The sequence below is a fragment of the Salmo salar genome, chromosome ssa13, assembly GCF_905237065.1.
Source record: "Salmo salar chromosome ssa13, Ssal_v3.1, whole genome shotgun sequence".
In the NCBI taxonomy this organism is placed as follows: domain Eukaryota; kingdom Metazoa; phylum Chordata; class Actinopteri; order Salmoniformes; family Salmonidae; genus Salmo; species Salmo salar.
In genome coordinates this window covers 85623367-85694143 of record NC_059454.1, presented here as the reverse complement: position 1 = coordinate 85694143, position 70777 = coordinate 85623367, and the positions used below count along the sequence as shown (strand labels likewise).

At 41.2% G+C, this 70777-nt stretch overlaps 5 protein-coding genes across 21 annotated transcripts; 2 read left to right on the top strand and 3 right to left on the bottom strand.

The window, feature by feature from the left end:
• Positions 1-394: 394 nt before the first annotated feature.
• On the top strand, positions 395-15173 carry LOC106567787 (rho GTPase-activating protein 20). 14 transcript variants are annotated; one of them, XM_045692322.1, is made up of 9 exons: positions 2683-4114; positions 5655-5819; positions 6077-6207; positions 6286-6350; positions 6732-6816; positions 7023-7097; positions 8089-8155; positions 14330-14499; positions 14688-15173. In XM_045692322.1, exons 5-9 carry the CDS (start codon positions 6778-6780, stop codon positions 15027-15029), a joined length of 693 nt encoding a protein of 230 aa, XP_045548278.1. In that variant the 5' UTR covers positions 2683-4114; positions 5655-5819; positions 6077-6207; positions 6286-6350; positions 6732-6777; the 3' UTR covers positions 15030-15173. The 14 variants fall into 14 exon arrangements, 10 of the variants coding, with proteins under 10 accessions (XP_045548277.1, XP_045548273.1, XP_045548279.1 ...); XM_014137522.2 differs by having other exon boundaries at positions 2684-4114; positions 6309-6350; XM_045692321.1 differs by adding an exon at positions 395-696 and having other exon boundaries at positions 4034-4110; positions 6077-6816.
• Positions 15174-22425: 7252 nt separating this feature from the next.
• Positions 22426-48055, bottom strand: LOC106567791 (moesin). 2 transcript variants are annotated; one of them, XM_014137531.2, is made up of 13 exons: positions 47753-48055; positions 34369-34452; positions 30531-30626; positions 29388-29662; positions 29156-29239; positions 28672-28818; positions 28403-28499; positions 27802-27965; positions 27266-27396; positions 26816-26976; positions 26494-26586; positions 23897-24127; positions 22426-23701 (listed from the first exon to the last, which is right to left on the bottom strand). In XM_014137531.2, the coding sequence occupies exons 1-13, from the start codon at positions 47762-47764 to the stop codon at positions 23537-23539; spliced, it is 1740 nt and encodes a 579-aa protein (XP_013993006.1). In that variant the 5' UTR covers positions 47765-48055; the 3' UTR covers positions 22426-23536. The 2 variants fall into 2 exon arrangements, with proteins under 2 accessions (XP_013993006.1, XP_013993007.1); XM_014137532.2 differs by lacking the exons at positions 29388-29662; positions 30531-30626; positions 47753-48055 and having other exon boundaries at positions 34369-34427.
• Positions 46608-57836, top strand: las1l (LAS1 like ribosome biogenesis factor). Of its 3 annotated transcripts, none has more exons than XM_045692314.1 (14): positions 46608-46654; positions 51312-51466; positions 51676-51801; positions 53168-53237; positions 53404-53485; positions 53669-53836; positions 53931-53977; positions 54389-54498; positions 54628-54713; positions 54878-55084; positions 55178-55325; positions 56862-57193; positions 57308-57458; positions 57591-57836. In XM_045692314.1, exons 2-14 carry the CDS (start codon positions 51321-51323, stop codon positions 57679-57681), a joined length of 1764 nt encoding a protein of 587 aa, XP_045548270.1. In that variant the 5' UTR covers positions 46608-46654; positions 51312-51320; the 3' UTR covers positions 57682-57836. The 3 variants fall into 3 exon arrangements, with proteins under 3 accessions (XP_045548270.1, XP_045548271.1, XP_045548269.1); XM_045692315.1 differs by lacking the exon at positions 46608-46654 and adding an exon at positions 50921-51195 and having other exon boundaries at positions 54884-55084; XM_045692313.1 differs by lacking the exon at positions 46608-46654 and adding an exon at positions 50921-51195.
• A 339-nt stretch (positions 57837-58175) lies between these two features.
• LOC106567790 (probable ribonuclease ZC3H12B) lies at positions 58176-67237 on the bottom strand. Its single transcript, XM_014137530.2, has 6 exons — positions 66849-67237; positions 63807-64603; positions 63526-63665; positions 62905-63139; positions 62713-62819; positions 58176-62615 (listed from the first exon to the last, which is right to left on the bottom strand). Exons 1-6 carry the CDS (start codon positions 67044-67046, stop codon positions 61165-61167), a joined length of 2928 nt encoding a protein of 975 aa, XP_013993005.1. The 5' UTR covers positions 67047-67237; the 3' UTR covers positions 58176-61164.
• A 1236-nt stretch (positions 67238-68473) lies between these two features.
• Positions 68474-69456, bottom strand: shisa2a (shisa family member 2a). Its single transcript, XM_014137533.2, has 2 exons — positions 69210-69456; positions 68474-69003 (listed from the first exon to the last, which is right to left on the bottom strand). The coding sequence occupies exons 1-2, from the start codon at positions 69454-69456 to the stop codon at positions 68474-68476; spliced, it is 777 nt and encodes a 258-aa protein (XP_013993008.2).
• Positions 69457-70777: the final 1321 nt, after the last annotated feature.

Genomic DNA, 70777 nt, shown 5'->3' with positions numbered 1-70777 from the left:
TTAGGTGAGTCAGTGTGCCACTGGACATGTTATTTAGTAGCCTACTGTAGCCTATGATATATATATATATAGGCTACTGTATATTTCTTCCTAATATTGTACAATCTGTGCAATTGTATATTTTTTTAAGCCCCTGAGCCTATGATTTCTTAAACTGGCTCTGTAGGCACTTGTATTCTCACCAACCTCAGTCCTACCACAGGCCTGGGCGGTTGAGAGCACTGTGCAGCCTCAAGTCCCCACAACTTCCTCCTTAGTGCCCCCTGGGTGAAGGCTGGGTAATGAACTGTAACCTGAGAAGGTCCTCTTGACCGACTGTCTGCCCCAACCTACAGTGTGAGGAGACTAGGCTGGGATATCCTTATTTAGTCAGTGAGGAGGAAAGAGGGAGGCCCAGCCCAGCCCAGAAAGCAGTGGGGTTTGGGAAAAGGGTACAACTGTAGAGGGCTGTCAGCACAAACCAATTATTTTGTCAAGCAAAGTGTGACTTTGATTGCTTGCTACCTCTCTGCAAGACTTTTACAAACTTTTTAAATGTTCCTCTGTAGTGAACAGCAGCATCGAAGTGCACTAGGCCATTACAGTATGTGACTTCGTTTGTGACCTTCCAGGCTTAAAAAGATGATCCCTCAACAAAGCACTGGCCCCTACCCCAAAGTAAACCGCAATGAGCCAAGTATTCAAGAGAAGGAGAAGGTAAGTACTAATCCTACTTCATTGTCTTTAATGTTCTACAGTAGGTAATGTGCTATCTCAATTCACTGTGTGTATATCAAATCAAATCAAATTTGATTGGTCACATACACATGGTTAGCAGATGTTAATGCGAGTGTAGCAAAATGCTGTGTGTGTGTGTGTGTGTGTGTGTGTGTGTGTGTGTGTGTGTGTGTGTGTGTGTGTGTGTGTGTGTGTGTGTGTGTGTGTGTGTGTGTGTGTGTGTGATTGTAGATTCGTGTTTTGTATTCATCTCTGTAAATCAGGCTGAAAGCTGTATCAGGCTTTTACATAACTTGTCCAACAACTTAGATGTATGTCGACAATGACAGTCTCAATGTATTATCCCTTCACTTACCTATCATGTTAATGGAACTTGTGTGTGGTCTCTTTACATCACTGGGCTTGAGGATCCAAGATTGAAATTGAATACACCATCCTACACTATATATGGTTGGAGAAGACACTGAAATCCCTCAACAAATATCAGTGTGAACATCTACTGCATACAAGCTGGACTGTACAATGGGAAAGCTAAGTTCTACATGATAATAATGCAGATGAACATTAACAGACCTTTACAGAGGCAAATATTGGCTTTCATTTAAAAAAATCAAGACAAAATGGAGGTGGATGAAACAAATGTAAATGATGTCCTATATAGAGAGAGATGTGCAATACCATAGAAAATACTTGCACAGCACACAATACATAGCAAGTGTATCAATATTTATATTTTTGTTCCCATCCAATTGGACCAAGAGATTGGACCCCACAGATTGTGTAGCTCTATCACCATGGGCTAATAATACAGACGGGTGCATCTGTTTCCTTCTTCTGCTAGGCAGCTGTGGAGTGAAGGAAGCCCTCACCATCCATCCCACATGCTGCTTTCCATCAGCTATGGACAAAACATGTTATTTATTTAGTTATGCAGTGCTACAATTATATTTTATTGTACTTTATGAGATGCACTAACATACATTTCTATATACACTACCGGTCAAAAGTTTTAAAACACTTACTGATTCAAGGGTTTTTCTTTATTTTTACAATTTTCTACATTGTAGAATAATAGTGAAGACATCAAAACTATGAAATAACACATATGGAATCATGTAGTAACCAAAAAAGTGTTGAACAAATATTCTGCAAAGTAGCCACCCTTGCCTTGATAACAGCTTTGCACACTCTTGGCATTCTCTCAACCAGATTCACCAGGAATGCTTTTCCAACAGTCTTGAAGGAGTTCCCACATATGCTGAGCACTTGTTGGCTGCCATGCTAGTTAAGTTTGCCTTGAATTATAAATAAATCACAGACAGTGTCACCAGCAAAGCACCCCCACACCATAACACCTCCACCATGCTTTACGGTGGGGAATACACATGTGGAGATCATCCGTTCACCCCGCGTCTCACAAAAACACTGTGGTTGGAACCAAAAATCACCAAAAATCACCAATTTGGACTCCAGACCAAAGGACAGATTTCAACAGGTCTAATGTCAATTGCTCGTGCTTCTTGGCTCAAGCAAGTCTCTTGTTATTATTGGTGCCCTTTAGTAGTGATTTCTTTGCAGCAATTTGACCAGTCTACTCTGAACAGTTGATGTTGAGATGTGTCTGTTACTTGAACTCTGTGAAGCATTTATTTGGGCTGCAATTTCTAAAGCTGGAAACTCGAATGAACTTATCCTCTGCACCACAGGTAACTCTGGGTCTTCCATTCCTGTGGCGGTCCTCATAAGAGCAAGTTTCATCATAGCGCTTGATGTTTTTTGCGACTGCACTTGAAGAAACTTTCAAAGTTCTTGAAATGTTCTGTATTGACTGACATTCATGTCTTAAAATAATGATGGACTGCCGTTTCTCTAATATGAGCTTTTCTTGCCATAATATGGACTTGGTATTTTACCAAATAGGGCTATCTTCTGTATACTCCTCCTACCTTGTCACAACACAACTGATTGGCTCAAACGCATTAAGAAGGAAAGAAATTCCACAAATTCACTTTTAAGAAGGCACACCTTAATTGAAATACATTGCAGGTGACTACCTCATGAAGCTGGTTGAGAGAATGCCAAGAGTGTGCAAAGCTGTCATCAAGGCAAAGGGTGGCTATTTGAAGAATCCCAAATATAAAATATATTTTTATTTGTTTTAACACTTTGTTTTGTTGTTTTGTTTCCTTTCCACGATACTAATGAATATCGCAAAACGTATAATGTCCCAGCCCTACTAACCATGTGCACAGTAGGCCTACAGATATCAATTCCTAGTAATACCAATTTTAAATGGGCTCTACCCAGTGGGCAAAATTGTCAGTGACTGCCTGACTGCACCACAAATAACATCAGTATGATGTTTTTATTTCACCTTTATTTAACTAGGCAAGTCAGTTAAGAACAAATTCTTATTTACAATGACGGCCTAGGAACAGTGGGTTAACTGCCTTGTTCAGAGGCAGAACGACAGATTTTTACCTTGTCAGTTCGAGGATTCAATCTAGCAACCTTTCGGTTACTGGCCCAACGCTCTAACCACTAGGCTACCTGCCACCCAAATTGTGCCTGCTGGCTTGTATATTTTTCAATTATAGCCAAGAGAGAGTGTAGTCTGCAGTTCAGATTTCTTTACTTCTCTGCCACTGACTGCAAACTTATTTTCCTGCTGCATTAACGTGTTCTAAATTACAGTGCATAGTCAAATCAAGGTTCTCCTTGGCAAAATTACATGAAGGTCACTGCAAACCAAGTTATTATGAAACACAACCCAATCACTTTGAAGGTTGGTTGTGTGTAATTAAATAATAACAGTAATTAATAACAATGAAAACATGATCCCCTCTCAAGAATTGTTTTCCACAAGCATGATTAAAGCATAATTAAACTGGTAAAGTTAGCAGTTGGTGGCAGTGTAACAAATGCAGTCTGTAGGTCTGCGGTCTGTGGGCACACACCACAAAAAATCAACTGACACTCGACTTTTCGTACTAGCACTGACTTTGCTGATAGCTACTTTATTGAGGGAAAATGTACTGACTATGACTGAGATATATGGTTGTCTCACCGAGCCAACATAAGATGAATGCACTAACTAACTGTAAGTTGCTCTGGATAAGAGCATCCACTAAATAACTGAAATGTGAAATGTAAATGTAAACAGTCTCTCAAGTTCCATAGAATACTTTCAAGGTAGGGAATCATCTAATGTTGTTAATTTGGGTGAACTATCCCTTTACCAAGCCACTTTTGGCTCCAGGAATGAATGATTTGTTTATCTCATCTTTGATCGAAAAATGTATGTTTTTTCTCACAGAAAATGAGGACAACACTACAGCGAAAACACTGGCAAATCAGCCATGACAAAGGCCTTCACCAAACCGAAGGGCCACAGTAGGTCAGCCATATGAAGAGTACTGCCACTTACAGTGCCCAACCATGTCTGTCTGTCTGTCTGTCTGTCTGTCTGTCTGTCTGTCTGTCTGTCTGTCTGTCTGTCTGTCTGTCTGTCTGTCTGTCTGTCTGTCTGTCTGTCTGTCTGTCTGTCTGTCTGTCTGTCTGTCTGTCTGTCTGTCTGTCTGTCTGTCTACACACTTGTCTCCAGGCTTGTTTCCCCTTTTTACTCATGCTATTTGTATTAACAGATCCATTTGTCTCATGTCAGTGACTGTTTGTGTTTACTCACTGTTTAGGCATAATCATGGTCTCATCTGACATAATAACAAGTCTCATTTCCAGCCATTGTTATTGTTCCGTAATACAATACTTGTACTGATGTCAGCTTTGCACAGGCCCTGCTGCTGCATTTGCCATGAAAGCAAACTCGAAGCAGACTAGTGATAGACTTATGTTGTGATGAGTTATTGAACGACATCATGTCATACTCAATAAGGTATGTTTTGTTAGTATTCAGCAGAAGAATGCATACGCCCCATACGACCTATGGATAGGCTTGTGTGGTTTTCTGTACTCTCAGTTTCATCAATCTAGTTTCTCCAAAGACGTTTGTACTGCCCTTGAGATGTGCAGTGACTAACATTTTGTTTTCATGTTCGACCCTCCTGTCTTCTCCAAGCCCTGCTCTAGCTCACTGTCTCAGTGACGCATAACGCACACTGCACTCCACAGTCCCAAGGTCTGTAGCGCTGCCATCTGCAAAGAATTCCTGCCTTTATTTGGCCTCAGAGCTTCTCTATCATGGTAACAGCAGACAAACAGTGAGGGGTAACACAACCAGCCCCTTTGAAACACAACACGTGGGGCTATTGCCATCTCGGATTAGCTCCTATAAAAATTGAAGAGAATTTAGTCTCTATCTACTTTTTGGTTGGCTTGGTTTACAAAAGATGGCTATCAATCCACACTTCATTCTGTAGACGACTGGATTCCCTCTCTGTGCCCTTTCTTGTCTCACAGTCATGTACAAATTAAGAACATTTTCAAGGCAGATAACCATTACTGTAGTACATGCTTTTGTATTTGCAGCAACAATCATAGTGATTTCAACATTGATACTAAATGAATCATTGTCATTTGACATGTTTGTGTGCTACTGGGAGCTCCGTTGTTGTTCCATTGTCCTCAGGCAGTATTTAAGTTGTCAGATCAGACACAGTCATATTTGTTGGACATTGAATTATTTAATTAAAATGAAACTTAAATAAAACAGGCACTTATATACAACCGGTGCCCAGAAGCCATGCATTCCCATGAGTATCAGACATCTAAATAGTTAAATTATTCAAATATGTAACCCCTACAAAGAGTGTAACCCCTGTGTGTTTTTTGTGCAATGTGATAAATGTATTGTAAATGCCTGTTTGATGGGAGACTCAAGGCAAAGTCACCCAAGGGGATTCAATTCAATTAAAAGTACAATTAACTGAATCATTGCCAGAGACATGATATCGCCTTTACAGAGTGTTTTTTGTCTTTAGGGATGGCGTCCCAGTCCCATCACCAAGAGCACGGCTGATCCAGAGCCGAATGTCCCAGAGTGCAGAGTTTGTGATGGAGGAGCACATGCAGCTCAGCACTGGACTGCAGACCCAAGAGAGACACTTGTTCCTTTTCAGTGACACACTCATCATCACTAAATCAAAGTTAGTCCTCAGCATCTAAAAATAATGTCCACTTACTGAACAAGATGAATAGGAATAGATGAGAACTAACAATGGAATATTAGAAGTGAGCATTTTGTCCTTCATGTCAATTGTGCAGATTTGGATCATCTTAGGATGAGAGGGGCACTTTAATTTAAAATATATATATATCATGTGTAATTGATGATTGCAATTACTGTTGTATTTTGTCCTGATTAGATAGCTGATAGTGGTTTATCTACCCTGTTGTCTTGCAGGTCTTCCTCAAGCCTCAAACTGAAGTAGAGTGTGAGGCTGTGTGAGATGTGGTTGGGTTCTTGCATGGAAGAGGTTGCTGAGAGAAAACTGACCTCAAAGAACTCATTTGTCATGGCTGGCCTACTCTCAGGTAGGCTACTCCAATCATTAAAATCAATTTTTCAATTGCCAGAAAAATAGATGAACATTAACTTGGGGGGGAAAAAAGATTACATTTGTTTTCCCAATCAGTTCATCTGAGACAAAGGAGAAATGGCTTTCAGCTTTACAATGGTAAGGAAATACTTACAAAAACCAGGTGTACAATATAAAAATTACTTCTGAAATTAAATGTTCACACTTAGGGAAAAAAAACTGTTATCTAGAACCTAAAAGGGTTATTTGGCTGTCCCCATAGGAGAACCCGTTGGAGAACCCTTTTTGGTTCTAGGTAAAAACCCTTTTGGATTCTATGTAGAACCCTTTTCACAGAGGTTCTACATGGAACCCAAAAGGGTTCTACCTGAAACTAAAAAGTGTTGTCCTATGGGGACATCCGAAGAACCCTGTTGGAACAATTTTTTACACTAAGAGTGTAGGATTAAGTATCTATCTGATGCAGGCACATTAAGATATCAGACATGTATAGCACTAATACATGCCTATTTGCCATAGGCACATCACCAAATCCAATAAAGTGGATTATCCCAGCAATCTAACCATGAAGGTTGTTCTCATGAATATTGGAACTAGTGCAATGGTAAAGGAATTCACTCATCTACAACTACTGCTGCTTATCCTATGCTTATTGACCATTTCCCTCAAAACTTCAAATTCTAAATGAAATACATTGAATGAATGTATGACTTTTCCTAGTTAACATGACATTTATTCAAGTAACCTCAGACAATATTTTCCAATTCTATAAGAATATGAAGGAAGTATCTGTGTTTTGTGTTAATGTAGACAACTGTGAATGTGGACAATAAAGACAACGATGACAAAGTCATCAGGATCCTCACCCAACAGTTAAGACTCACTGTGAGTTGTTGACACTAGTTAATGTAGTCATTATGTCTTAGCTCTATTATTAGATGCAATCCATATTTTTGCTGTATGTATTTTCTGTTTGTATTATGTATTAAGAAAAGAAATACTATCATTATAGAATAATATATATATATATATTATTATTATTTTTTTCAAGTTGAAGATAATCATGCATGACCTGGATCAGGGTTCTCCAACCCTGTTCCTGGAGAATCAGGTGCGCTAGATTAGGGTTGGAGCGAAAACCTACAGGACAGTAGATCTCCAGAAACAGGGTTGGAGAGCCCTGACCTAGACTCAAGCTCTCCAAGCTCTGCAATGTTACACCTGTTGCAACATGTTTAAGTAAATTATTTGTTTTTTAAGGTTTGCTCTTTAGAGTTTAGATCATTCTCCGCTACCACTAGTCTACATTTTTACTCATAGATCTTTAGAGTAGGCCAGAAGAGTATCACAAGAGGAACAAGAATAATTGACAACGTTTTGTGCTCTCAAATGGCATTTCCTTTCTCTGTGTCACGCCCTGACCTGAGAGCCTTTTTATGTCTCTTTTTAGGTTTGGTCAGGGTGTGATTTGGGTGGGCATTCTATGTCCTTTTTTCTATGTTTTTGTATTTCTTTGTTTTGGCCTGGTATGGCTCTCAATCAGGGACAGCTGTACATCGTTGTCGCTGATTGGGAGCCATACTTAGGCAGCCTGTTTTCCTTTGGGGTTTTGTGGGTAGTTGTTTCTGTTGTGTGGTTTGCACCTGACAGAACTGTTGGTGGTCGTCGTTGGTGGTCGTTGGTGGTCGTTGGTGGTCGTTGGTGTCTTATGTTCAAGTGTTTTGTATTATTAAAACTTCAATATGAACACTCACCACGCTGCATCTTGGTCCCCTCTTTCAGATGATCGTTACACTCTGACCATTCCTGGGGGTGTAGATATCACTGAGTTTCTTTTCTTCCTCCTAAACATAATTGTATTTTTCTATTTCCACAGGGCAGACCCACTGACTACCGGTTCTGGGTTGTCTCAGGGAGAGAGGAAGCCCCATACCCTCTTATTGGTGAGGAAATGTGTCAGAACTATCACTTTGCACTGAAACAGACCTCCAAACACAGTCAGGATGGAGGCACACTTGGCTTGGCTCTGGTTTTGGACCATAGTGTTTCTGTGTAGGCAAGGGATTACCCAAAGCAAACCAATATTTCAGTTGGGCAGGTTTTTGGTCCGTACTCATCCATGGTGTGTTCACGTGTAGGGTTTGTGACTTGAAACTGTAATCTGACGACATGGCTACAGGAGCCTCTCTAGAAAGCCAAGGCATATTTAAGAGTCTAGGGGATCGGAAAAAAGGATTCATGAGGGCCTTTGTGTGTCTGGAAGGAATGCCTCATACAACTGCATGCTATTCTGTCTAAAGGGCACATACCTCATTGTCTCAAGTCAATACTGGTAGAAAATAATATAATTTAGTCAAACCTCATTTGAATCAGCAGCAACAAAATGTACCCTGAGAATTGTAGGTGATTTCAGTTCAAAAGAAAATTGCAAAGGATTGGTAAGACTGCAACCATGTTTATCTAATATATGCTTTAAGCCCATGTAATTGTAAGGGGCGTGTGATTCAACATGTTTCTAGCATCATTTAATTGCTCCTTTAAATTCTCGACTCCTTGCCTTTTGACTCCTTCCCATTCCTTTCAATTTTGTTGGTTTATTTGAATAGATAGTAAGCTGATGACAGATTACCAGGCTGGATTCAAACCTACATGTACCAGGAGCAACAGCACTAACCACTTGACCATACAGGCCACATCATCATTCATGATTAAACAGAAATGGTAGAAGCAGTGAGTGAATGCATTCTCCAATTCTACACAAAAACCTGATTTGATCAGATCTACATGTGTCATGTCTGTCAGGTCATGAGCATCCCTTCAGTATTATCCTAAACTCCTTGAGGGAAACAGACTGCCAAGTCTCAGCAGTCACCAACAACATCCTGACTGTAGATGGGAGTCTCTACCTTGAGAGAGAGAGAGACACTAGCATATATTGATTTTTAACAAGTTCTATTGATATACACAACAGGGATAGAAAATAAAATTTTCTTCAGTGCATTTTGTTGAACTTTTTCGACTTTTTACACATCAATTATCTAGCCCTCTTTACGGAAGTGGTTGACTTAGAATGGAGATAGTAAATAACTTCCTGTCACGCTAGCACATGTAGTTCTACAGACGTTATCGGAATCTGCTTCCTGTAATTTGGATAATTAGTGTTTTAAATGTGCCATTGCTTGTTGGAGGTATAGCACACAGTCTCTCTGTCTTAACACAACACTGTGGGAAAATAATTATACAAATTATTTTGTAACTAAGCTTTTTGCTGCTCTTTAAAATTAATAATGTATTCTCAAATGCCAAATAAATTATTCAGCCAGGTCTTTTGGTATACACTGAAAAAACAGGTATGGTGATTTATCTGCATTGTGCCTTTTAAGGGTGTTTTCAGTAGTTGCCTTGTAATGCAAAAGTTTTCTAAGAAACAATTTATGGCAAGACTCAAGTATTTTATTTTTTCCACCAGCCATCAGTGCTCACATCCATGTCTTCCCATGTATGCCTTTGTAGCTGTATTGTCCATGTCTGTATCTGCATACTCAGAAAACAAGGTTCATCAATGCTTCTTTGCAAAGGTGATGGTTCTATGTGCAACCATAATGACACTTTCTTCTTTAAATTATAATTAACATGTAGGAACAGAGGCTCATTCGAATATTTTGGGGTGTGGTTTGCTCACTGCTCCTTTTGTGCAACGGGAGTGCCATTCCAGTTGATTTGTTGTGTTATGCCACTACATTTTTTGTATCACTTCGGTGCAATTTTCACAAGTATATGGTATATTTTCACAACTCTAAGCTCAAAAATCTTAACAGATCATCAAAATGGCTCATTAAGCACATTTTCAATTGACTGAGTACAACAAACAAAATTAGTCACTTGTTCACTGTACCAAATTACTCTTTCAATTTGGACACAGATTTAATCTAAGTCTCTGCAAAACTCACTTTACTTTTGATATGATTTTCTTGTCATTTGTTAACAATACAATTAAATGTCACTTAATTAAACTGATCAAAACGGATAACTACTGAACCAAAACTAGGTAGTACCTAGTTAATGTACAGTACCAGTCAAAAGTTTGGACACACCAACTCATTCAAGGGTTATTCTTTATTTTTACTATTTTCTACATTGTAGAATAATAGTGAAGACATCAAAACTATGAAATAACACATATGGAATCATGTAGTTACCAAAAAAGTGTTAAACAAATATTCTTCAAAGTAGCCACCCTTTGCCTTGATTACAGCTTTGCATACTCTTGGCATTCTCTCAGCCAGCTTTACCTGGAATTGTCACGCTCTGACCTAGAGAGCTGTTTTTTCTCTGTTTAGTTAGGTCAGGGTGTGATAGAGGGTGGGCATTCTATGTTTGTATTTCTATGTTTTGGCCGGGTATGGTTTCCAATCGGAGGCAGCTGTCTATCGTTGTCTCTGATTGGAAGCCATACTTAGGCAGCCTTTTTTCCTTTAGTTTTCGTGGGTAGTTCTTCGTTTAGTTATATGTTGCCTGACGGAACTGTTTGCTGTCGTTTTGTTTCTTTTGTATAAGTGTTCGTTTTTCATTAAAATATATTATGAGCACGCAACACGCTGTGCCTTGGTCTCCTCTATACGACGCCTGTGACAGGAATGCTTTTCCAACAGTCTTGAAGTTCTCATGTATGCTGAACACTTGTTGGCTGCTTTTCCTTCACTCTGCGGTCCAAATCATCGCAAACCATCTCAATTGGGTTGAAGTCGGGTGATTGTGGAGGCCAGGTCATCTGATGCAGCACTCCATCACTCTCCTTCTTGGTCAAATAGCCCTTACACAGCCTGGAGGTGTGTTGGGTCATTATCCTTTTGAAAGACAAATGATAGTCCCACTAAGCGCAAACCATATGGGATGGCGTATCGCTGTATAATGCTGTGGTAGCCATGCTGGTTAAGTGTGCCTTGAATAAATCACTGACAGTGTCACCAGCAAAGCACCCCCACACCATCACACCTCCTACTCCATGCTTCACGGTGGGAACCACACATGCGGAGATCATCCATTCACCTACTCTGCGTCTCACAAAGACCCGGTTGTTGGAACCAAAAATACATTTGGACTCGTCAGACCAAAGGACTGATTTCCACCGGTTTAATGTCCATTGCTCGTGTTTCTTGGCCCAACCAAGTCTCTTATTCTTATTGGTGTCCTTTAGTAGTGGTTTCTTTGCAGCAATTCGACTATGAAGGCCTGATTCGCGCAATCTTCTCTGAACAGTTGATGTTGAGATGTGTCTGTTACTTGAACTCTGTGAAGCATTTATTTGGGCTGCAATTTCTGAGCCTGGTAACTCTAATGAACTTATCCTCTGCAGCAGAGGTAACAATGGGTCTTCCTTTCCTGTGGCGGTCCTCATGAGAGCCAGTTTCATCATAGCGCTTGATGGTTTTTGCAAAAGTTCTTGACATTTTCCGGATTGACTGACCTTCTTGTCTTAAAGTAATGATGGACTGTCATTTCTCTTTGCTTATTTGAGCTATTCTTGCCATAATATGGACTTGGTCTTTTACCAAATAGGGCTATCTTCTGTAAACCCCCCTACCTTGTCCCTACTTGTGTAAACCCCCCTACATTGTCACTCCTCAGCTACTTGGCTCAAACACATTAAGAAGGAAAGAAATTCCACAAATTAACTTTTAACAAGGCACACCTGTTAATTGAAGTGCATTCCATGTGACTACCTCATGAAGCTGGTTGAGAGAATGCCAAGAGTATGCAAAGCTGTCATCAAGGCTTTTGACTGGTACTGTATAAACAGTTTTTTTCAATAATTTTGTTGCAATTTTCACAAGTATGTGGTACATTTTCACAACTCTAAGCACAAAAATGTAAATTGCACCTGGGCTGGAATAATAAAAATTTCCCTCATTAAAATTCAAATCAATTTATAACATTTTTGACATGCGTTTTTCTGGATTTTTTGTTGTTGTTATTCTGTCTCTCACTGTTCAAATAAACCTACAATTAAAATTATAGACTGATAATTTCTTTGTCAGTGGGCAAACGTACAAAATCAGCAGGGGATCAAATACTTTTTTCCCTCACTGTATAAGCTTGGCACAGCTGTATTTGTGGAGTTTCTCCCATTCTTCTCTGCAGATCCTCTCAAGCTCTGTCAGGTTGGATGGGGAGTGTTGCTGCACAGCTATTTTCAGGTCTCTCCAGAGATGTTAGATCGTGTTCAAGCCCAGGCTCTGGCTGGGCCACTCAAGGACATTCAGAGACATGTCCTGATTGGTGGAGTGATATGAAGCTGGTTGTCCTTCTTGAAGGTTCTCCCATCTCCACAGAGGAACTCTAGAGCTCTGTCAGAGTGTCCATTGGGTTCTTGGTCACATCAGTGACCAAGGCCCTTCTCCCCCGATTGCTCAGTTTGGCCGGGCGGCCAGCTCTAGGAAGAGTCTTGGTGGTTCCAATATCTTCCATTTAAGAATGACATAGGCCACTGTGTTCTGGGGACCTTCAATGCTGCAGAAATGTTTTGCTACCCTTTCCAAGATCTTTCCCTCTACACAATCCTGTCTCAAAGCTCTACAGAAAATTCCTTATACCTCATGGCTTGGTTTTTGCTCTGAGATGCAGGTGTCCGACTAGACTGTAAATTCTCCATCCAGACTCATATTAAACATCTCCAATCCAAAATCAAATCTAGAATCGGCTTTCTATTTCGCAACAAAGTCTTCTTCACTCACGCCGCCAAACTTACCCTAGTAAAACTGACTATCCTGCCAATCCTCGACTTCGGCGATGTCATCTACAAAATAGCTTCCAATACTCTACTCAGCAAAGTGGATGCAGTCTATCCGTTTTGTTACCAAATCACCTTATACCACCCACCACTGCGACCTGTATGCTCTAGTCGGCTGGCCCTCGCTACATATTCGTCGCCAGACCCACTTGCTCCAGGTCATCTATAAGTCTATGCTAGGTAAAGCTCCACCTTATCTCAGTTCACTGGTCACGATAACAACACCCACCCGTAGCACACGTTCCAGCAGGTATATCTCACTGATCATCCCCAAAGCCAACACCTCATTTGGCCGCCTTTCCTTCCAGTTCTCTGCTGCCAGTGACTGGAACGAATTGCAAAAATCGCTGAAGCTGGAGACCTTTATTTCCCTCACCAACTTTAAACATCAGCTATCTGAGCAGCTAACCGATCGCTGCAGCTGTACATAGTCCATCTGTAAATAGCCCACCCAATCTACCTACTTCATCCCCACACTGTTTTTATTTACTTTTCTGCTCTTTTGCACACCAGTATCTCTACTTGCACATCATCATCTGCTCATTTATCACTCCAGTGTTAATCTGCTAAATTGTAATTCTTCGCTACTATGGCCTATTTATTGCCTACCTCCTCAAGCCTTTTGCACACACTGTATATATACTTTCTTTTTTCCTACTGTGTCATTGACTTGTTTATTGTGTTATTGGCTTGTTTATTGTTTATTCCATGTGTAACTCTGTGTTGTTGTCTATGTCACACTGCTTTGCTTTATCTTGGCCCGGTCGCAGTTGTTAATGAGAACTTGATCTCAACTAGCTTACCTGGTTAAATAAAGGTGAAATAAAAAAATAAAATAAAATGCACTATCAAGGTGTGTGCCTTTCCAAATCATGTCCAACCGTTTGAATTTACTGCAGGTGGACTCCAATCAAAAACCTGTTTTCGCTTTGTCATTACGGGGTATTGCGTGTAGATTGCTGAGAGAAATGTTTAATTTAACAAAATGTGGGAAAAGTCAAGGGGTCTGAATACTTTCCAAAGACACTGTATAAAACTTTTTTTATGGTCCATTACATTTCTTTATTGAACCTTTAAAAAAGGTTTGTATAGAGCACCTAAAACCATTTTTTAAAGTGTTTATTTTCTGGGAATAGCATTTATTTATTCCCATTTATTTATTTACTCTGTTTTAATCCTTTTTTCTGCAATGTACAGTAGGTTTGCCTGCAAGCAGGTTTGATTTAATATGGATCAAACATTCTTTATGTCTGTTCATTACCTAGACAACCACGTATCTGTCAGTCAAAGAGTTTCTAAAGAATTTGCTGTTCATAATTTCCATCAGATTCAAATCAGAAACACATAAAGAGAAAGAGGTCTCTGATAGACTGGGCCCTGAGAATACATGGCAGCCAGGCAGGTGGATATCTTGATTCCCCCACCACTCCTCACAAGCTATTTGGTCTTTCATTGTCCTCCATCTGTCGTTATGGAAACCTACCCAGACCCATCATGGTGAGTTGCCGTCTGCTCAAATATGAAAAAATATAAAGTATTACTGTACTCTCTACTGTTGGGAAAGCTGCTGAGATAACAATCATGATGGGCAAATTAGGATAATATCAATCATGCTGGGCAAATTATTCACAGCTTCTAGTTGTGGCTACAAACTATGTTTGGTCCATTGTCTATTGTTCATACAGGACTTGCTGTATCTGTTGTACCACGAGGGCCCCACCACTACAGGGATCTTCCAGTGCTCAGCCAATGCTAAGACATGCCGAGAGCTGAAGGAGAGACTGAACTCCGGCAACAGTGTTCAGCTGGAGGGGGAATCTGTGTTTGTAGCTGCATCAGTCATCACTGTAGTGCTGTCTGAAATCTCACTTGTGTTTTCGATTACTACTAGTCTACATAGGATTTTAAGCATACATTTTATGGACAGCAGTAACAGTAACAGTCTCTCTGTGCCAGTTCGTCTTGTTTTGCCAAGTCAACCTGCGTTTTTTCCTAGCTCCTTTTTCCCAGTCTTTGTTTTTTCTTAGCCCTCCTGGTTTTGACCCTTGCTTGTCCAGACTCCGAATCCGCCTGCCTAACCACTCTGCCTGTTCTGACCTCGAGCCTGCCTATCCCCTTGTACTGTTTGGACTCGGACCTGATTACTAAACCCCTGACTGTCCTGACCTCGAGCCTGCCTATCGCCTGGAACTGTTTGGACTCTGACCTGGTTTATGAACTCTCGCCTGTCCCCGACCTGCCTTTTGCCTACCACTTTTGTTATAATAAATATTGGAGCTCAACCATCTGCCTCCTGTGTCTGCATTTGGGTCTTGCCTTGTGCCCTTATAGTACTGTATGGATTTTGATTGCTAAGACTACTATATTTGAATGAACAGGACTTTCTGCGCAACCTCCCTGGCAGTGTGCTGAGTACTGTTTTGTATGAAAAGTGGATGGAGGTCATGGAGGCTGAAGATAATGAGGACAAGATTGAGTTGATAAAAAGGTGAGACACAAATACATTATGTTCAACAAAAGATTATTGGGTAAAATAAATTAGGTCTCATCAGGTCCTTGATAAGAATAAGACAAGTGTGTTAGAGCAGGGATGAAACAAAAGCCTGCACCCTCTAGCTCTCCAGGAGGGTTGGCCACCTCTCATATAAAGGATATGGTTACAATTAGGTTTTTATTAGGTTTTTCCTCTTGAATGATTGTCCAGTGTCTCCCTATTCTATGGGAGTGGAATAATTTTATTTCAACGGCTCTTTACATGATGAATAGAAATGGAATATTTGGGTAATAGACAGGGAATATTTGGGTAATGATGAGCCATACATGTGAGCAGAAGCAGAACAATAATGAAAATATAACAGATTAATATTAGGTTATGTGTTATGTCCTGTTCATATAACATTCTGTAGTCTTTCTCTGTAAATTCCACTTCTGCACTTGGCCAGGTTGCAGTTACATTTTTACATTTTTAGTCATTTAGCAGACGCTCTTATCCAGAGCGACTTACAGTGGTGAATGCATACATTTCATACATTATTTTTTTTTTTTTTCCTGTGCTGGCCCCCCGTGGGAATCGAACCCACAACCCTGGTGTTGCAAACACCATGCTCTACCAACTGAGCTACAGGGAAGTTGTAAATGAGCTACAGGGAAGTTGTAAATGAGAACTTGTCTCAACTGGCCTACCTGGTTAAATAAAGGTGAAATAAAAAGAACCTGGAAGATATGGTGCACAATGTCCAATTTTGGTAAAAGGGACGCAAGGGCACTATGTCCCATGGGGATCACGGGGGACCAGTACGGAGAAGAAAAAAAAATGAATGAAATGTATGCATTCACTACTGTAAGTCACTCTGGATAAGAGCGTCTGCTAAATGACTAAAATGTAAATGTAAAAAATGATCACAGGACCTGGATGATGGAGCTGGAAAATGGATTTGAACCTTTGAAGAACAACCATGGGGAAACTACTGGCTGTGGGGGATCTAAAGGCACTGTTGGAGAGAGTAGTGGGACCGGTAAAAATGGAGAATGTACTGTGTGCCAGTGGCCTGACAGCGGCAGTATGGGATTCACTGGGGGATGGAATGGACTTTATACATACCGTCCTGGATTCTGGCGGGCCCTAAGAGCAGAGTACCCCACAAGTATGGCCCAAAGTCGCTAAAAGGAGAACCACTGGGGGAGACAGAGAATCCGGCTGCGTATCTACATGGTCAGCTGAAACGATGGAGGCAGGAAACAGAACGGGATCCAGAGGGAGACCCACTGATGACGACTCTGTTCCGAAACTCGGTGATAGAAGCCATGCCCCAACCAGTAAGAAGCAGGCTGGAGGACGTGGTGGGACTGACTTCAAAATCACACAAGGAATTCTGTGACCATGTGATCCATGCAGTGGAAAAATACAGAAAGGATGAACAGAGACTCACAGAACAAGGAAATGACATTCAGAGAAAACTGACCCAACTTCAGCTGGAATAACTGATTGCTGAAGTATGTTCAGGGAACGTTATTAAAATCATCATGTCATGGAGTCACATTACAATTTCATGAGACCATTGAAGGAATATTCCCTGCTTGTTGTTATGGGTGTTTTGAATAATATAGCCATCGGCATTAGCAGAATGTTCCTGTAATGTTTCCTCAGAACCACTTCTATTGCTCCCACATTACTGGAACATTGAAAGAGATCCTTAGGGGAATGTTCTGTGGAAGTTTTTACAGATGTTGTGAACAACATTTTAGTGAATGTTAAGAGAGCATTCCAAGGATATTTCATTTCAACTATTTTCTTAGAAAAAAATATTTGGTGATGAAAACATTCTTTGAATGTTTGTGGGATGTTATCATCTTAATGTTGGCTGAAACCCTAACTATAACTTCATGGGAATGTTGGCTAATGTTCTGGGAATGTCCCATTTTTCCTGAGTAGCTTACAGAAAAACAACCCACATATCATCCTCTAGGAATATATTTAGCCTACGTGCACATTAGGTTCTACTCAATGTAACATTTGTTAAAGCTAGACATTGTACACACACCCACACAAAAGTGGGAGTACAGTTTCAGCCATGGAGTCAACGCCCCTGGGGGAGTTTAGGGGTTAAGTGCCTTGATTAAGGGCACAACGGCAAGAAAAGGCAACTAGAATCTCAAACAACTAATCCAACTGAACAAATGACCTTATTGTTTTTGGATTGTACGAGATCAAGTAAATTATTCGGCGCTCAGTACTGATGGAGGTCACTGACCTTTACAAGAGCTCACAGCAAACTTCCGACATATTTTAGAAAATGTAGGTATGACCTAAAAAGTTCCACTAATCCAACTGTTTTGTGACTGAAGGAAAATGTTGTGCTCAATGTGAGAGCAGTAACTTCATGTCAATTGATTTAGTCAAAATTATTTTAGGACTGCGTTGCATGGCAACTGGTGTCCTTGTTGCCATGCAGCTCTGTCCTTTTTTTTTATATTACAATAACTTTATTTTTTATTTAACCTTTATTTAACTAGGCAAGTCAGTTAAGAACAAATTCTTATTTACAATGACAATCCTTCATGACCAATGTCTTTGAAGTTCTGAGTATCCATGACAAACTTGCTCAGTGATAACAACATCCTGACAAAACATTGATTTGACACTTAATTTGGTCGTTATCATTGGGTAAAGTATTTATATTATGACATTGCGGGACAGCTTCTGTAGGCAGTGAATTTGTATAAATTAGCATAGCATGGACATTTGAATAAGAAGTATGTTTATGTTTTTCCCATCTCCATCTCATAAATCATTATAGCTAGATTTTTTAACAGTTAACAACATGAGGCAGCATGTGTAGTAAATTAGACACAGGTGGCCAAAATACAATTTAGGTACAAATAATAACTGCAAGCGTCAATGTGAAGCAGTGGCTGCCCAACGACATGTGGAAATATGTGGAGAGGCAGGATACTGAATACAATAACCTTCAAAGACAGACATCAGATCACACAGCATTGTGTTTCAGCTTGAATCATTATCTCCAGCTATGTTTTTCTTTAGAACTCCTGCACAACAAAAATAGAACTACAGGAGAGAGTGACTCTCCTCTGTTCTTCATTCTTTTCATCCTAAATGTTTGTATCTTTCTGGATGCAGATGTTCTGAGCGTGACTATTCTTCATTCTCCTTTGATCATTTGCATCGACTCCATACACCAGCTGTCTGGAATCCTGGGTAATCAACTACTCTCATCCCACTAGGTAAAAATACATAAAATATGACGTCCTCTATGCATCATATTTCATTTCCCCCCAACATACTGATGTTTAGCATCGATGGAAGAAGTAGTACACGTACACAGTTTGAGTCATTTTGAACCACATATTAATGACAGGATCTCAAGGGTTTGTTTATCTGCAGGCCCAGTGCAGTCAAAAATGTGATTTTCCTGCGTTTTATATATATTTCTAAAGATTGTATATATAGTTCTAAAATTTCCCCTCCCCTCATACCACTCCCAGACAGTCCTAGCTAAATTCTTGCTTGAGAAATTGCTCTTTGCTAAGAAGCTATTTTTCACAGTAACGTATTTCATTGTTTCCCAGAAATGATTTGATATTAAGATAAAAACGGCTGCATTGGACCTTTTAAAGTAGAATTTACATTTGTTGACAGCTCAAATAAATATCAACCAACATTTGATGTTAATTTGATGGTAACAGGGTATCCATAAGGTATTCATAACATCTTTATAAGACCAGTCATGATGACACCTTCATGAATGTTGTAGTATCATTCATACAACATTCATAAGATATTTATTAAACATGATTCATAAGCAGTCTTCAAAATAAAAGTAAATGTTACTGACTGGGTGGGTTCAAGCCCGGGTCTTCTGCGCACCACAAGACTGTGTTAGCCTGCTGAGCTAAGGACTAGGCATTAGTTTGTGGAGCTAATGCAAGTCTTCAGGTCTCAGCCAAGGTTTCAGACAACCACATTACAATGGCAAACAATTGGTCATTTGCCACCCAGACCTGGGTTCAAATGGTATTGTGCTGACCAACTGGCAGGTGTCTTCACTGACATTTTCAACATGTCCCTGATTGAGTCTGTAATACCAACATGTTTCAAGCAGACCACCATAGTCCCTGTGCCCAAGAACACAAAGGCAACCTGACTAAATGACTACAGACAGGTAGTACTCACGTCCATAGCCATGAAGTGCTTTGAAAGGTTGGTAATGGCTCACATCAACACCGTTATCCCAGAAACCCTAGACCCACTCCAATTTGCATACCGCCCAAACATATCCACAGATGATGCGATCTCTATTGCACTCCACACTGACCTTTCCCACCTGGACAAAAGGAACACTTATGTGAGAATGCTATTCATTGACTACAGCTCAGCGTTCAACACCATAGTACCCTCAAAGCTCATCACTAAGCTAAGGATCCTGGGACTAAACACCTCCCTCTGCAACTGGATCCTGAACTTCCTGACGGGCCGCCCCCAGGTGGTAAGGGTAGGTAGCAACACATCTGCCACGCTGATCCTCAACACTGGAGCTCCTCAGGGGTGCGTGCTCAGTCCCCTCCTGTACTCCCTGTTCACCCACGACTGCATGGCCAGGCACGACTCCAACACCATCATTAAGTTTGCAGACGACACAACAGTGGTAGGTCTGATCACCGACAACGACGAAACAGCCTATAGGGAGGAGGTCAGAGACCTGGCCGGGTGGTGCCAGAATAACAACCTGTCCCTCAACGTAACCAAGACTAAGGAGATGATTGTGGACTACAGGAAAAGGAGGACCGAGCACGCCCCCATTCTCATCGACGGGGCTGTAGTGGAACAGGTTGAGAGCTTCAAGTTCCTTGGTGTCCACATCAACAACAAACTAGAATGGTCCAAACACACCAAGACAGTCGTGAAGAGGGCACGACAAAGCCTATTCCCCCTCAGGAAATGAAAAAGATTTGGCATGGGTCCTGAGATCCTCAAAAGGTTCTACAGCTGCAACATCGAGAGCATCCTGACTGGTTGCATCACTGCCTGGTACAGCAATTGCTCGGCCTCTGACCGCAAGGCACTACAGAGGGTAGTGCGTACGGCCCAGTACATCACTGGGGCTAAGCTGCCTGCCATTCAGGACCTCTACACCAGGCGATGTAAGAGGAAGGCCCTAAAAATTGTCAAAGACCCCAGCCACCCCAGTCATAGACTGTTCTCTCTACTACCGCATGGCAAGCGGTACCGGAGTGCCAAGTCTCGGACAAAAAGGCTTCTCAACAGTTTTTACCCCCAAGCTATAAGACTCCCGAACAGGTAATCAAATGGCTACCCGGACTATTTGCATTGTATGCCCCCCCCCCCCTCCCCCCAACCCCTCTTTTTACGCTGCTGCTACTCTCTGTTTATCATATATGCATAGTCACTTTAACTATACATTCATGTACATACTACCTCAATTGGCCCGACCAACCAGTGCCCCCGCACATTGGCTAACCGGGCTATCTGCATTGTGTCCCACCCATCAACCGCCAACCCTTCTTTTACACTACTGCTACTCTCTGTTCATCATATATGCATAGTCACTTTAACCATATCTACATGTACATACTACCTCAATCAGCCTGACTAACCGGTGTCTGTATGTAGCCTCGCTACTTTTATAGCCTCGCTACTGTATATAGCCTGTCTTTTTACTGTTGTTTTATTTCTTTACATACCTATTGTTCACCTAATACATTTTTTGCACTATTGGTTAGAACCTGTAAGTAAACATTTCACTGTAAGGCGCACGTGACAAATAAACTGATTGATTGATTGATATTTGAAATCTTTCAAATACTTTGAGTATTTGAGCATGCTTGCTGTGACAGATGGGCGGGTGGGGTTTGCACTTTTGGGAATATCCATTTCGTTCCATTGCACCAGGCAAGCTCAATGAAGCCCAGCTATTTCATGTATTTAAAAGATACTACACCCAGGGTTGTGCCATTCCCTATCGCCATAGTGGCCTCAAGCAAGGCAATTAACACCTACAGTGCTACAAGGGTTACGCTGTAAGGGCTACTATGTGCTTCTCCCAACCTGTTGTGTTAATAGTGTGTCAGGAGGTTGGGTACTTTGAAGGTAAAAATGAAAATGTTCCTTATACAAAGGTTTAATACAATGTAATTTGAGTTAACTTTTATTTTGAAAGCATCTTATGAATGATGAATGTCTTATGAAAGTTATGAATGATACAACACTCATAAAAGTGGTATGACTGGTTTCATAAATGTGTTATGTATACCCCCTTCAAATGAAGTGTTACCGATTATATGTACGTTTTTGCCCAGAGGGATCTCTTTGCGCTGCACTCTTTGGTTTGATACTTCAGGGGCAGGAGATATTTGGCCACTCCTGGGGGAAACGGAAGTGCTTGTTAATTATTAAAAATCATTACGTTGAGCTGAACCGTCAAAGTTAAGTAATCCGTCCAATTGTTAACTAAAACCGGATTTGATTTCAGGGTTTAACATATTCAAGAAGTCTACATGCAAACAAGAGAAGATGTTTCTGAAACCCCACCTTCGTATTGTGCAGAGAATAAACCACTTTCTGAAGCGTTTGAAATATATGTATTGGTCAACCAAGGACCTCTAGTGTCCTTGCAGGATACTGCACCTATTCCAAGGGATTTCATATGAGATCAGACAGGAGACGGACTGGACCAGAAATCGGCCCAGTCATTTTTAACAAACCTGCCTATTTTTAATCGAGGCACACATTATTAGCTAAATAATGGTAAATATGCGCAAAAACACCAATTTAGACATGCCCGCTTTACTAAAGATGGACCTGCCCATCCGGTATTTGCCCAAACTTCCCTATGGCCAGTCAGTTTCTGTGCTCAAACAAAGGAAAACAGAAAACAGAACACATAAAACAGTGTAGTTTCCACTTTTAATGACAGTTGAAATGAAGACTCAAGCAGCAAGGTCTGCTGAAACATTCTGCAGATGACAAGGCACTGCCCAGTACTGTAAGAATTACAATATTCATCCTTGTTTTAATTCTGGCTGGTGGCTTCCAGTCATTCATATAATTTACTGAGAAAAGGCTAGAGGGCCACTTACAATCCGTAAGACATCCATCTTTTTACACATAACTTGTTTTATTAAAAAATCCAAATGACAAAATAAATCTTTCAAGGCAGGTCTTTGAATCATATTGCTTCAAATGCCATATAATACAAGGTTTAGCAAAAGATTGATATACAAAAAGAAACTCCTAATCATGGCAGCTACTAGTGTGCATGGCTATACGTCATAGCAGATACACTTGGTCTATAAAGAATCATTCAGAGGTACTGTATGTCTCTCTCTGAAAAAGGAAAATCTGGTATTCCAGCGCTTATTTCATATGGACTTAATCAAATCTTACGTAAAAGTAATACTGTTGAGGGTTTCCAAACAAAGATGCCCTTCTCTTAGAAAGACAACCATCTATTTAAATGCTTAAAATTAGAATAAAAAAATGCTAATTTAAATACAGTTTTATGTTCTCTTCATTTGCTGAAAATGCTTAACGGTCCACCTCAAAACAAACAGACCTGCTCTGAAACAATGACACCCAAATAGTGACCAACCATAATGTAATTCAAATTGCAGCTGTCCTGCATCGAGTTGTTGTTTAGTTCGTTTTCAGTTTAAAACAGTGTGAGGAATGAACCAATAAAAAATAACTTGTAAAGGATAATCAATAAAACATCCTCCAGCTATAATAAAACGAATCAAATCTTATTCACTTTAAACTGTTCTTCTATTAAATATCTCCCTTATTAACTGATGCACTTATTTCATTACTTGTAATGTAATTTGTGCACCATTATTCAAATACATTGTGCTGTACTTTTTTTGTTGCTCTTTGATATGTATACTGGTCTTGTTTGGGTAGAAGGCACTGTAGCTTGTGTAAGGCAGTGTCTGCAGTCTAGAATGAATGGACCAAGTATGGCACCGCTGTGGGGCCTATAGCAGTTGCAAACAAGATGCATCACATGCACTCAAACTCGTCTATACGCTGCTTGGTGTTGCCCGACCGAATCTGCCGCAGGGTCTTGTACTTGTCCCGTCCCGCTTTCACGTTATCTGCGTGGATGATGTCATTTGCGGTTTTCTTGGTCTCATCCCGAGCGATGGCCAACTCCGAGCTCAAAGCCTGGTAGAGGAAACATAACATTACTGCCAAGTCTCACTATGGCACACACAACAACACAGGCATAACAGGATACATTTCTAAGCCCCATTCTTGTGATCTCTACACTATCATAAACAGTGATACAACCCCTATAAACATCTGTCTCCAGTGCTGGGGGGGATTTGGTGTGGGCAGCAGCCACAGTCGGTCACTCACCTGCAGGTGTTGCTGTACACGCTCGTTCTTCTCGGCTTCGGTCATGCGCTCCTCCTCGCTGCGGTCTTTGTAGGAGATACCGCCTGTGAACTCGGCGCTTGCCTGGTCGCTGGTCTCGTCGTTCTCGTCATGCTCGTTCTCGGCCTGCATAGGCTCCTGTATGTGGGACGCCATGATTTTGCTCTTCAGCTCCTCTTTGGTCTTCTCCAGGTCCTCCTGCACCATGCAGGCCTAAGGGGGGCAGCCACCCATGTTAATGACTCATGGTATGAACTGATTCAGGAGAAGGAATATCAATAGGTTATGTGAACTTCAGGTGAACTACAGTGTCAGCTATCGGGTTTAGCCGAGGTCAGTATAATATTCATAAAGGATTTTGTTTCACCATAGCACAGTACTGCCCAGTGTTTCACCTGTCTGGTTCTGTTTCCCCCAGCAGAAGAAATACACTATATATACAGAAGTATGTGGACACCCCTTCAAATTAGTGGATTCGGTTATTTCAGCCACACCTGTTGCTGACAGGTGTATAAAATTGAGCATACAGCCATGCAATCTCCACAGACAAACATTGGCAGCAGAATGGCCTTACTGAGTAGTTCAGTGACTTTCAACGTGGCACCGTCATAGGATGCCACCTTTCCAAGAAGTCAGTTTGTCAAATTTCTGCCCTGCTAGTGCTGCCCCTGTAAACTGTAAGTGCTGTTATTGTGAAGTGGAAACATCTAGGAGCAACAACGGCTCAGCCGCTAAGTGGTAGGCCCCACAAGCTCACAGAACGGGACATCCGAGGGCTGAAGCGTGTAGCGTGTAAAAATCGTCTGTCCTCGATTGGAACACTCACTACCGAGTTCCAAACTGCCCCCGGAAGCAACGTCAGCACAAGAACTGTTCTTCGGGAGCTTAATGAAATAGGTTTCCATGGCCGAGCAGCCGCACACAAGCCTCAGATCACTATGCGCAATGCCAAGCGTTGGCTGGAGTGGTTTAATGCTTGCTGCCATTGGACTCTGGAGCAGAGGAAAAGAGTTCTCTGGAGTGATGAATCACACTTCACCATCTGGCAGTCAGACAGAACTCCACCTTCCCCAATACATAGTGCCAACTGTAAAGTTTGGTGGAGGAGGAATAATGGTCTGGGGTTGTTTTTCATGGTTTGGGCTAGGACCCTTCGTTCCAGTGAAGGGAAATCTTAACGCTACAGCATACAATGACATTCTAGACGATTCTGTGCTTCCAACTTTGTGGCAACAGTTTGGGGAATGCCCTTTCCTGTTTCAGCATGACAATGCCCCCATGCACAAAGCGAGGTCCATACAGATATGGTTTGTCGAGGTCAGTGTGGAAGAACATGACTGGCTTGCACAGAGCCCTGACCTCAACCCCATCGAACACCTTTGGGATGAATTGGAACGCCGACTGCGAGCCAGGCCTAATCGCCCAACATCAGTGCCCGACCTCACTAATGCTCTTGTGGCTGAATGGAAGCAAGTCCCTGCAGCAATGTTCAAACATCTAGTGGAAAGCCTTCCCAGAAGAGTGGAGGCTGTTATAGCAGCAAATGGAGGACCAACTACATATTAATGCCCATGATTTTGGAATGAGATGTTCGACGAGCAGATGTCCACATGCTTTTGGTCATGTAGTCTATTCCTCTATAATGACCTCTATAAGATTATACAGTTATACAGTCCAAAATATACATTAATGTTCTGTGTGACAGCACGGTGCACCAATCAGCTCATAAATCTTTCAGATTAAAATGGGGCGGGGGGTTGATCTAGACAGCACAATCACACAACATTTGGGACCTGCTATTTAGATTTGCATTCTTTCAAATGTGAAAATAGGGAAAATATAACAATGGGGTGAGAGAAATCCTCCCAGGCAAACAGGATTTCCCTAGTGTAAAGACAGAGAGAAACCATCCCTTCCAGCCAGGCCCACAGCATGAGTCACCATGCACACAGGGGGAGAGGAGGGGCCCCTCCAATGGAGCAATTCCCTCCACCAGAGGGCTCAGACGCACCAATAGAGTTTACTGGATGATTGTATTTAGCACCTTCTGAACAGAGTGCCATCCATGATGTAGAATCATGTGATTTTTTTGGGTCAGTCAGACAATTACGCGGGTGGTCCCTTAAACACAACACACTGAACGATCAGAGACAAACGCTGGATCCACATTCGGTGCGGTGCGTACAAACTGCACCGATTGTCGTTCTGCCGTTCATCTGCCGTTCGTTTGCAGTTTGTTCGGCAAGGTGTGTTTTAAGGACCACCCGCCTGTGGGCATCTCTGACTACCGTCATTTTGCACTCAGTTTGCAAGTTACGACTGGCACTCTGTTCAGAGGTGCTAAGTTCTCTCGGCTGACAAAAGCTACCAGTGTGTCCGTGCCTGAAGTATGGTCTCTTAAAACAAACAGTGTCCAACTGCTATAACTTCAGAACAGCATATCAGAGCTATGGTTACTTTGTTCTAATGGATGAATTACTGCAACATTGGATGTAGCTGGGACTAAACCATGGGACTAAACCATTTGAGAAGGTGGGGGAGGTCAGAGAGAATGAGGAGAGCAGTAGCTGAGACCACACCTTCTGTTGCCACTGCGTTGCCTCATCCTCCTTCTTCTGCTTGGCGTCCTCCAGTAGGGAGATCTTTGAGGTTAGCTCAGCCAGTTCCGTGGCCTGTGGGAAAAATAGGTTATTTTCCCGTTCTTTCTTAGCCTATTAACTATCATGATAATACATGTTTCTGTACAATACAAACAATAATTTATTTGTTTTATTCCAAAAAATGTACTACAGTAATTAACAATCATCACATTACTCAGCAGCTCATCACTCTGTAGCCCAATGCTACGTGCTGACACTGCGTGTGCTGTTGATGAATGTGTGTAATATGTGGGTAACTCGCCAAGTGTTCCTGGTTTTTCATCTGGTTCTCAGACTGCTGGAGCAGGGCAGTCTTGGCCTCCTCAGCCATCCTGCGCTCCTTCTCCAGACGCTCCGCCTCCTCCTGAGCACGCTTCCTCTCATGCTCCAATTCCAGGGCCTTCCGCGTCTGTTCCTCCAACTCTGCACACACACAGTAATGATGATAATAGACAGAATGGACTACATTTACTGTAGCTTTTATTAAGTCTCTCTTGTAAAATAGAATTTCTCTCAACAAGACTAATTTCCTTAAATAAAGGTTACATTAGGTCTTACAGTGCTTTACAGTGTGTTGGTTGTATTTAGACAATACTCAATAATAAACAATGAACAATCACTCTCTTATAAGACTCTAAGAGTAAAGCTTTAAGAGTAAAGATAATAGGTTTTCTCTTATTTATTCATACTACAGTAATATGGGGTTTCCAACCTTGCTGAGCTTTTTTCGTCTGTTCCTCAATCTGTTTCAGTTTCTCTATAAGATCCTCCTTCTCCTTTTCAATCTTTTCCTTTTCTTTTTCAGCAAGTTCTCTCTTCTTCTTTTCGTTCTCCAGCAGTGCCCTGGTGGACAGAGGCCGTAGAGTAAAAAGGGAGATAGAAGGGAGGAAACATGGACAATTTCCAAAAATGTTCAAGCCTTCTTTATCAGACAATAGGCCAACCTAAACATTAGCTAAAGAGATCTGTCAATGTTCTGATGGCTACTGAGGTTAGAGGGACTTTAGTAAGAAGAAGTAATAATGTCTGGCCAGTGGCCACCATTTTCCACCCACAACAGACTGCTGTGATTTTAATGTTAGAAATGATCAATTGATGCTCTTCATGTTCAGCTTTCTTTTTGAGCATTACTGTTGGGCAGATACAAGGACGATACAAAGACAGAGGCTGGAGTAACCACGGGTCTCTGAAGTCTTGAAATAGTCTTGTAAGCAGCAACTACAGTGTGGTGGTGGTGGTGACACTGACCTCTCCATCTTCTTGTGGTTCTTCTCCTCTCTGGCCTGGGCCTTCATCTGCTGTACCTCAATGGTGTCTGGTTTGCGGCGACGCATATACAGCTCATGATTGCCCATGCAGAGTGCCAGGATGCGCTTGTTGATACGCAGTCGTGGAGCATAGAATACAAAGTCCTAGGAAAGAAAGCATGTGTGAGTACCAGTAATCTTTCAAAAAAATATATTATGGCAACAATAATAATTTCTCTCCCTAGTAAATACATTATAACTTTATCAAATCAAAGTTTATACAGTTTAGCAGATGCAAGATTCATTTTTCTACTTACCCAGAGTCAGATGAACTCATGGATACCATTTGTATGCCTCTGCATGCAGTAGAAAGGAAGTTAGAGGTAGTTTTGCATATGCTAGCATATCTGTAGACTTTCCGTTGTTGCGCTAATGCTAGTTAGCATTGGCTCGCTAAACTACCTCTAATTTCCTTCATACTGCACACAGATACATAAAATGAGTATCCACGAGTTCATCTGACTCTGGGCGCATCTGACTCTGCCATAATCTCACAGTATTCCTTTAAACATGAGAACAGAGAGGGCATTAGTGGTACATACTGGTGCTTTCTTGTCAATGGGTTTGATGACAAACTTCTTGTCATTGAAGGAAATATTCCTGATTTCACTCCATGGGAATCCAATTTTAGGTGTCATCCTGTTGAGGCAAAAATGTGATATCAACACACTGATATTTGCGTTCTCATTTACACTTCATCACAATCCTAAAACAACCATTGGACCTGAGTTTGTACGGCATATGTATAACAGCTTTCAGTCCCATATGTGTGAGTACCCCTGTGGTGTACATTTCTACATGAGTCACTCACTTATCATTCTGTTCGTAAATGTTGAGTCCCAGGGCGTCCACTCCTAACCATAGATCTGATCCTTTCTTGTTCTTGATGCTGAAGTAGTTGACACCGTACATCTCCAGGTCCTGAGCGATCTTCAGGTACTCCATCATTGAGTCCTCTCTGTTTGGGTATAACAAATCAAGTCATTAAGCACAGAAGGAACACAAGCTGTTAAGTTATTAAAATACTACCAGCAAGGTAGCTGCCAAAATAATTCTCAATAAGAGCTGATTGTCAAGATGCTTCAAAATCACAGCATATGCTTTCTCATCCTCAAGCTCTGAGTGCAAATCTATTCACTCCATGAGAGAAGCTAAAGCAATTTTCCACATGACATGGTATGTTGTACTGTAAAGAGAGATATAGAACTTTCAATTGAAACCAACAGCGGCAGATTTTCTTTAGGCCAGGGACAACAGAGCTAGGAGAGGTAAGTAATGTGTGTGTGTTTCACTACCTGAGCATGCCCTTGTGTTCCTCATGCCACACCTGGATCCTCTCCTCCCACTGCTCCTTGTTGAGCTTGTGCTGGTCCAGGACTCTAAAAACACAAAGAGAACATTACATTACACCATAAAAACATGACACCATCAAAAACTGTATGCCATCATAGACTGTTTACAGTAAAGAGAGTATGGAGGTCCAATCAAAAGGTGTTATGTAAACTCTAGAGATGGTGGAGGCCTTACCTCTGAGGCAGCAGTTTGTCGCTGGACAGGTATCCTGTCGAGTGGATGTCCTTGTTGTAGTCAGCATACTTGGCCTGCACAGCGTAGGAGGCCAGCAGCACAGCAGTCTCCGGGGGGCAGTAAATGTCATCGTTGAGGATCCCCTCCTTCACCTGCAAGAAGAACAGCCTCTGGGTGGCCTCCTGGATCAGCTCCTCTGACACGTCCTCAGGGAAGAACTTTCCACGGAACTTGAACAGCAGTGGGCTTTCCTTCCTCACATCCTGGGCAGTCACCTAGGATCAGGGGTCATACAGCTGAGTGGAGGCACCAGGAGCAGTTTATCTTTTACCTACACTCTTAGAATTAGTGGTGACTAGAGGAACCCCAGAGATCCTAAAGGAACGCCTGGAGATCCTCAAAGAACCATTGCTAGTCAATGGTTCATATTTGCACCTTCGGTTAGTTGAGGGGTTCTTGGAGGAACCTTTATGGTTCAATGTAGCAACAGGTTCCTGGATAAACCCTGGAGTGGAGGCGTGGCTTAGTAGGGGTGTGGCTTTAAGATTTTTTTGGCCATCCGTTAGAGTAAATGTCATTCCTGTTAATGTGATGACAATACAACAGAAAAGATTAAGGTTGAACGCTGATAGTTTTGTAGCTTCAATGAGGCTAACACAGATGTATGAGTTCATTAAGAGCCTATGCAAATCCGAAAGTTGGAATAGTTTCGACTTTATTACTGTATGTAATCAGCAATGTTAATATTATTAATATTATATTAGAATATGTAATATGCATAAATATTCAAGGAACATTTTAATTTGCAGTGTACAAACTTAAGATGATGAACAGGAATGACATTTACGCTAAAGAGTGACCAAAAATAACTATCTGAAAGCAACGCCTCCAATAAGCCACGCCTCCAATCTGATAGGCTGCCACCGCTACAATATATTATCAAAAACGTTCAAAATTGAACCCTTCCCAAAAAGGTTCAGGTTTGACCTTTACACAGGGGTTCCTTGAGGAACCTTTTTCAACTGGAAATGTTCTGCCGGTGTGGCAACCCAAAAAGTTTATTCCAGGCACCTTTACTTTTAAGAGTGTAAGGTGGCATGGAAGCCTTGTTCACTATATCCTTGTTCACATGGAGGCACTCACCTTCTTATTAAGCTTGAGCCAGGTTGAGAAACCTTTTGTATCCTGGTACTGCAGTCCGAAGAACCACACCTCCCGCAGTCCGATTGTCTTCACAACCTTAGGGCACACAATTGTTTTAATGTAACCTAGCTCTCAACAGGGGTTAATTGTGTTAAATTGTCTGTGAAAACAGTGTTATGCGACATTCTTGTTTCATGTCAGGTTTTAATTTACTGTTGGTAATGGTGCATGATGGTTGAGTCATTAATTGAAAAGAATATGACGATCTAATAGTCTTTAGTTTAGCCTTTCTTTAGAGTTATATTAAAGCACTTTTACTGAAGTATGAATACAGAATCATCTTCGCTTAGTGCATAGATATTCTACTTATCTTTTACATTTTTTAATTTCATTTTCAAACTAACACTGTATCAAATAACCATTTCTAAGCTAAACCTAACACCAAAAATAATACAGTTGGCAGACATTTCCTAAAAGTAATTGCTTGGACCTACGTGTAGAAGAGAAGTTTAAACTTTCTCAACATAACTTAACGCTTCATGTTCTACCCTAGACATTGGTACTCTTTTTTTGTTATATGAGTAGATCATCTCTCTCACACACACACAAACAAACAGAGGCTTTAGCTCCATTATGCTAACTTGTGAAAGGCACCCGTTTTATGTATTACGAAAATCTTAACCAGATTGAAATAAGAAATAAGTCACATATTAAACTTAGTGCTTCAGCATTGTTGCCCCATACAGCTCCCTTTCTGATTGCCTGAGTAAAAATAGAGGGGAAACTCTGTAATCTTATCTAATGGTTGTGGAGTGAGTCATCCAGTCCCCTGCCCGGAATGCCCACTACATCAAATGCCACTTAGAGGGGTTTGTGGCTATCCTGACACAGATATGTCTGGACAGCAAAGTCCACATTAAGTTTAAAAATTCATAATAATAAAAGTAATAGAAACAAATAAAAAATATATGTGATTACAAGCATTAAGTGAGATAGGGACATCAGCCAAAATACAATTGGTGATGGAGTGACTCTGCTAAAACGATAGAGACGTAATCTTAGGCCAGGCTGGCCTGCCATACACCCATGACAAGTTTGTGTCTAAGAGAGCCACTTTAACACTGGTGGGACCAAAACGGCTTGCCAAGCACCAACCTCTCCTCTCCTCTCCTCTCCTCTCCTCTCCTCTCCTCTCCTCTCCTCTCCTCTCCTCTCCTCTCCTCTCCTCTCCTCTCCTCTCCTCTCCTCTCCTCTCCTCACACAGACAGGTATCGTAGAACAGCTTGAGACGGCTAGGGACTGATGACCACTCATGGACTAAATACCTTGGAGGAGACACATCTGCTGTGTAAACAGCCTTGGGTAGGAGTTGGTGTTTCCCATATAGAAGACAGTGTTTAAACACACTACCACTGCCTGCAAATCATCCAGGTCTACACAGTCATCTGATTTGATTGAGCCGCCCTTGAGTTGAGATGGGTTAGCTTAGGGTGGGTAGGGAGTTTAATGGTAAATCCAAAGAACCGCTACAACATGTAATATTTTACAGCGAACACTGCAGCAGAAGCGAACGCGTTCCTCCGCTACCCTTTCCTCCGCGTGAGGCTACAATAAGTCAAGTTTCCCCGGGAAGCTGTGAAGCGCCGGGGGAAGCTGTGAAGCCAGCTGTAGCCTATTGCATGATTCTGTTTATGAGTCGGTTATTACAAAATGTGAAACAATTCTGTGTATGTTAACTATTGCCTGATTGTGTTTATGAGTCTGTTATTAAATGTGTATGTTTACTGCTTTTCATTAAATCATGTACAGTACCAGTCAAAAGTTCGGACACACCTACTCATTCAAGGGTTTTTCTTTATTTTTACTATTTTCTACATTGTAGAATAATAGTGAAGACATCAAAACTTTGAAATAACACATATGGAATCATGTAGTAACCAAAAATGTGTTAAACAAATCTAAATATATTTTGTATGAGATTCTTCAAAGTAGCCACCCTTTGCCTTGATGACAGCGTTGCACACACTTGGCATTCTCTCAACCAGATTCACCTGGAATGCTTTTCCAACAGTCTTGAAGGAATTCCCACATGCTGAGCACTTGTTGGCTGCTTTTCCTTCAGTCTGCAGTCACTATCTCAATTGGGTTGAGATCAGGTGATTGTGGAGGCCAGGTCATCTGACGCAGCACTCCATCACTCTCCTTCTTGGTCAAATAACCCTTACACAGCCTGGAGGTGTGTTGGTTCATTGTCCTGTTGAAAAACAAATGATTGTCCCACTAAGCGCAAACCAGATGGGATGGCGTATCGCTGCAGAATGCTGTGGTAGCCACTCTGGTTAAGTGTACCTGAATTCTAAATAAATCACAGACAGTGTCACCAGCAAAGCACCCCCACACCATCACACCTCCTCCTCCATGCTTCACGGTGGGAACCACACATGCGGAGATCATCCGTTCGCCTACTCTGCGTCCAAAAATCTCAAATGTGGACTCAGCCAAAAGGACAGATTTCCAACGGTCTAATGTCCATTGCTCGTGTTTCTTGGCCCAAGCAAGTCTCTTCTTCTTATTGCAGCAATTGGACCATCAAGGCCTGATTCATGCAGTCTCTTCTGAACATGTTGAGATGTGTCTGTCACTTGAACTCTGTGAAGCATTTATTTGGTCTGCAATCTGAGGTGCAGTTAACTCTAATGAACTTATCCTCTGCAGCAGAGGTAACTCTGGGTCTTCCTTTCCTGTGGTGGTCCTCATGGGAGCCAGTTTCATCATTTACATTTTACATTTTAGTCATTTAGCAGACGCTCTTATCCAGAGCGACTTACAGTAGTGAATGCATACATTTCAAACATTTTTTTTTTTTTTCCCCGTACTGGTCCTCCGTGGGAATCGAACCCACAATCCTGGCGTTGCAAACACCATGCTCTACCAACTGAGCCACACGGGACCGTGTTTGGTGTTTGGTGTTTGCGACTGCATTTGAAGAAACTTTCAAAGCTATTGACATTTTCCGGATTGAAGGACATTCATGTCATTTCTCTTTGCTTATTTGAGCTGTTCTTGACATAATACGGACTTGGTATTTTACCAAATAGGGATATCTTCTGTATACCACCACTACCTTGTCACAATACAACTGATTGGTTCAAACGCATTAAGAAGGAAAGAAATTCCCCAAATTAACTTTTAACAAAACACACCTGTTCATTGAATTAAATAAGAATGTGTTCTTAACTGACTTGCCTAGTAAAATAAAGGTTAAATTAAATTACAAATTAAAATGCATTCCTGGTGAGTACCTCATGAAGCTCGTTGAAAGAATGCCAAGAGTGTGCAAAGCTGTCATCAAGGCAAAGGGTGGCTACTTTGAAGAATCTCAAATCATAAAAATATTTTGATTTGTTTAACACTTTTTTGGTTACTACATGATCCCATATGTGTTATTTCATGGTTTTGATGTCTTCACTATTATTCTACAATGTAGGAAATAGTAAACATAAAGAAAACCCCTGGGATGAGTAGGTGTGTCCAAACTTTTGACTGATACTGTAGATATAAATACATATATAATAAAAATCTTCAGGAGCCCCCAAAAAATGTTTTGCTCTCAGGCCTATGCCATAGCGAACAACTTGACTCAATGAGAAGAACAGTGAGAGAGTGTGAGTTCCTAGAAAAATAAACCCTTCACTCCAGTCCCACAACTGGGCTTCCATTCCCCAGCTTGCAATTTACACTGATTAGCATTAGAAGAAAAGCACCACAAGAACATGTAATTTGCCACTGAAGAGGCAAAATCCTTGGCATGTTTCAGCAGAGCAAGCATTGTTCTTACCTGGTCGAAGAGTTGCTTTCCCGTTGTGTTGGGCTGGATGGCAAACTCCAACTCTGCATCCATCGTGGTAACTCGCACACTAATCTGTTGAAGAAACCAAAATGAGTTAGTACGTGTGACTGACAACCAGTGAAGTCCATAAAAATAAAAGTTACATGTGTCGGTGTACCTAATTTACAACAAATGTGATTATCAAGTTAGATGCCTCTGAGAATTCGAGATTGAGAATCAATAGCATGTTGGATCAGACTACATTTATTAGAGACTGTTAGTTACTTACATGTATGTATTTATTAGCATAAATCATAAGTATGTACATTTATATGCACAATTTAATTTTGGGATTGATCAAAGGGGAATAGGCCTCATAAGCATTAGAATGAACCCTCATTCTATGACCAGAGGAGGTAGAGTTTCACAGCAGGGCAGGAGTGCACCTACATGACAACTTGGGCCAGGCATATGAGCACACTAACTTGGCAAAATCTCTATTTGATTAAACATTTTGGCAGTGTAATTTATAATTGTCTACATCTCATGAAAGATTTATGGATATAGCAGGGTGGACACATATACTTTCAGAAAAAAATGGTGCGTATGTGGGCTGTCAGATATGTTTCATCCAAAATGTCAGTGGTTTGTAAACTGATAACTACTGAACATATTACCAATGTGCAGGCAGCCAAGGCATCATAGTATGTTAGGTTCCAAATACTGCTTTCATCAGGCGGTAAGCAAAAGCCATAATACAACAATTTAGGCTGACATTCAACTAGTTTTTCTAGACAGTTGGGTTGCTTCCGGCAAGGTTCCAATGCTCCGGTGCCATTGCCTAGCTTACGTTGTTCCCATGTCTGGGATATCTGAGACTAACACTCAACCATGACCTTTTTCAAAGCAGTGTGAAACATTTTTGTCTTTATTTGAGAGCTGTTGCATGTCCATACTACTCTATTAAATACTCTTTGGGTATACTCCTTTGAGACGTAATATGCATGTTAATTTCAACTCCCTTACTCACTAGAGAGGGGAGGGTGGGGCAGACAATTACAATGTTTCAAAGATGTACAATGTGGGAGAGAGGCCATTTTCCGTGCCTGGTACAGAAGATTGCACAAGGGGAGGTGCTAGACTAAAATGATTGATCAGCCTCAAACCCTGGAAAAAACAATTGCAGGAAACCCACTGAGGGAGACAGTGCACCAATTCCTGCCACAATGAGGTATTATTAACTTATATTGGAAAAAGATGCACACTGACTTCACAGAAACCAAAGGGGAAATAAATATTTTATCTTAATGATGCGATAAAACTTGTCCACTACACTAACAGAATTTTAAACAGAATTTAGTGGGAGTAGATTTTACACAGAAATAAAAACTTCCTACAGTTACTATACTAATACTGTGTCAAATTAAATAGTTTTGCATCTGGCCAATAGTGATGAGTATATCTCTCTAAATGTAGCAGAAATACTTTGGGGGTTTTAGCATGCTAAGTGAACATGTTGTCCCCCAGCTCACTCTCTCTCTCTACCGAGCTGCTTCACTACAGGAAGTAACCACATCCTCTGGTAGCTGGGCCTCGCAAAGCGAGGGTGGCCCGCTCAACATGGAGCTCACTGACACTACATCCTGTAATGCATCACTGCTGCTTGCCTGCCTTTCTCTCAGAGTTAATGTGTGCTCAGTGATTGCACCAACACAAGTTCTCTTTTCGATTTCTTAACATCCACACACACGTGCATGCAAATTGGACTTGTAGCTCTCTATCGCACTGTTTTGCTCTCATATGACATTTACTGTAGGCCTATACGTAATTATGATAAAAAGTTGCTCTTAGACTGTTCTAGTGACACGATAATAACGTGATCATTTTGTAATTGCAAGTTCTGCCGTTTTTGTAATTACAAAAGTGGAATTAGGAAAAGTAGCCTTATTTCTAGAATGATTTATATAACAGCAGGCATACAAAACCTGATGAGCTAGCCATCATGGATACCTCAGTCTTTAGACCACTACATCATGGTCCAACACTCAAAGCAGTTTTACAGCCAGTATGAATTTGAAACAAATGGAATATGCCCATAAAAGAAATGCAACAAATTAGTGTATGCTGCCTGTCTCGTGGTACACAAGCTTCCTCCTGCTGTGCACCCTAAACATATTTCCATCCCACGCTGTGAGTGATTAATAAAGCTATATTGACATGGCTCCATGTTCTGTCCTCTCAGAGATGACATGGGTGTGTGTGTGGGGGGGGGGAATAACTGAGCAGGGCTGAGGCCCACGCCTGAGCTGAGCCACAATGGCATGCTTTATTTCCCAGCTGTGAGGCTGATTAGGGCCGCGTTCTTTCCCCTTTGTGTCAGCAGGCCCCATTCGCTGGTCAGTCCACTTGTCACCCTGCCACTTCCTGTCATCACCGGCAGCACAGAGCAGACTGGAGTGGCTGGACTGATGCGGCACACAGAGTAGAGGGCTGTAGAGTAGAGCTGTGACTGGACCGGGGACTGTAAGAGCAGGAGCTAACTACTGTGAACATTAATCTAATTTAGGCTTCACAAATGACCCAGACACATTCAGCCATCTACAAGTAATTAGTACAAACATTTAACATGGTTGGTTCTCAAACAAATTCTATGCCACTCAACAGTGCATAGTTGAGTTCCTTGTTTTCTTAAAATGTATGACTAAACAAGATCTGGACACATCGCAAAGATGTTACCTAACGTTGTAGGGGAGAGATGAATAAATCAACTTTTTATTTCACACAAAATGAAGGCCCAGTTTTCTAGGGAGTGGTTAGCTGAATGTTTCATTTCCTCTTTCCATGATCCGGCAACTTCTACAAGTGAAATGAAGCTTTACGTGCACTTGCAGGCTATACCGATAACTTATATTTGTAAACAAGTTAGGGCCAATAACTGTCTATTGCCATTGTCACGTTTCCCAATAACCAACCAAAAATCATTGCTCAACATAAAAAGGTAACTAACAAATGAGTCACTGACAAAAAAAACAGGTGGGGGCTTAAAATGGGTTCTGAAAGGCATCCACTGAATGCTGACCAAGCAAACTCGACTAGGGTCTTAAATATACACCCACCATGGACGCCCACTAGATTTGCCTAATAAACTAAAAGAAAAGAACCCACGCCAACTTAGGTTAGGGAGTGAAAATAAACATCAATCAAACCAAATGGCGACAAAATAAAAGGTGTTGTATTAAACTTAAAGCAGGAGCGTTAAACAGCAGTCTAGCTCTTCCAACATCTCTCATGCCAACTGGAACACTGGCTCTGCAGCTTTTAAATATCACCTGTGTAAGCAGGTGATTAACGAGGTGCAACACGTCCTGACCAACAAGGATGATTCCAATCAGGGCAAGCCACAAACAGAACCAAACTCGAAGTCGAAATCCCAAAGCCTATAACATCTTCCCCCTTAAGACAAGTTTGCTCACCACCAACTGAAAACAACTCCCATTTCACAACAAGATCAACTTAAATGTGACACTACTTTAATGAATCGCCATCTCTAATAAAAACACAGTATTTGCTGCCAGTCTATTGTACAAGACAAAACAGGCACAAAAAAATGCTATTATATTTTTCATATTTGTAAATATATATATATATAATAGCTGCCTAAAACTCAGACGTTTTGAGAACAGAGGGAAAATCTCGATCTGTGTACCTTCCTAGTACTCATCCCCTTGGGACAAACCCTACCAAAACAAAAATAATCTCCAATACGGCAAAACATGCAGTCAAAACAAAAGCCAGGATACACACTGGCAAAACACAAAACAAAACTTATGACTGCCAACCCTTGAAAAACAAAATAGGCAACAAAGTTGTCCTTACTACGGATTTCAAGGGGAAACTCCCGCAATATCCGGAGTAAATTTCTTCTCAGGATTTTCCTCATTTGAATTGCCTCAGGGAAACGAGTGGTAGCACACATAACGGTTACAAGAAAATGGTGACCACTCTTTGTTTTGGGCAAAGGACCAACACAGTCCACCAGAACCCTGCTGAAGGTTAATCAAAAGCAGGAATAGGCTGCAAAGATGCAACTGGTACCTTTGCAGCTTACAGTTTGCTTTGGTTTGCCTGTGAGCTGGCAAATGTGACAAGATTTACAATAAGCCACAACATCCCATTTCAGATCAGAAGAAGTTACGCAAGATACGGTCATACATCTTGTTGACCCCAAGATGGCCTGCCATACTACCATCGTCAGCCAACCTCAGTATCTCTTGTCGACAATTGAAATACACTGAGCCAATCGTCTTGCCTGGTTGTGGCGTGGGAATGCTATTTTATCTTCAGAATACCATCTCTGTCAAAGTAACCCACACGAACTTCATCAAACTCCTCCTCTGGACATATCTCAGCAAAAAAAGGGGAGAGGAAAACATCTTTACTATATTCAGCAATCAGCTGCTTCCGAGACATCGAAGTGTCAACTGTATGGACCCTCTCTCTTTCAGAGGTCCTACAAACTTGCTCACCTTTAGGGTTTTCAAAGGAGAGGTCAGCTCAGGAGGTATACCGAAATCAGGACCACACATAAATGTCTCAGACAGATGAAACATGGTGGGATCACTGACATCCTCCTGAAGACTAGACTTGCTCTTGGCAATCTTGTTTGACATAACACATATAACCGCACACGCTGGGAACACTCTAGGGTACATTTCTGATAACCCATCAGGTTCCTCTACTCTTGGTTCCTTTATAAATAACAGGATTTAGCACAACCTTCCCTCCAGCCAAATCGTTGCCCAATATGAAAGAGACCCTGTTTACCAGTATGCTAGGCATCACTCCAACGATAACGGACCCAGTAACAAGATCAGACTCGAGTTCCACATTATACAAAGGAACTTCCATGCAACCCATCTCCATGCCTTGAACGAAGATACTATAACAAGTTGCTGAAGTGTCAGACAAAGGCAAAACACCCTCCAAATATACTGCTCAAAAAAATAAAGGGAACACTTAAACAACACAATGTAACTCCAAGTCAATCACACTTCTGTGAAATCAAACTGTCCACTTAAGAAGCAACACTGATTGACAATACATTTCACATGCTGTTGTGCAAATGGAATAGACAACCGGTGGAACTGATAGGCAATAAGCAAGACACCCCCAATAAAGGAGTGGTTCTGCAGGTGGAGACCACAGACCACGTCTCAGTTCCTATGCTTCCTGGCTGATGTTTTGGTCACTTTTGAATGCTGGCGGTGCTTTCACTCTAGTGGTAGCATGAGACTGAGTCTACAACCCACACAAGTGGCTCAGGTAGTGCAGCTCATCCAGGATGGCACATCAATGTGAGCTGTGGCAAGAAGGTTTGCTGTGTCTGTCAGCGTAGTGTCCAGAGCATGGAGGCGCTACCAGGAGACAGGCCAGTACATCAGGAAACGTGGAGGAGGCCGTAGGAGGGCAACAACCCAGCAGCAGGACCGCTACCTCCGCCTTTGTGCAAGGAGGAGCACTGCCAGAGCCCTGCAAAATGACCTCCAGCAGGCCACAAATGTGCATGTGTCTGCTCAAACGGTCAGAAACAGACTCCATGAGGGTGGTATGAGGGCCTGACATCCACAGGTGGGGGTTGTGCTTACAGCCCAACACCGTGCAGGATGTTTGGCATTTGCCAGAGAACACCAAGATTGGCAAATTCGCCACTGGCGCCCTGTGCTCTTCACAGATGAAAGCAGGTTCACACTGAGCACGTGACAGACGTGACAGAGTCTGGAGACGCCGTGGAGAACGTTCTGCTGCCTGCAACATCCTCCAGCATGACCGGTTTGGCGGTGGGTCACTCATGGTGTGGGGTGGCATTTCTTTGGGGGGCCGCACAGCCCTCCATGTGCTCGCCAGAGGTAGCCTGACTGCCATTAGGTACCGAGATGAGATCCTCAGACCCCTTGTGAGACCATACGCTGGTGCGGTTGGCCCTGGGTTCCTCCTAATGCAAGACAATGCTAGACCTCATGTGGCTGGAGTGTGTCAGCAGTTCCTGCAAGAGGAAGGCATTGATGCTATGGACTGGCCCGCCCGTTCCCCAGACCTGAATCCAATTGAGCACATCTGGGACATCATGTCTCGCTCCATCCACCAACGCCACATTGCACCACAGACTGTCCAGGGGTTGGCGGATGCTTTAGTCCAGGTCTGGGAGGAGATCCCTCAGGAGACCATCCGCCACCTCATCAGGAGCATGCCCAGGCGTTGTAGGGAGGTCATACAGGCACGCGGAGGCCACACACACTACTGAGCCTCATTTTGACTTGTTTTAAGGACATTACATCAAAGTTGGATCAGCCTGTAGTGTGGTTTTCCACTTTAATTTTGAGTGTGACTCCAAATCCAGACCTCCATGGGTTGATAAATTGGATTTCCATTGATTATTTTTGTGTGATTTTGTTGTCAGCACATTCAACTATGTAAAGAAAAAAGTATTTAATAAGATTATTTATTTCATTTAGATCTAGGATGTGTTGTTTAAGTGTTCCCTTTATTTTTTTGAGCAGTGTATAAAAGGTTGGACTGCCCCAGTGTCTCGCAGAAGACGGACTGCCCAACTTTTTATTTTGGAGGGTGTTTTGTCTTTGTCTGACACTTCAGCAACTGGTTACAACTGGTTACACATATAATTCAAAACCTTGTTTAGGCGGTAAACCAGTCCCATCCAGAGGCTGGAGTGATCCCACAAGAAGAAACAGTTTTTCTCTCTCATTTTTCTGTTTCAACTTAGGACACAGAGACAATGTGTCCTTTGTCACGGCAGTAATGACAAACTGGCGGATACAAAGCACAAGTTTTCTGCCTTGTCTTTGGGCACTGCAGAAAATACTTAAACCTCACAGAGGGAGGTGACTTCTCTAGATTGCTTTTTGTGTAGGGATAACTACTGGGCGCTTTGTTTGTGAAGGTAGTTTTATGTGTCAACACAAACTCAACTGCAAGGACTCCATCTTTCTCAAGAGTGAGATCCTTGTGCTCATAAATGTAGGTAGCAACCCTTTCGTGAAGGCAATTCTTGAACTACTTGAGTAGTAGGAGTGCCTTTAACTCTTGAAGGACCTTGACCTCTTGAGAACAACACCACCGACCAAAAAGACATGCTGGTTCCCTTGAGAATTCAACATGGCTTTTTAATGTCTTTTGTAATTTTCTGAACTGTTGTCTGTATGCCTCTGGGACCAACTCATAAGCCAGAAGGATAGCAGCTTTAACAGTGTCATAATCTAAACTCTGATCAAGAGATAAAGCACCGTACACTTTCAGAGATTTTCCCACAAAAACACTTTGTATAGGAGGACCAGATATTGCGCAGCCATTCTAGCGACGTGGCAATCCACTCATAGTAGAATATACCTCCACCTCCTTTTCATTGAAAGGCGATACAAGCCGACCAAGATCAAACTCTGTTAAAGGTGGAGGATCATGGCCTGACTTGATTGTGAGGGCATCCACTTCTGGTGCTGCTTTGGTGGCCTCCAGTTCTATCTGTTTTAACTGAACGGTGTGCTCGAACTCTAGTGGTGGAATACACGGATGGTGTATTCCACCATCCGTAGGACCCTTCTCATCATCCTCCTTCTCTGCGAGGATTTCCTCTTCCACTAAAACAGTAGTGATTAACTCTTTGACTAGTGCTTTTGAATCGGCAGTTGCCACTGTCACATAATGCTTTGCAATGATGAGCAGATTCGCTTTTGTACATTTTATCCAGTACCTCCCAAGTAGGGTTCCCCACAAATGCTTGCAAATAAAAGTCCATATTTATTTTTATTTACAGTGTGAGTTTTTATGCAACTTTCCACTGATTTCTCCAATTTTATAACCCATCTGAGTGGTTGTCAGTGACAAACGCTACAACAAAAGTGTATTTTGAAAACTCAAATATCTGGGCACAGTAACACTTCAGAGGTGATTAGAGTGACTACCATACTCATAGGAAACAATGATCCTTCCTGGCTGAGCCCCCATTTTGTTACGTTCCCCAATAACCAACCAAAAATCATCACTCAACATGAAAAGGGAACAAACAAATGAATCACTCACAAGCAAACCGAAACAAAGTGGGGTTTTAAAATGGATTCTGAAAAGCATCCATGGTGGTACCTACTGAATGCTGGCCAAGCAAACTCGAGTCTTAACACACACCCACCATGGACACCCACTAGATTTGCCTCATGCCAACTGGCACATAGGCTCTGCAGCACAGGTGAAACTTAAAGATGTTTAACAAGGCAACAGGTGCAACTCATCCAATCTGGGAAAGCCACACCCAAACAGAACCAACCTCGAAAACGAAGTAGATCAAAACCCCAAAGCCTTAAACACCATAGCTATTCCTTTTATGGTTTACCCTAACTATGAACTAAGCCACACCACAAATGTGAGTTGAATCTAACTGCAGTGGCTGTGAGTTCAATCTAATTTCAGTGACTAAGATTTGTTAAATGACTCTAATTTACAAGATCCAGTAAGACATTGAGAGTAGATTGGCATGTAAGTCCCACATTGTGCCTCTGTCACCATGTTAAACATTTATTTGCATCACTGTTTTGATGAATCCCCTAAATCAATGGTTCCCAACCAGGGGTACTAGGACCCCTGGGGGTACTTGGCCTATCTACAGAAGGTACTTGAGAAGACTCCTGACCATAGGCTTACTGGTAAAATGCACATGAGGGTGTACTTCAGGCAGACCAAAATGTTGTTGCTGGTACAGTAACTGAAAAAGGTTGGGAACCACTGCCCTAAATCATACCACTTTTAAATTTTCTCTAAACACTATACTTTATTTTCCCAGTCAACCAAACAAACTGCTTAACATGACAGCCTACTGATTAGACATTATTTCATTGTGTAGTTCAGGCCAACAGGTCCTTGGCTACCAGTCAAGGGTTGTTAAGTGCCTTTCCTGGGTAAAAATAGTTAATCTCACACAGGAAAAAAATAACTACGAATGGGCAGTTCTGCCTGGTAAGGGTTTGTATCGCATGGCTAGAGCTCAGAACACTTCTCACACACTATTATTAGAACAGCAGCAAAACATCACTCTCAGTAACAGGACCACGGATAGTTTTGTGGCTAATTCCTCACAAAACATGAACAAAATCTAATACATGGACGAGTACCTTGGAGGAAGGCTATCAACCTAGGGGTGGCAGGTAGCCTAGTGGTTAGTGTTGGACTAGTAACCGGAAGGTTGCAAGATTAAATCCCCAAGCAATCTGTCGTTAACCTAGGCTATCATTGAAAATAAGAATTTGTTCTTAACTGACTTGCCTAGTTAAATAAAGGTAAAAAAAAATTTTTTTTTTTTTTTTTTTTAAAAACTGGACAGATTGATTGATTTCCTTCAGTTCTGTCGTCACATTCTGCGATTGACTTGCAAGGCTTCAGCGGTGTATTTGATCTGCGCATGTGCCCGCAGCGCAAGACACTCTCTATGCGAGTGAGGTGAGTTTGAAAAAAACGGAAAGTATGCATTTTAGAAATAAATAGGCTTCCCCAAAATAACGTGGTAGATTATACTTTTTTTACGCATTTATCAAAATCCCATCCCAAGCCTGATTTCAGATATATCATGTAAACAAGATCATTAGGGAAATCATTATTCTTGCACAGCATGTAAACGTTTAAATCTAACTATTATATGAATCTGACTATTTACACTTATCGTATTATTGTGTACATACAATGCCGGCGGTGTTACTATTGGTCAGTCATCGGGATCGGCTCGTAACACCAGCCACACTACACGATGAAGGCAAAAAGTTTACGACCGCATGTAGTGATACTTAATCGGCAGACCTAGACCATGCCACACTGAACGAACCAAGACATGCGACAATTGTTTCCGACATAAGAATTTGCCCACGACGTGGAAATTTTGTCTGGGACAGCAAAATCGTGGCATAAGACAGCTAAAATTGTACAGTCTACAAAGGCCTTTACCCAGGCCTCCTTTAAGACTGTAATGTTTCATCTGTATGTGCTACAAAATCACCAATGTTCATGTTTCCATTCTGTCTTGGGAACATTCAATGCCTTTTCTGTCTTGTAAAGGGCGTTGAGTCATACTGAGGAGCAAACAAAGCTATAACAAATCTTAGCTATAGACTGTATTTCAGTAAAGTAAGCAAATTATTATAAACTGGGACACCAATCACTAGGGAAAAAATTAAGTGACACTTTCCACTTTCCAAAATTTTGGAATGCCTCCTTCGACTGCATCCCCTCAAGACATCTGATTGAAAACCACTTTGAAGGGGATTTAAAAATCATAAATACGTGGAAATCAGGAACTGATGGATAATTCTTATACTATGTTGTTAGATTGTTTGTCACACGTACTTTTATGTTAACCATTCACAAACATATTCGCATACACAAATGGAATACAATCAATTAGAAAAGTATTCATAGTATGTTTTTAGGTCAAAATCATGAACAGGAAGATTAGAGCCACAGGCACTAATGTAGAACTAAAAGCTCTCTCTGGCTTTATTTCTGAGAATGAGGTTAGCCTGAAACTGCTAACGCTACTCTCCGTAGAGCCCAAATGTTATACTCAGAATCAATACAAGAATTTCAATTTTGTTGATATTTTTTCAGCTTGAATGTGTTTGCGAGTCTTATATTAGTTTCAAGTTAGTTAAACTCACTGTACTATGACTTTTTCAAATCAGGTTCATGAATCGCAGATAATGCCAGCTCCTTTGTATTCAAACACCTTAAAGCAACCACTTATCAGTACAAATTGATAACGTCGTTATCACAATCATTACTGTTCACTTACCAACGTAGTAATAGTGCAGTAATTTATGTTAAGCTAGGGTGAGATCCTATGTAAAAAATAAATAAAGGTCTGTTTTTAACAAACCTCATCTAAATCAACTCAAAAACACACCAAAACAACAACAAAAGACAACTCACTGGTTGGTTTTCTGCAGCCAGAGAGATGTTTCAGAGCTGCCGCACAGTTAAACTCCATTTACGGGCTGAAGCCCCCAAAGGTTCGCATCATTTCTGCCTTTCATACACTCTACCACCTGTAGCTTAGTTTATTACAAATTGTTAATCTCAGCTCTGCTATGTGCGTTTACAGAGCTGCTTAATCCCCTTCTTACATACCACTGGACTTTCCACTTCACTTGGTTCTGTTATTTGTTGTTTGTGAAGAACTAAGGCTTTTCAACTAACAAAATTATACTCATGCCAATATAGTATTTCACTTCACTGGACCGTAGTAAATAGAAATTGCTGTTGATTAGAATATCGTAGTTCTGAAGGAAAGCAACATCACAGAATAACACATTTATTAGTGATGTGTAGAGTTCTAGAGTCTAAAGGTACATCTGAAATAAAATTAACCAGACTGCAAGTACCTTTTTAGTGATGAGAGGGTCTTATGAATATAATAAAATTGATTGATGTCAAATAGCATATCATAACATATGTATTATGACATTATCTGGGAAATGAGACAGGAGTCAATTTGGTGTCTGACATGGGGTGGCCTGTAGAAGTGCTTAAAAACCTAAATGCTGAAACACTGGCTGAGGACCATGCAGTTGCGCAGGATGGAGAAGGGGGAGTCTGTGCTGTGAAACACCAAATAAGGCTTTCAGTGGCAGCGTCAAGAGACTGCAGGCCAGGAAATGGCTAAAAAGTAACTGACGCAATCTTAGAAACCTTGAGTCACTAGATTACAGTTCCTTGGGAAGCTGTAAAATTGCCAAAAGAAACACAGCCAAAGCCTACAATAATGGTAGGGGGGGACATGGATGACTGCTGTGAAAAGACATGTTAATATATAAATACAGATTCAAATAAATACAACTATAATCTTCTCATGAGTTCACAATTCTTAAAAGCTAAATGTCACAATACTGCACATTATTTTACTGTCATTACCTAGGTGCATTTAATCGCAGTGACTGATCCTTATTAAACAAAACATATTTTTCAAATCCTGATGTCTGACTTTCTGACCTAAAATATGATGCTATACAGAGTGGTTTAATCATTGTTCCTAATTTGGAGTAAATACTTGATTAAGATAACGTAGAAATCAAATGAATTACAAATGCAATGCTATTTAACATCAATAGAACTGATCCAGTGGATTCTACATTCAACTAAATTTCCCTGGGCTGGGCTCTATATCGGGCGGCAGGTAGCCTAGTGGTTAGAGCGTTCGACTATTAGTAACCGGAAGGTTCCAAGATCGAATCTCCGAGGAGACAAGGTAAAAATCTTTCGTTCTGCCCCTGAACTAGGCCGTTATTGAAAATAAGAATTTGTTATTTTAACTGACTTGCCTAGGTAAATAAAAGACAAATAAATAATTATAAATATAGCAAATATCTAAAACCACACAGGCCTAGTACTCTAGGCTAAGGTTTGCCATAGATCAAACTTTAAGAACCTACATTTCTAGATACTGTACCTCCTAGAATAGCCTATATTTTGATAGAGCACAATGCAAGTGATCTAACCTCCATTACTCAATAGCAGGCCTATAGGACAGGCTAACATGGGAGTCCACTGTTGAAGAGTGCATAGGCTAGCTATTGTACTACGGGGTACCACAAAGACAAACACAACGTCATCGAATGGGCCATGGGAACTCAACACTAATAGGCCACATTGATATTAATTGGGCCCGGTGACGAGTTAATGTAGTCTAGAGACTACATTTGAACAACATTTAAAATGTCTGACATAATTATTCATGAATAGGGATCGAGTTGATATGAACCCAACGCTGGTCTATTCAACTTCTTGAACGTTCATTCAAAAGCCAATCACGTTCCAGGAACGGGGGATTGCCGATGGCGCATAGCTGACACAAAATAACGGTTCATAGGATAGACACAAACCTAGAGTAGCCTAAAAAAAAAAAGAACGTTGGGCAACATTGTATCAATTCCTTGTAATCGGTAATAAAACAAGTTTAGGTGATGCTGGAGAAAAAAAATATAGGCTACAGCGTCCTGCCCTACATGAAATACATGTTTTAAAATACACTTTTCATTCATTTGAGGGGCGCTAAACCTTTTCTGAACCTATATGGCTCTACATAGGCTATACAAAGTCAGACACATTCAGTAGCCCAATTGAGTTAAATCTTCCAAATAGATGCTTTCGAGGTATTATAGGATATCAATTCAAACATTTTACTTTATAGCCTGTCATGGGCTAAATTATCTTTGTCGACCAAACAAGACAACAAGTTGGAAAGCTACATTTTGACCAGAGATAGCGTTTTATATAATGTCTTATTTCTATGTAAACATATATATATTTTTAAAGCTGGTCCCACACAATAATAAAGGCTACTCACGGTCTTCGGCATTTTCGCAGTTATCTGTCCTTAGTCACTGATGTCAGGAATTGGATGGTAGCAACAATGGAGTCAACAAAAACTTGTGTCCATTAGATAAAGTGCACAATCTGAAAATCGTCCGTCAAGTTCAGTTAAACTTTGATTTCAAACTTTTCAAACTGCTCGTATTTTCCTATTTTCTTTGTATCGCCTCAAAGTGGTGGTCCAGACCGTAATTTCCTGCTAACGGCACGGTGACTGAAAAACCACACCCAGCCCAATGAAGACATACTAAAATGAGTTTTTCAGCAGACTCCGCCTGTATTCTCAATGACCCCGTTATTCCTTTGTCAAGCTCCAGTTGAACGTGAGCAGCTGAACTAAATTCCTGGACTTGAAATTTAAGCCGGGATACCCCACAAAATTCCGATATACGTAATTTCCCGCATACCATAAGCATATAGCTAGGCTACTGTCAGTAGCAACATTTGATTTCACTCCAGTTTTTCAATCTACGATATAATACCATTTTGAATGTAACACACTGTTTGGGACAGGCGCACCGGTTAGGGTGGTTAGGCATATTTGATTAAAATTGCCATTGCATATTATTTTCAACAAACACCTAGTCAGAACTATATTTTATAGGCTAATGGATCTAATAAATATGAAGCAGATTTATTTTTCCAATCAATTATTGAACCTCAGACGAGTTTTTTCAAATGACACGTTCTGACACCCCCATATGACACAACTTCCAATCAATACAATAATCACCATTTCATATGATGTGCATTTTGTGTACGCAAATGCATCATTGATATCCATTCAAAAGCAATCCAGGCAGAAATAGCCTCATTCCACTTCCCCTGACCCATGGACAACCTACTGTATATGGACAGCTACTGAAATAATTACAGAAATAGGATAGGCCAAGGTCTACTATAAAGGCCTGTCACGATGCATACAAATATAAGCCACATTTTGATACCAGTAAGGTAAACTGTACAAAAAAGTAGCTTACCCTCTCTAGGGTATGTGGGACGAAATCGTCCCACCTAGTCAACAGCCAGTGGAATCGAGTGGCGTGATTTTCAAATACCTTAGAAATGCTATTACTTCAAGTTCTCAAACATATGACTATTTTACACCATTTTAAGACAAGACTCTCGTTAATCTAACCCCATTGTCCGATTTCAAAAAGGCTTTACAACGATAGCAAAACATTAGATTATGTCAGGAGAGTACCCAGCCAGAAATAATCACACACCCATTTTTCAAGCTAGCATATAATGTCACAAAAACCAAAACCACAGCTAAATGCAGCACTAACCTTTGATGATCTTCATCAGATGAAACTCCTAGGACATTATGTTATACAATACATGCATGTTTTGTTCAATCAAGTTCATATTTATTTCAAAAACCAGCTTTTTACATTAGCATGTGACGTTCAGAACTAGCAAACATACCGAAAACTTCCGGTGAATTTACTAAATTACTCACGATAAACGTTCACAAAAAACATAACAATTATTTTAAGAATTATAGATACAGAACTCCTTTATGCAATCGCGGTGTCAGATTTTAAAATAGCTTTTCGGCAAAAGCACATTTTGCAATATTCTGAGTAGATAGCTCGCCATCACGGGCTAGCTAATTTGACACCCACCAAGTTTGGCGTTCACTAAACTCAGAATTACTATAAGAAAAATTGGATTACCTTTGCTGTTCTTCGTCAGAATGCACTCCCAGGACTTCTACTTCATCCACAAATGTTGTTTTGGTTCAAAATAATCCATAGTTATGTTCAAATATCCTCTGTTTTGTTCTTGCGTTCAAGACACTATCCGAACGGTGACGCGCGGACGCGTATCATGACAAAACATTTCAAAATATTCCATTACTGTACTTCGAAGCATGTCAAACGCTGTTTAAAATCAATTTTTATGCGATTTTTCTTGTAAAATAGCGATAATATTCCGACCGGGAGACGTCTTTTTCGTTCAAAGACTGAAAATGTAAAATGGCCTCTTCACGTGCACGCGGACCCATCTCATTGTTCTCAGATTGACCACTATCCAAATGCGCTACTGTTTTTCAGCCAGGGGCTACAAAGTCATCATTCAACGTTCTGGCGCCTTCTGAGAGCCTATGGGAGCCTTAGAAAGTGTCACGTTACAGCAGAGATCCTCTGTTTTCGATAAAGAGGGTGTAGAAGGACAAGAAATGGTCAGAGAGGGCACTTCCTGTACAGAATCTTCTCAGGTTTTGGCCTGCCATATGAGTTCTGTTATACTCACAGACACCATTCAAACAGTTTTATAAACTTTAGGGTGTTTTCTATCCAAATCAAACCATTTATATGCATATTCTAGTTTCTGGGCAGTAGTAATAACCAGATTAAAACGGGTACGTTTTTTATCCGGATGTGAAAATACTGCCCCCTACCCTAGAGAGGTTACAATATATTTGATTTCCTGTCCATAAAGATAAATTATAATTCACAATAAGTTTGGCCAGGGATTGGCAACTTTTATGGGGGTGGGGGCCACAACAAATCTGAACTCAAGGGGCTGCAGTGACTCGAGGGTCTGCATACCCACGCATGCAGTCAGAGAGGATTTTGGGGGCCCTAAACAACATTTTTGCCCCCCTCTTGACAGCGGAGAAAAAAAAAATATCGTTTAAGATTTCATTTCCTGCAATTCTACACATTTGGCCATAGGGCGGAGAGAACATCTTGCAGTTTTAAATAAAATATGCTGCAATTCTACACATTGCCATGAGGCAGAGGGAAGATTTTGCAATTTTATAACTAATTCCATGCAATTCTAGTAATTTTGCCATAGGTTGGAGAGACATGTTTGCCGTTTTTAATATGGATCTGAGTGAGTGACAAACAAAATCAATTAGGGCCCCCTGGTCGGTAATTTGACCATGATTACTACAAGTTTAGATAGCTGGCTAGACGAATTTGCCTATCTAAAAATGTTTTGCTGACATGGGCTAATTGAGTGACTGTCAGTGACTGATATGAGAGAAAAACTGCTGATGCACAACCAAATTTCGAAATTGCACCTTGTGTATTCTACTATTCTAACTCTCATCAGTAAGTAGAGACCCCGATTGAGTTCCAAACAAAATTTTATTTTTTGTTTTATTTTATTTTATTTTATCTGCGGGCCTACAAGAGGGAGGGGGCAGCCATCTTTGAGTAAGGCTTTAGCCTACATTCATGCGCAACACCCAACAGGAGCCTATGACAATACATTACACGCTATAATTGTATGATTGAAATGCAGACTAGATGTTAACTGTTATATTTGCTTATTATTTTGTTGTTTTTTCTATTTATAGCATAATTTGGCGTATGCAATAGCGGAACATTTCTGCGCGGTATTGGTTTCTTGGTGTTTCATTTAACCGACCCCACTCTAGTCTGTAAATGGTGTTGGCAGGTTAGTATTGGAACATCCCATTTTGGTTAGCCTAGCTAGCTACATGTTTTGCATTAGAGCTAAATTAACTAGGTAAAAACTGTTTGTCTCTAATTTTCTTCCTGTCGTTTCTTTAGCTGGTAAATATGAAGAAAAAAACTACAGAGAAAAAGGGCCATGTAGTTGCATGGATCAACAAAGCAGAATGGGACCAGGTGCTCGAGTATCTGTACTCAAAGGATTGTACTTTACAAAAGTATGCATTACACCGAATATCGGCGTGGAAGGGCAGGTAAGGGATACACGTATGATCTTCAGATAATGTTTTCCTGTTGCATAATTACTATTTTGTTAACTAGATAATTGCAGAATAGTTCGTGTTAGCTTAGCTTGTAGCTAACGTTAGTTCGTGTCCAACTCATCCCACCACTGCTGTTTTCTGGTGGACAAAGCCGTTCCTGGATGAAAAATATTATCACACAATTTGATTTATTTTTTCAGATTTGCCCACAACACTCCCATCGCTGTAGAAAGCACAGCAGACCTGGTCAGATGTCAAATACTTGACAAATCAGGAAAACTTGACGCTGACGACCTGGTCTTGCTTTATGGAACAGCACTCATGAGGTTGGAATCGCTTTTTTAATGTTTAAACGTCCTCAATCGAGTCAGGTTCATTGTTAAATTTTCTTATGTGGCAGCATACTGTTGCAATCAATGATGTGTGTAAATACAGTACCAGTCAACAGTTGACAATACCAACTCATTCCAGGGTTTTTATTTTTACTATGTAATACATTGTAGAAAAATAGTGAAGACAACTATGAAATAACACACATGGAATTGTGGTAACCAAAAAAAGTGTTAAACAAATCAAAATAGATTTTAGATTCTTCAAAGTAGCCACCCTTTGCCTTGATGACAGCTTTGCACACTCTTGGCATTTTCTCAACCAGCTTCACGAGGAATGCTTTTCCAACAGTCTTGAAGTAGTCCCCCAAATGCTGAGCACTTGTTGGCTGCTTTTCCTTCACTCTGTGGTCCAACTCATCCCAAACCATCTCGATTTGGTTGAGGTCGGGTGATTGTGGAGGCCAGGTCATCTGATGCAGCACTCCATCACTCTCCTTCTTGGTCAAATAGCCCTTACACAGAATGATGTGGTTCACCTACAGTCTCACAAAGACACGGCGGTTGGAACCAAAAATCTCAAATTTGGACTTTCCACCAGTTTAATGTCCATTGCTCGTGTTTCTTGGCCCAACCAAGTCTCTTATTCTTATTGGTGTCCTTTAGTAGTGGTTTCTTTTGCAGCAATTCGACCATGAAGGCCTGAATCACGCAGTTTCCTCTTAACAGTTGATGTTGAGATGTGTCTGTTACTTGAACTATGTGAATCATTTATTTGGGCTGCAATCTGGGGGGGCAGTTAACTCTAATGAATATATCCTCTGCAGCAGAGGTAACTCTGGGTCTTCCTTTCCTGTGGCGGTCATGAGAACCAGTTTCATCATAGCGCTTGATTGTTTTTGCAACTTCACTTGAAGAAACTTTAAGTTCTTAAAATTTTCCTGGATTAACTGACCATGCCTTAAAGTAACGATGGACTGTAATTTTTCTTTGCTTATTTGAGCTCAAACGCATTAAGGAGGAAAGAAATTCAAGGCACACCTGTTAATTGAAATGCATTCCAGTTGACTACCTCGTGAAGCTTGTTGAGAGAATGCCAAGAGTGTGCAAAGCTGTCAAAGGCAAAGGGTGGCTACTTTGAAGAATTTAAAATCTATTTTGATTTGTTTAACAATTGTTACTACATGATTCCATATGTTATTTCATAGTGTTTGTCTTCACTATTATTCTACAATGAAGAAAATAGTAAAAATAAAGAAACCCTTGAATGAATAGGTGTCAACTTTTGACTGATACTATATATATATATATATATGTGTTTTATTGATTACTCTATTGGCTTGTTTGATATTTTTCTCAATAGGTTTGTCAACTTAATCACAGAGCGTCAGCAGGGGAAAATTGCTCGTCCCCTCAGAAGGCTAGCCAGCAATGTGAGTAAATGAAAAAATATGTAATTCTTGCCTCATGATTAATACATCTAATATTACATTTTCCCCTGCTCACTACTCATGAAATGATCATGTCATCTGGGGGACCTCACTATACAGGTGATAGAATAAAAACATGTATTTATTATTCCAATGGATTTTTTAACAGTTGAAGATCCCTGAGTGGATTGTAAACCTCAGACATGACATTACCCACCGCAAGCTCCCTACCTTGAAATGGTGTCGCAAGGGTGAGCATGATCATGAACAAACAGATGTATTTTTCTCTTAAGAATTTCATAATCTGAGAGACCATGGGTTTTTATCCTCATCATCCTCAATAACAATATGATATCATTCCTACTTTCCATTGTGACTTTGGACTTTCTGCAGTGATCTTACTCTTAGTTGTGTTTGTCTTTTCTATGTTGCAGGTTGTAAGTTTGTGCTGGAGTGGCTTCAGCAGGAGTACTGGTCCAGGCAGCTGGGCAGTGGGCTGGCTGAGAACTGGGACTCCCAGTCAGAGGGGGAGGATGGAGAAGAGGATCTTCAGAGGCAGGAGGATGAGCTCATCACCAGACAAAAAGAAATTGAATCCTACAGTAAGTTGGAAACATTTGAACACTTTAGACGCCGCTTATTACCAAGTTACATTTTCAAAAGGTATTTCAATCAGCTTTTTCCCCCTCTTTTCAGAGAAGGCACGAGAGTTATTGATATCTTTTGAAAAGGAGCAGTTTCAGGTATTTACACCCCCCAAAATTACCCTTTGCTTTTTGTTTGTTACATTTTTGTATTGATTTGTGAAATCCCTTAACATCAGGATTGTTAGGTTTATTTGCACTGTATGCCATGTACGTCAGAAATGTATGTGAATCATGCATAATCAACATCAAGGATGATATGGTTGTGGGAAGTCCTCAAGAACATTTAATCACAATTTATAACCACGTAATAATTTTCCTATGATTGTGAGACTTGCCCAGGGTGAAGACGTCTGTTCTCTAGTCTGCACAGCATCTCCTCTTCCATCTATAAATGAGGGCCTCAAGATAGGCATTTTGTTATTGACATCACTCTTGAGTAATTGGGTTTTCTCTACTGCCAGAAATGTTTATAGCGTATGGTGGTCATTACTCTTTTCTTTTGTTTAGACGTTTGAAGGATTTCTAGAGGAGGACAAACAGGCGAGATTGTGGCCAGAACCCTCTGCAGACATGAGCTGGATCCTTGCCCAGATCAAGCACTTTGCACTAGAGTCTAGGTCAGTTAACACATTTATTGGTATTGCAGTGATTGTCAAATCCACAAACTGCATCAGATTGTATTCTACAAGAATAACGTAATTTAAATAGCAAAGGTACGGGCCCTCATTGTTCTTTTTCCCATATAGTGAAATACTAATAGATGCATTGATTGAGGATGGATTCGTGGTTCCAACCATTGAACAACTGGCGTCACTTAGTGTCGATAACTCAGGTAAAACTGGGATTAGGTAGATTTCCTCCCAATACATTTCTTAAAATAAATGTGTAAATCCCATGTTTGATTTTATTAACAGATGTTGTAAGACTGGGAACATGTTAAAAAATACTGTAAGCCATACACTTACCTGAGTGACTAGAATGCCTTTGTTTTTGAAGATGCAGACCCCACTGCTCCCCACCTTCCTCGAGTTGTCCTGCGTTTCTGGCTGCCCCTCCTGAAGGATCTCAACTCTGAGCTCTTCATTCATCTCCTCCTGGAGAAACTGTTTGTGGAGCTGCAGCAGCTCTCTGAAGATGACCAGAAACACAGATCCTTCTACATCGCTGGGTGGATTTCTGAGGTCATCCTCTGCAACTCCAACAGTATGATCATTTTCTACCCCAATAACAAAATAACTCAATGTAAATACAAAACTGTGCTGGATTTACTGATGTGGATTAATTTTGTTTCTACAGAGAATGAATACCATTATGAATCGAAAATCCAGAGGAAAGCCAGACTGAAGGATAAGATCTTTATGAAACGCATCCAGCTGAGGTGGCAGCAACTCCTTGCAGCATGTCTGAATGCTCCCTGCGTGGCCACACCTCACCTGCTCCAGCAGTAAGTGACTTCATAATGTGCAGTCGTGGCCAAAAGTTTTGAGAATGACACAGATATTAATTTCCACAAAATCTGCTGCTTTTGTGTCTTTAGATAGTGTCAGATGTTACTATGGAATACTGAAGTATAATTACAAGCATTTCATAAGTGTCAAAGGCTTTTGACAATTACATGAAGTTGATGCAAAGAGTCAATATTTGCAGTGTTGACCCTTCTTTTTCAAGACCTCTGCAATCCGCCCTGGCATGCTGTCAATTAACTTCTGGGCCACATCCTGACTGATGGCAGCCCATTCTTGCATAATCAGTGCTTGGAGTTTGTCAGAATTTGTGGGTTTTTGTTTGTCCACCCGCCTCTTGGGGATTGACCACAAGTTCTCAATGGGATTAAGGCCTGGGGAGTTTCCTTCCAAACTGTTCCTGGATGGTTGGGAGAAGTTGCTCTCGGAGGATGTGTTGGTACCATTCTTTATTCATGGCTGTATTCTTAGGCAAAATTGTGAGTGAGCCCACGCCCTTGGCTGAGAAGCAACCCCACACATGAATGGTCTCAGGATGCTTTACTGTTGGCATGACACAGGACTGATGGTAGCGCTCACCTTGTCTTCTCTGGACAAGCTTTTTTCCGGATGCCCCAAACAATCGGAAAGGGGATTCAGAGAAAATGACTTTACCCCAGTCCTCAGCAGTCCAAACCCTGTACCTTTTGCAGAATATCAGTCTGTCCCTGGAGAGAAGTGGCTTCTTTGCTGCCCTTCTTGACACCAGGCCATCCTCCAAAAGTCTTTGCCTCACTGTGCGTGCAGATGCACTCACACCTGCCTGCTGCCATTCCTGAGCAAGCTCTGTACTGGTGGTGCCCCGATCCTGCAGCTGAATCAACTTTAGGAGACGGTCCTGGCGCTTGCTGGACTTTCTTGGGCACCCTAAAGCCTTCTTCACAGCAATTGAACCGCTCTCCTTGAAGTTCTTGATGATCCGATAAATGGTTGATTTAGGTGCAATCTTACTGGTAGCAATATCCTTGCCTGTGAAGCCCTTTTTTGTGTAAAGCAATGATGACGGCACGCGTTTCCTTGCAGGTAACCGTGGTTGACAGAGGAAGAACAATGATTCCAAGCACCACCCTCCTTTTGAAGCTTCCAGTCTGTTATTCGAACTCAATCAGCATGACAGAGTGACCTCCAGCCTTGTCCTCATCAACACTCACACCTGTGTTAACGAGAGCATCACTGACATGTCAGCTGTTCCATTTGTGACAAGGCTGAAATGCAGTGGAAATGTTTTGGGGGGATTCAGTTCATTTGCATGGCAAAGAGGGACTTTGCAATTCATCTGATCACTCTTCATAACATTCTGGAGTATATGCAAATTGCCATCATACAAACTGAGGCAGCAGACTGTGAAAATGAATGTCATTCTCAACTTTTAGCCACAACTGTACATGCATCTCTTACTGTGTTCTCTACTGCGCTGTACCAGCTTATGAAATATAATTTGTCATTGTTTGAAAATGACTTACTGTTTAAACTTTTAGGATCCTGGAGGACATGGAACATCCGATGCCCTTGGACACCCGACAGAAGCTACTCAGACTGAGCAGTATCTACACTCAGGGGGCAGACTCCGGGTGTGATCCTCCCATGGAGCACTCAGGCCAGCCTAGCGGTATCTACACCCTGGAGAGCCTGCATGAGAGGCTGCGGGTGCAGTCCAGACGCCAGGTCAACATGATGCACCCAGGAACCGTGTCTGACTCACGCAAGGCCCTGCCAGAGAGGACCGAGGACTTCCAAGAGCACCTGAGTCCAGATGTCCTGGCCGAGAGGGCCGCGGAACTCAGGGGTTCTCCCTGGCAAGTTTGCACAGGTCAGTTTAGTTGTCATGCCAATTTGCAGAACATGAATCTGATCAGCTGATTCCACAATATTTCATTAGAATATTACATTTTATCTAAATAGGTTTGTTTTCTCACCTGTTCAGACAAAGTCCAGTGGAAGAACTATCCTCTTGGGAAAGTTCCAGGCCAGTCAGAGGACCCTTCCTGCCTAATGGTAGAGAACTTCTCTACCATTATGGTGTTTGACCAGCAGGTGGAAATGGAGAATGCCACTCAGCACAATGCGCATGCAGGGTAAGAAACAAAATAAAGTTATACTATATATATGTAGGCATCCACAGAAATAAAAGTATGATTAAGTAAGATCAACCATCACTAAGCAATTGTACTTAATCTGAGCAGTAATGTTTCTCTTAATCTCTCCAGTGTCTCAATGCCACACAGAGTCACCACGGATGGGCTTCTCTGGACACACAATGACATCAGCAAATTGAAAGCTGGCCTGCAACTGTTTTAAACAAATAGGCCAATATTGTAAAATAAAGGCCTTCACTGTCATTGATCTTCATCTGCAAACGCATTGTATTGTTTCTACTCTGACATGCCAAAAGCATTTATTTTATTGTTTTCCAGCAAAGGCACGTGGCAAATAAAAGTACTTAGAGTACCCAAGACATTGTATCACGTTCTTTTGATTTAAATATTAAATTCCATCTTAGTTGCAAACGGAAGGTTCCTGAATCCCTGTTAACATAATTCTTAATTCTAATTCTTATGAATTTATAGTCAGTCAGAACATTGTTCTGGAAATCTAGTGTGTGGCACAAGAATCAAATCAAAGTTTGTCACATGCACAGGACACAGTAGCATTTAAATGCTTACTTACAAGTTCTTATAACAATGGTGACTCGTTTCAGCAGCCATCCAGAACCCTTCTGCTGGCCCTGCTGTAGAATATCAAAATTCCGTTGGACATCTGAAAGAGAACACTTGACACGGCCAACAAAAGAACACTGTATAAACATAGTCTTGCTTTATTTGAGGAAACAAACACTTCGTCATTGAGACTTACATTTTGTTTGAGCCAACAGACCCAAAGAGTTCATGTTTTGTCACTTAAAACAATTTTAAAAGCAATGCATTTAATTCAACATAGAATAGAACAAACTACTGGAGCTCATAACACACAGCCTAGTTGTCAACTCACTCTTATAACCCTTTTACATTGCAAAACCACAATACAAGACAGTTCAATTTAACTTTAGGACATGAGAGCTGCACTAATTCACAAATCTGACTTTGTAAGCGCAGTTATCATTCATAATAGCACACCAATATTGTTTTTGTTGTAAAATCTCATAGTACCTGAGAATTTATATTGTGGGTGTATGAGAATATACCATTTCAGGTAAGCTGATATATTTAGAACACAATTAAAGGTTAATCTACACATTGGAAATATCTGTAGTTTTTCCAAACATCTACCTGCTGTGTTCAATTCCAACAAAATCAACTGCATGTTGCTCAGACCACCAATATCAGACTGAAGTCAGTCATCACAAACAGGCCTATCTTGTAAATTCAATGTAATTACAAAGGCTCACAGCAAAAATACAATTTCTCATTTGAAACAATAGAATTTAAACCAATATACTCTCACATGCTTTAAAATACTTAAGGCTAGATCAAGTGCCATTGGTGAGAGTGCCAGATTTCTAAAGTAAGCCACAAATCAATAGTTATCTTGTCACCAAAAAAGGGGGTTATCCATCAAATATTTTTCCACATGTTTTACCCATGTCCAATCAGAGGTAATTGATGCTGTCTCATAAATACTAAATCATACTGACACACCGTCACTCGGCTTTACTGTGGCAGTGGCCTAAGAGTTGAATATAGTATTATGTGGGTCAAATTCTCTTTTTTAAAGTATTTATTTAATAAATAACCCCCTAAGTGTCGTAACCCAAGCATATATGACTGACATTGCAACCTATTCAGTTTTCTGTGCAGCAATTAAAAGTTAACCAGTTTTGGCATGTTTTTCAATATGTCAATACATTTAAATATAGATGGTATCAACACAGGAATAGAGCATATATGGATAAAAAGAGGGGGTCACATTTTTTACCAAGCTGCTTGGGTTACAACACAGCAAAAAACATTGATGCAACAAGTTAAATAGCGCATTGAAACTGTACAATGAGTGGTCATTTCAGTATTAATACATACAGAGAAAGGACACGATGCTTACAGCTGCACACAGGGTATCTATGCACTTCCATGTAGCGCGTAAGTATCCCTGTAAATAAACTACTGTGCCCAGTAAGAAAAAGTACATACCAATGGGCTACTCCCAGTGACACACAGTGTCACAAACATTATGGCATTGTATTCTTTTTTCTTAAATAAAACTTTTTAATGATACTGTACATTTCATAAATATATTTTACAATCAAGAAATAGATACAATTTGTATCAACAAACAAAGGTCATTTCTAGACATTTTAGGCTTTGTTGTTTGCGGTACTTCAAAATGGGAGGGGGGGGGCTCTCTTCCGCTCTCATCATAAATATGAAACATGCACCTCATGTCAAAATAAACTAAATACTAACGTGCATTAGATATGGCCCAAGACCTTGATTTCAGATCATATTTTACTCACTGAGAAAAGAAACTCTAGCTTTAGAAATTATATTATAACCAACACATTTCACATCATAATGAAACCTTTCAAAAGTGAGGGAAAGTAGTGAGGGGAAAGGTAGGCACGCAAACTGTAAGCCAAATGCCAGAAACAACCCTGACGGCAGCCTCGCATTCTGAGTGTTTCACAGGAAGAAACATTTAGGCAGTGTGTCACACCTTCTCATGAAGAGACAACAGGCCCAACATGGCCTGCTCTTAGTTCATGAAAAAACAAAAGTCAACAAAGCCCCAAAATTCTTTTGGGCAAATAACATTCAGAAATGTTTTTTTGTTTTCTTTACATGTGTTCATTTACATGGGTTGTCTCTCAGCATTAATAAGGAAACGGATGCTTTTCTTTAAAGCATTTTGCTGAAGAGACTTAACCAGTTCCTTAGTAATTACAAATAAGTCATGTTAGACACAATGGAAGTGCCATTAAGTCACATGCCAGGTCCCAATGATATATACACATGCTCAAAATGATTCTAATAATGTCCATGTAACACAGTTACATTAATGTAACTAATCAACACTGCAAGCCATACAATATACCATAGGAAAGGCTTACAACACTGGTGTGATGTTACACTACTATCCAATCAATTGTCTGCATCAAAACTATAATCGCTTTATAATGACAAGGTCGATTATCTATCTTTTTGGCATTATTTCAGCAGCTTTGAAATGGCTTTCATGTGTCATATGAGCACAGGTGTTTTAAAGTCTGCTCTTTCCCAGTTCTAGTTTGGCTTGCTTATATACGTGCACTCACAAGTTCTACCAAAATAGTAGCTTTGTAAAGTGAGATTGAGAAAATATATATCATTCTAAATACTTACAGTGCTTAACATTTAAAAAGCAAAAGAGACTGACCTCGACAACATTAGGATATTCATTGAAATCCATTAAACAATGACTGGAGAAGTGAGGTCATTCAGATATAAGGCCATTAAAATGTAAAAGTTCATGCTCTGAGGTATGGTTGCACTCACTTCCCTCTTGTCTTTTACCACAAATCATTGCACAATAAACAACAAAGTCACATAGTATTTACATCAGTGTCAGATATGCACAATATTATCTAGGTATAGTGAACTAATTCCTCACTGTATCAAATGATAGATGACTACGTTTAAATTCAAATACATAATCTTACCATCAGTCAAAGTTTCCCTTACATTTGATTATAATGATTTGGGGTTTCTGAATTTCATGAGGAGAAATTGTTTTGATGACAATCAAATAACTTCAAATATAGAATATAATACTATTCAGACAATTGTAGCTTCAAAAATGAAATAAAAACACTTAATGGCAAGACCTCAGCTTCGTGACAATGACGGCAGCGAGTTGTTGTGGGTCCGTCAGATGAGGGTTTTTCTCCATGACAGAGTGCACCACAAAAGCGGGGAAGATGTTGCAGAGGTTGCGGTATGTTTGGTACTGGTGCTCTGGGATGACATGGCGCTCCTGGTGCTCGGCTTGAGGCGGGTTCTCCCACGGAGACCTCCAGATCTGCTCCATCTTGTCAGGCATGCTGCGGACCATCACCCGCTCACAACACGGCTGCATCAGGCTGTTACTCAGGGGGTACGAGTGGTATCCATAGGATTCACTGCCGCAGGGCAGCGGGTCCCAGCTGGCATGCTGCTCGCGGCACAGTGGGGGTCTCCGCTGCCTCATGGGGTTACTCTCGTACAGCCTGGAGTCTGAGATGCTGTCCATGCGTGTCATGCCCAGGGAGCGTCCTGGTTGCGAGGACTGTGACGGGAGGACATTCTGAGGTAAGGGGTAGTCCCCTGGGCAGCTGGACCTGGCCCCAACAGCAGGGTGCTGAACATGCGGTGCCAGATGGGATATGGACTGCTTCCTGCTTGGACCCTGCTTAGGCTCCTCAGGGCCATAGCTCTGCACTCGGGTCAGGGCCTCGTGGTGGAACCCACCATGGGAGAAGGCCTGGAGTCTGCTCTGTGCAGGAGACTGCTGCTGCTGCCCCTTCATACTCTCATCCAGGCTACTGTCCACTGAGCTCACGTATAATTCCCCATAAGAGGAGAAGGAGTCACTGTTAGAGTGGCTGAGGCAGGGCTCAGGGCAATGCTGGCTGGGATTTCGCTGATAAATCCCATGCTCATGCTCCATGCTACAGAAGCTGTCCACGTTGTGCATGCTGCTCATGCTCATGTTAGAAAAATCACTAAGCATAGAGTAGTATCCGTGGTCTGTGCTCACAGAATCGTACTTAGGAAACTGTTCACTGTAAGTGACAGAAGCACCATGGCTGTTGGTGACTAGGATGGGTGGGTGTGGGTACTGTACACTAGACATGTGCTCCAGGGAGCTGTGGGTGAACTGGAGGGAGCCGGGTACTGGGCTGCTGGCTGATCGAGTGTTCAAGGCACCAGCCCCGTGGCTCTTGGCAGGCTGCATGGTGGGCACGCTGAGGGCAGACACGAGGGAAGGCACAGAATTTGCCTCAGGCTTACGGACAGCAGACAGTCTCTCCTCTGGCTCGCAGGCCACTGAGCGGATGCTGGGATCAGACTGGCGCTTGGGGGCCACACGTTTAGCCTCAGAGCCACTGTCCCCCTTAGCTGTGGTGGGTCCACTGCCACACTTGGCCAGGGCCCCCTCGCTCATTGTCTTTACAGCAGACAACTTGGCAAACGCTCTCAGTTCATCAGCCACTGACCGCTGAGGCTGGTTTGCACGCTCTGGGTGATAGTACTTGCACTTATGTCCATAAGTGCATTTTTTCCCTGTTTAAGGTGATATAAAATAGAGCACACGTTAAACAATATTGACATCAGCAGTACAACCACAAAAATACAATCATAATTTGTTGAAACAACCTACCATATGGACAGGGTTGCTTTTTGTGCTCTGGAACAACAGGACGCTTGCGGAGGAAATTCTCTAAACTTGGACCATGTCTTCCTAAAGGATCATCAGGTGGCATGAATCTGAAACATAAAAGGAGAATATGCTTAGTTATTCTGTAGTTAATTATACTCCCTACCCAAGTCGCTGAGGGCTCTGATGACTTACTTATCATTGACAAATGAGTACATCAGCAGCCGCTCCTCTATGAACTTCTTCCACTCCGGCTTCTCGTTCTGTAAGTCCCTGTAGTTGTCATTTGACACAATAATGCCATCAGAGTCACAGGCCAGCTTCACTATGAAGCGATCATCATAGCACACCACTCTCCTTCCCTGGACTCTTCTAGATGGGGTGAACACTAGGATCTTTTCTTTCTCTAGCTTCCGCAAAATGTCTTGGTCTGTGAAAAGAAAAGCATTAAATCAGTGAAGAACAACAGTGTACAAATTGTTACACAGAACAATGTAGGCCTATGTACCTGTGGTTTCACATTGACATTTTCATATGCATTGCATTTGAAAACAAACTCAAATTAATTGTGGCTAAACATTTATCCAAACTCATGTTATTGTTTATTCAAAATTATATACTTAAAATGTTAGTTATTTTTCTAACTGTGGGACGTGATTTTTTGCATGGGGAAAATGGAGCTCAATGTCCAAACGTGTTGATAAAAAAAGCACACACACACACACACACAGATACCCCCCACCCCTCCCCCAACACAGACACAATTTTTAGAAACCATCTTGTCTAATGTGGCTAATTGAAGTAGAGCTTTAGTACCTGTAATGGGGGCATCAGGTCTCGACTGCTCTTTCCTCCAGGCAGGAACAAACACTGTGATGTCTTTGTGTCCTTTCTCCACAAACCAATCAACAGCCAATTGGATACCAAGGCAAGAGAAGACCTCTTTGTTTCCATGGCTACAAAACAAAACAACCAAATCTAGTAAAAGGTCTGCTTGTAAAGCTAATTCAATTACAGCCATAAAAAAAACAGATGGTTTAGAACATTCTGCATGAGGTGAGATTTGTTTTGATTGTGTGCGTCTAATAGAGACTTACCTCATCGCCACATTCGATCCATCAATGACGATAGGCCTGAGATTATCATAAGGATCCACAGAATCATCTTCAAGTGACACCTCCGGACTGACAGCCTCTTTGACACAGGGGCCTCCACGGGAGACGAACGTGCTGGTGTTACTGCTGGCTTGAACCTCCGGTTCTCCTTTATTACCAAGCCTTACAAGCTCAGCCAGAATGTCATTGATAAGGGCAGCAGCCCCTAACTTGTTCAGCACTGTCTCCACCTGTTCACCTGAGTATCCCAGCTTCAAGGCAAACTCCATCTTGGTTTGGTACTCCTTGTCGCTGGCATGTTTGAGCACTGCAGCGGCTTTGGTGTCTTCAATGCGGAGCTCTGGTAGAGTGCAGCTCTGGGAGAAGCTGGGCCGGTCCAGGCATGGAGAGCGACAGAGCTGCCGGTGAGGCTTGGTGGCACTGAATGGCTCTTTCCTCTTACAGCTGCCGCTATTCAGCTGCAGCTGATGCTGCTCCTCTGACTCGCTCTCTGAGCTGCTTCCCTCCTCAGACTCCCCACTGGGCTGCTGGGCCTCAGTCAGCTCAGGGGCCTCTTCCCTGCATGGGTGTTTCTCCATTTTGATCTTCTCCACCATCGACCATGCCGTCATCACGTTCCTCTCGCCACCGGAGATGTCCACCACATGCTCCCTCACCTCCACCACAGCCTGAGAATCATACTCGATGGCTGACTTCAGTGCAGCCAGCTGTATGTGTAAAGCCAACGTTAGACGCTCTCTCTTTCGGTGAGCTGGCGAAATTAAGGACACTATGTAATCCTGGAGGAAAACAAAGGGTAATTGTCAATAAATCACCAAACTGGCCAAATGTCATCCCTGTCTACAAGTACAAGATTCAATGCATGTCTAATTCGTGTGTAAATGTTAAGTATGGCCTCAGAGGAAATCTAAGGCCCATGAAAAGTAAAAACTGGAATGGTGCAATGCACCAGACTCTTCAATAAATTGATGTGTCAATGTTAATTGTATCCGTCCCTGTTCAAATAAAATATCAATCTTATCCATTTTCATAATGTAAAGGCTGAGATGCATGAGATTACATGAGCATTTAAACAATAAATATGCATACAGACCCAAGTGCTTTAAAACAAATGGAAACGGATTGCATGTGCTCCTGAAACCGGTACTTCGTCAGGTCTTGCAGATAGTAGATAGCTAGCTACTTCCATTAGTGCTTCAAGAGGCTCAGCCCATGAAATGGGTTGCCTAGCAACACAGCCCTGTCATCAGCTAACTGCTTTTTAGCAGTCACGACTAACAGAACACAGTCCATCTTTCTCTAGGCAGCCTGGCAAACATGGTTAACGTAGCATGCCTCAAAATATGAGATTTACAATGTAAAACACTAGTAATATAAGACGCATAAATCAATGTAAGAAACAAACACAACAAAAGCATTAATTCAGTACATTGCTACATATTTTCCCCAGTTTTATACAGATTGTATCCTAACCACCACATTGTCAAGAGCCAAAGCTAAGGGAAAAATAGACATTTGATAATCACATGAAAACAGAAAATGTCCATCTCTAGTAGTCTTTCTATGGTGTTCTTCTAGCAAAGGGTAAAAATAATATAATGAGCCTTATGATGAGCCTAAATGTTTTATTTACTTACTTACTTATAGAGCCTACTTATTTCCCCGCCTCTTATCAAAGATAGTGAGAGTCAAGACTATAGAAAACATAAGATAATAGACTAGATCTGGCCTGAGAAAGTGGTGGAATGAAACTACTGTACTTGATCCTTAAAACAAATATAGCTAGACTATACACGATATGAACAATAACCTATTGGGAAGAGACGAGCACATTCAATAACAAAAGTGGCAGATTATTTTCAGATGCCCTCACAACATCAACACAAAGACATTTGTGTATATATAGGAAACCTGGTAGCTACCCCACACAATACTGATGTGTTGGAATTTCCCTGGCACGACATGGCATAACAGCAAAGAAGCCCCATCCTTTTCCCCCTCCACAGAACAGGCTGAGACACAGCAAGGCCACAAGACTAAAGCACTGCACATGCACAGACTTGTGCAACCCTGTCTCATAGCAACAAGTGGAACATGTGCCTTCAGAAGCACTAGATGGTTGGTCAAGCTGAAACGTAAATGGAAGCTGTGGCCCCACAGCGAAGCTGCAAAGTACAGATATGCTGCAGTAATGGAGGTTTCTAAAGCACACAACACGATGAGTAAGTCAAAACGATCTCAAATAAGGGGTCATTTAAGTAACTATGATGAGGTTTGCAAAATGTTCGTAGCTGGTGCTGCTTACAGAATGAACGTTAGACACCAATGAATCCATTCTAAGGTGAGCTAATACTGATTAGATAGATAGCAAGATCCTACGAGTTTATTTAGCACATTTGGCATCATGTTTCAGCAACATTCGTGCAAAGGCTAGCTAGCTGGGCTAGTTAATACTACTAGCTAGCTCACAATCATATCAAAGATATAAATACCCGTGATCATATTTCCCATACATTACTGGTAACGTTAACGTCGTTGGCTAGATGAAATCGAGACCTGTAGACACTAGCTAGCTAACACATTAGCTGAAAAGCGTCCAACAGAAATGAACCACATCATTTAGGTCAATTTTGGCACTGTAAAAATGGCATCTATTCAGAGCAAAAAAAATACTCAAACAAGTTGTATAGCACTAGCTAACTACGTTTGCGAAGTAGCTAACGTTAGCTACTATTAGCTAGTTAGCTAAGAATGTAGCAGGAACGTTAGTTAACGTATACTAGCTAGCTAACGTTAGCAACATAAGACTGAAAACAAAAATGACAGTACGTTACATGTAAACATGTAACTCTAGTCAGTTACCAACTCCAGTGCAACAACAGATGAGCGTAATAGGCTAACGTTAGTTAGTACTAGTTAGCTGCAAACATTAGCCTGCTAGCTAGCGAACGTTACTCTCCAGTCCAGAGATAGATAGGCTGTTAAACACAAAGCATATGTTAACGTCCCAGAAAAGTTACATACTTTTGCCTTGGTGCAGTCATCTTCCTCGCCCTCTCCGACACGAACTATGATTATATTGCTGGTGCTGACATTTGCGCTGTCGCAGTTTGACTCAGCGGATCCGTAGCTGACCCTCACCCGGAAAATACGCTCAATGTGCTGGATGGAGCGGTGAAGCAATGGGCCTGCATTTGCGGGCACTGCCAGCTCCAAAACCATTTATTATGATAAATCAACGACCCACAAATACAACGCACTCAGCTGTCTAACGAATTGCTTAGTTGTGATGTTTTGTTCAGAATGTAGTAAAGTAGAAGATGTATTGAAGTTATATAGCTAGCTAGCTATTACAGTCTATTCACGAACATTACAGCTAGCTAAATATCATTCATCATCCCCTCCCTTCATCATTTCTGACAGCCTCCCACAGACTGTCTCTTAGCAACAAGTAGGACGCCCTCTGACGCCGATTCCGTGCAATGTCTGCTAAACTAAAAATAAACATTCTGGGGCCGTTCCAGGTCGTCTTTTTGCAATCCCGCTGCAAAGATGATCATATTTTAGAATATCTGCAGAAGGAATTACCACCTCATAAAGCCAGTCTACTTTAATCAGCACAGACTGTTTTAACTGCATATTCAATTTGGTTATTTATTTTCAGCAAACTTTTAAAAGTATTAGCTGACTCACGTGGCCTCAAATATCATAATAACTCTGGGTTTGATGGGCATTGCATCTACAGGCTGTTATCATTTGAAATGTGCATGTTGAACTGAAATGTGCATGTCTTACTAAATACTACCCCCCATCCCTTATTGTCTTATTATTGTAAAGTGGTTGTTCCACTGGATATCATAAGGTGAATGCACCAATTTGTAAGTCGCTCTGGATAAGAGCGTCTGCTAAATGACTTAAATGTAAATATAATCTAGGCTACTGTATCACAATGTCCTATGTAAAACTGTTTTTAGCCTCGACACTAATGACTGTCATAAGGTAGTTGATTATCTGTGCGCATCCTCTGAACCCCAAGCTGTGCCCTCCTATGTACTTATCCTTTACTTCCCCCAACTAATTTTCAAGAGATTACCACAATCCCCTCTTTACCTAGGTTTATTCAGAGATTGCAACCTCCATCCATTGTACTTCCCTCCCGCTGTTTTTCCCCACACACCAGTAAGTACACTCTTTTTAAAACATCTGGGATACATCACAAAAGACTTCAACTCCAAATCTTCTGGCCATCCTGAAGACAAAGCTTGTTTGCAGCCCAAAACATTGGAAGGCTATTGTTCTAGCATTCTATCATGGTACCCATTCGTAAAAAGCGTCTTCGAAATAGCATATTATTAACTTTGCAATATCATGAGTAGGCCTACTTTTGACAATATAGCCCTATGGGATGATTGTCATGCTATGTATTAGTCACTATAGTACAGTGGGATTTTAGACTGTTTGGAATCCTTATTACAGGATCAGAGTTAAGATTTAAGACAAAAAAAGTTAAAAATACATTTTATTTACACTCATAAATATACACTGAAATCAGTGAAAAATAAACATTCCATAAATAACTCTTAGACACGGCAAGTGGGCACTCACAAATGACTGTCATGAGGCAAAAAGTTGTCCATAGTGTAATCGCTTCATATTGTGACACCTGTGTACAACTGTTCTGTGTGCATTGGAGCCTGAGGGATGGAATGGACCAGTTGGTGTCCGTACATTGAGCGGTTATCTAAGAATGGAGCCATTAGCAAAGTGTGCTCTGGGGGCATCCCATAGTTTAGATATGGCTGATAGAATGGACCAGGGGGCTGCGGATGAGGCACATACTGGTTAGACTGTGTGCTTGAAACAGGGTATCCATTATTCAAAGGTGCAACATACATGTTTACGTTGACATCAGTGCCAGGAGTGGAGGTGGTTGGTTGTCTTGGGGGTGCCAAAGTTGATCTTCCTGTTGAGCTGGAACTAGACTGGCGAGATGGAGTCATGCTCTCTGGAGATGGCCCTCCAGATTCCAACAGGCTGGTCTGGAAGGGTGCTGATGCATTTTGACGATCCTGTGCCTTTGGCTTTAGGCACTGGCAGCAACATATGGACACAATGGTACCAAGTAGCACAAAGGACAGAAATGTGCTCACAACTATCACAAATGGCAAGTAGGCGGGTACTGGAGGGGAAAAAAGATAGAACAAAATGTAAATGCTGAACCACAAAGCACGATCGATGAATTGTATACATTGAACCAAAATTACTATGCCTGCTATTTACTTCTAACAGAAATGCTTTAACCTTTCCAAGGGAGAGATAATGTAGCCATTACAGTTTAAATGTTGAATACACCAAAAAATAGAAAATGTTGACACAAAATCTTACCTGTTGGTGTCATGTTGATTGTGTTATCGTTTTCAAATTCAAAAAATTCTTCCAGGTCACAGGAGCTCTGATCCAGCCTTGCCTCCGCAGCCATGCAACAGTAGCGGAGCGCACAGGTCCCACAGCAGTACTTTGCGTCCTGGCCGTCATACTGCTCTGGACACTGGAAGCCCTTGTGCCAGATCTTGTAAGAGTTGGACCAGCCATGGCAATACTCCCCTGAGCTGGCCACAATATGTTTGTGCATCAAAGAGAAAAATAAATATAAAGCAACTAAAAAACGCATCTTGTATGACAGGAAAAACCCTCACACCCAATTGGTGAAACAGTTGTTTGGAGCTTCAAAAAGTTCAAATCAAAAGCCCAATGACATGCTCACAATTGGGAAGAAAATGGTCAATGAAATATCAACAACAATTCAATTAATGAAAAAAATATGTTATCCAGTCAATGGTCAAGTTGTGAAGCAAGGCAGATCTGTGAACTTAATGTGAGTATGTGGCTATTTCACCTCTGTTTTATCCTCTGCCCCTCTCCCTCACACCTATTGTGTGCCTAATATGGGAGGGGCTTGAGCCATTACTTTGCTAATTTCATGTAGGCATGCCCCAGGCCAAGACCTGTCTGCACTTTTGGATAAGGAGACAATACTATATGGGCTAATAGGCTACTGGAGATTTTTTTTTTTTTCAATGTTCATTCAAATTCAACCAGCCATACTCAATTAGATATTCAAAATAGCAATGTGAGGTCTGGGTGTTATGTGTTACCTTGCATATTTCTTTGGAAAGTTGTTGGAAGAAAATGGAGAGGTCTGCATTCAGTGCAAACAAAAATAAAGTGAGGAGTTGAGGGAGGGAGCATTTGTTTGATACTACAATGTAGACTTTCAATCTTTAAAATTAATGATATATACCCTCTGATTCTTGAAGAATATAACTTATAAATGCCTCATGACCTTACTTCAACTGTCATACACCATCAAAACTCCAAATATAACCTCAAATCAAAGGTTATTGGTAGCATACACAGTTTAGCAGATGTTACAGTGGGTGCAGCTAAATGCTTGTGTTACTAGCTCCTGACAATGCAGTAAAAATGTCAAACAAGTACAGAAATAATAACATTTTACATTTTTTACATTTTAGTCATTTAGCAGACGCTCTTATCCAGAGCGACTTACAGTAGTGAATGCATACATTTCATACATTTTTTCTCAATAATAATCCAATACTAAAAAATAAGAAATCAGGAAGGTTAGGACAAATCCAGTTAACACTGTATCAAATAACACTGTATCAGTAATCCAAATGCATGCTGTGTATATACACCAGAAAGATATACTAAGAATGATATGTACAGCAGTAGATACAGTATATTACAGTGAGCTATGTTAAGAATCCAGTATATAAATACAGGCGGTGTATATAAACATTGTAACAAAAATGCAATGTACAGTAGTAGATATATAAGAATGAGCGATGTGATGAATACAGTATATGAATGAGAATACAGTATGTAATCCAGTATATAAATAAGAATCCAGTATATAAATATGCGGTGAGTAT

Excerpts from the sequence above, each read along its gene's own strand:
- LOC106567787 (XM_045692321.1), top strand. The coding sequence starts at position 6,715 with ATGCCTATTTGCCATAGGCACATCACCAAATCCAATAAAGTGGATTAT. Across the intron at positions 7,098-8,088 it reads CCCAACAGTTAAGACTCACT|GGCAGACCCACTGACTACCG; the intron begins GTGAGTTGTTGA and ends CTATTTCCACAG. Across the intron at positions 8,156-14,329 it reads AGCCCCATACCCTCTTATTG|ATTCAAATCAGAAACACATA; the intron begins GTGAGGAAATGT and ends AATTTCCATCAG.
- LOC106567791 (XM_014137531.2), bottom strand. Across the intron at positions 28,500-28,671 it reads ATTTACGAACAGAATGATAA|GATGACACCTAAAATTGGAT; the intron begins GTGAGTGACTCA and ends TTGCCTCAACAG. Across the intron at positions 26,977-27,265 it reads GACGAAAAAAGCTCAGCAAG|AGTTGGAGGAACAGACGCGG; the intron begins GTTGGAAACCCC and ends GTGTGTGTGCAG.
- las1l (XM_045692314.1), top strand. The coding sequence starts at position 51,321 with ATGAAGAAAAAAACTACAGAGAAAAAGGGCCATGTAGTTGCATGGATC. Across the intron at positions 54,714-54,877 it reads ACTTAGTGTCGATAACTCAG|ATGCAGACCCCACTGCTCCC; the intron begins GTAAAACTGGGA and ends TTGTTTTTGAAG. Across the intron at positions 57,459-57,590 it reads CAGCACAATGCGCATGCAGG|TGTCTCAATGCCACACAGAG; the intron begins GTAAGAAACAAA and ends TAATCTCTCCAG.
- LOC106567790 (XM_014137530.2), bottom strand. The coding sequence starts at position 67,046 with ATGGTTTTGGAGCTGGCAGTGCCCGCAAATGCAGGCCCATTGCTTCAC. Across the intron at positions 64,604-66,848 it reads ATGACTGCACCAAGGCAAAA|GATTACATAGTGTCCTTAAT; the intron begins GTATGTAACTTT and ends GTTTTCCTCCAG. Across the intron at positions 63,140-63,525 it reads ACCTGATGCCCCCATTACAG|ACCAAGACATTTTGCGGAAG; the intron begins GTACTAAAGCTC and ends TTCTTTTCACAG.
- shisa2a (XM_014137533.2), bottom strand. The coding sequence starts at position 69,456 with ATGCACAAACATATTGTGGCCAGCTCAGGGGAGTATTGCCATGGCTGG. Across the intron at positions 69,004-69,209 it reads AATCAACATGACACCAACAG|TACCCGCCTACTTGCCATTT; the intron begins GTAAGATTTTGT and ends TTTCCCCTCCAG.